A 72,089-nucleotide genomic window follows, 5' to 3' on the forward strand; every position below is an offset into this window, starting at 1 on the left:
TACATTGATGGGCCTTTAAAGCACAGCTCTTTGTGGACCATAAACATTGAGAGTGAAAGAAAAACATAGCAAAAACATTGCATCAATAATGAATGATGAGAACCAAAAGGCACTGGAGGATTGCATTCACAGTATCATTAGTATGCAAGTCAGTTTCCTAAACTAAGAAATGGAATAAAATAACAACCATAGGCAAGGTCTTTGTGAGTGCTACAAAATATAAATGATTTTTCTGTGTTTATTTCATTTGAGGTATGTAAGTAATTTTATTTTTCTGACTGAAGTTATGAAATAAGGCCATCAGCAAGTTATAAGCAATATATATGTATACAGTATTTTATCAAGCTATTGTTATCACTTTCTATGTATTGTGTTGGTATCACATTCCTCATTATTCAATAAAACAGCAGCAAAATGAACAGATTTTATACAGGTACAGATTTCAGTTTAAAAAAGTGGTTTATGTAATGATGGCTAGCTATGACTAAGGAAAAATAGTAAACAAATGACCAGTTAGTGACATGTTGCATCTTCCATAACTGGTTTGGTTTTGAGGCAGGTTAATAGAGCGTGAGAAAAATGTAAGTGGGTTCAGAGGAGAATTTTCTCCTAATTTAATCTTTACGTCTTACTGTCTGACCTTGGGATAGCCACTTTCCCTCTCTGGGACCAGGATTCTTCATCCATAAGATAAATCTGTTAGAATGGATGATCGTAGGATTCCCTTCTATGTAGAATGCCTTATTTTGATGTGGATAGTATATGATAGAAGTTTCTAATAACTATAGATTTCAAAAACTTGGGAGCTTAAGGCAGACCTACAGAGCCTTTTTTTTTTTTGGACACATGACTTTTAAAGAATGAAATACATGAAAACACTTTAAAATCAGAGCACTTTACATTAAGGAAATGCAGATTTCATAGTTCCTTTAAATAACTAGATCTGGAAACGCTGAACACACAGTCCATCTCTCCAGCTCTCAACTTTAGGTGATGGAAGAGAGACTTTTCCTATAAAATGGAGGTAATAATACCTACCTGGCAAAGTCACTGTGTAAAAAGAAATAAGCACAAAAATCTCTTAGCACAGTATCTAGCACATATGAGTTCAACAAGTAACAACTTCTTCCTATTATTATTATTATTATCATTCCCATGAATTAATAATAAGAAAGTGTAAAAATGTTTAGAGTTTGGGGCCGGCCTGGTGGCGCAAGCAGTTAAGTGCGTGCACTCCGCTTTGGCAGCCCGGGGTTCACAGGTTTGGATCCTGGATGTGCACTGATGCACTGCTTGTCAAGCCATGCTGTGGCGGCGTCCCATATAAAGTGGAGGAAGATGGGCATGGATGTTAGCTCAGGGCCAATCTTCCTCAGCCAAAAAAGAGGAGGATTGGCACTGGATGTTAGCTTAGGGCTGATCTTCTTCAGAAAAAAAAAAAAAACATTTGGAGTTCAAGTCTTCCATTTCTTTATAACTACTATAGTACTTATAGAAGCAGTCATGTTTACAGAACACAAATGTGATTTGCTGCAGATTTATGTTTTATTATGATTAATTGGTAATATTGAAGTAGAAACCCAATTATTAGAATTAGGTTGATATCTGAATGAGGGGTACATACATCCTCAACTTTGCATAAGCATTAGAGGAAAATGTGATACTATGATGTATTTTATGAAAGAAAGATAACTTCTCAGCTAAAGATGGCAGGATATGATCTCTCTTAGGCAATTATTCCACTGGGGAGTCTGTCTCAATGCCCTCAGGATGTCTTTCTGGCTTCTGATGCATAGTATTTTTCATATGATCCAATTAAAAAAACAAGAGAAGGAATCCTCTAGAATTTAAATATAGGAGAATAGTTCACAGCTACTCAACTCCTCCAAAAGAACACAAACTAAGAAACACCTTTTATACTTCATAAAGGGAAAATGTGAAATGGTAAAGGGTAATGGGTCAAAAGAACTTTTGAGAAGTTTCTGATGCCTGAGGATTTTTATTTTTTTGGATCATATATCTTGCCTGGCTCTTGCTCTTCTGTGTCTAGTTTGCATTGTGTGATAAAGGTTCTGTGCCCCTCGCTCTGGCTCCTCATCCCCATCATCTGAGTACCAAGGCATTTTGGAATGCTTCTCTCCTGCGATGCCCTACTTTGCCTTGGACCCCCTCCATTGCACCAAATTATGATAAGTTGAAGGAATTTAGGTGCTCCTGTTACACTGGCCAAATGAATAGCTTAAAGGAACCCGCACGCCACTGATTGCCATATGCTGTGTTTTAGTTCACTAAGGTACGGCTTAACAGCTCATACCACGAAACCTCCTGAGTCTCAGTTGCCTGAGGTTGCTTGGCACGAACAAAAAAGGAAAGGAAAGCTTAAAGTACCCCCTGAAAAACTCTCAACTCAACAATTTTCTAATAACCCATACCCTTATACTTAGTCACACCATTAAATATTTATTTTCATCTATTCTAGCATTTAATTATCAGCTGATTCTTTTTATTCTTTTCTTTTTCCCATTTGTTTTTCTGAAGACATGGTAATTTATTAGAAAATAATGGTATAAATAAAACAACTTCTCACACATGGAACGTTGTGAGAAAGAGAGGTACACGTTAGGTTGATTAGACCTTCAACAGTCCTTTATAACTAAGAAAAAGGTCACATGGTATTCCATTAGCTTACAAAGATTTTCTTTTCTACGTGTTTATGATACCAGACAAAAGATTTTTTAAAAGAATCTGTTTTTAAAATTCAAATGAGCTACTATGAAAAGCTTCTATTTAGTGATATCCCCTAGAATGTAAATTCCACAAGAGCAAGGGCTTTATACGCTCATTTCCCACTATGTCCCTTGAAGAGTGCCTTAGTCCGTTATCAAAAATTATTGAATGAATAGATGAATATATGAGTCTTTCTGGCCTTGATGCTCAATAATATGTTAAATTATGATCAAGAAAGACTGATTTTATTCTGCTCTTGTATTCTCTAGTCACTGTAGTAGCGAGCAATTCTGGTAACCTCTGGTAAATTCACTTACAGAAAGAAATTTAACCTCTTGTAATAGTTTCCTATGAATGTTGTAACAAAATGGGTGTCTTACCATAGAAATTTATTCTCTCACAGTTCTAGAGGCCAGAGGTCTGAAATTAAAAAGTGTCAATAGGGCTGTGCTCCCTCCCTCTAAAGGCTCTAGGAGAATGCTTCCTTGCTTCTTCCAGCTCCTGAAGGATCCAGGTGTTACTTGGCTTGTGGCTGCTTAACTCCAATCTCTGCCTCCACCTTCGCATGGCCTTCTCCTTTTCTCCCTGTATGTCTCTCCTCTTTGTGTCTCTTTTAAGGACATTTATCATTGGATTTAAGGTTCACTTGGATAATCCAGGATATCTTGAGATTTTTAATTTCGTCTGCAAAGACCCTTCTTCCAAATAAGCTCACTTTCATGGATTCCAGGGGTTAGGATGAGGGCATATATAGGGGGCCACCATTCAACACATTACACTAGCCTAGTATCAAGAATAGTAAAGCTGTGCTTCAGCTAAACAGACAGTAGGCTTGAAACAGCACTCTAATGGAGTTCTAGAACTTCACTGATATTGTCTCAGTGCTAAGCTGGAGATGGAGAGAGAAGGAAAAGCCCAGTAGCTGAGCTCGGGGATCCTACTCTGCCTTCACGTCCACATCACACACATCTCATCTGTCTCAGCTTTTCATATTTTAGGCTTCTTTTTAAAATCTGGTTTGGAAGGTTCTAATCAACAAATATTTTGAAAACTAAGAATAATAACTTTATGGAGACAGAGTTGATACTCCTCTTTTCTTTGTCCCAGACCATACCCATGTCAAGTGACTCGACAATTCTGAAATATGCAGGGGCTTCTTGTAGTTGAAGAACAATTTTTTTTCCTTGAAGTAAAACAGGTAACAATGTTTAAGTACACTGACATACTCTAAAGTTGATTAACATCCCTAGGGATTTGTAGATTTGTACCTTTAGGGAAGCTGGAAATACTTTTTTCAGCTCCATTTCCCTTAGAGTCTACAGAGGTACAAAAGACTTATGAAAACACATACAATGATTAAGGTCTTAGCCTCCATTTTTAAAGGGTATGGAGGAGATAAGATTTTTAAATTGCTCTTTAGAATCCTTCATCACCATTCCCTGGCAGCAAAGGTATCAGTTTCCCATGTGGAACATGCCTCACTCACTAACAATGCCCAAGGCAGACAAGAAAGTTATCGTAATCAGATAAGAATCCTTCCTTTCAAGTGGCTTTAGAATATTATAAAGTGACATGGAAAAATTACCAAGTCAATATCCAACACAGAGATGTAATAGAGACCACATTTTCTGATAAAAATGCAATGAAATAAAATGAATACCAGAAATAGAAAACAAACAAACAAAATAAAACACATAGTTTGGGATGAAAAAACTCTCTATCATTTAAATTATGCTGGGATTAAAAAGGATATCAAAACCAAACTTTTAACATGTATAAGAACTATGTTTAAAACATTATAACTCAAAAGTTTCTTATTTTAGAGAAGACCTTTCAAAGTAAGGACTAAAATCCAGAAGCCTAAAAAGAAAAATAAATTTGGCTACATGGAAACCAAAATTTTTTATATAGAAATATTAAAATAAATACATAAATATGTAAAGTCAAAACACAAATGGCAAATGAGGGAAAAATAATATAACAGACAAATGGCCAGTTTCCTTATTATATAAAAATCTTTTGTAAGTGTAAAAAGATCAACACACAAATTAAACAAAGAGAAAATAGTATGAACATGCATTTCATGAACAAAGAATTAGAAATGGTTTATAAACATATGAAAATAAGCCTAATTTTAATCATAATTTTAGAATGCAAATTAAAATCATAATGACTAGTAAATTTTACTTGTTTGACTGACAAAGATTACAATGCCTAATGAGACACTGTTGATAAAGAATATGGGTATTGGGCCAGCCCAGTGGCTTAGCGGTTAAGTGCCCGGGCTCCGCTACTGGCGGCCCAGGTTCTGGCCCAGGGTTCGGATCCCGGGCGCCCACAGACACACCGCTTCTCCGGCCACACTGAGGCCATGTCCCACATACAGCAACTAGAAGGATGTGCGACTATGACATACAACTATCTACTGGGGCTTTGGGGCAAAAAAAAAAAAGGAGGAGGATTGGCAATAGATGTTAGCTCAGAGCCGGTCTTCCTCAGCAAAAAAAGAGGAGGATTAGCACAGATGTTAGCTCAGGGCTGATCTTCCTCACAAAAGAAAACAAAAGAATATGGGTATTCCCTAGGTAGTAATGAAAAATAACCCAAAGCCTTTGGAAAGTGATTTGGCAATATCTAAAACACGCAAACTTTTTGATCTAACAATTCAAGTTATTGGCATTTATCTTGAAAATATGAGTATGCAAATATACATATTTGTGCATCAATATATGCAAAAATATCTTTCTCTGTAGCATCAATGAGATAGGTTTGGGGGCAGGAGGGAGATTGACACATTTTTGTTCTCAGTTTAAATGTTTTTTACCAACTGCATGCCTTATTGTCATGGTATAAATAAACAAGCAACTAAATGAATAAGCAAATAGACAAGTAAGTCAGAAAAAAGTGAAGAAACAATAACTGCATCTCTTGTGTGTGGAAAGCAAAGTAAGAACACAGATTCAGTGAATTTCAGGGAAAAGGCTAGGGCAATATAAAGTCAGACTTGGCGGGGCAGTAGGAAATAGTCTCCTCAACTGGAGTAGCTTAATGGAAAAGATGGAATTTCACAAGCTATTTAAATAATCTGAGAGAGATTTGAAGATTCTTCCCCCACCACAATACACACACACACATTCATGATGTCTTTTTTTTTTTTTTTTTTAAAGATTTTTTTTATTTATTCAGTTTTTTTCCCCCCTAAGCCCCAGTAGATAGCTGTATGTCATAGGTTCACATCCTTCTAGTTGCTGTACGTGGGACTCGGCCTCACGTTGGACGGAGAAGTGGTGCCTCCGGGTGCTCCCGGGATCCGAACCCGGGCCGCCAGCATCAGAGCGCGCGCACTTAACCGCTAAGCCACGGAGCCGGCCCCATTCATGATGTCTTAAACACAGAAAAGATATGTAATCCAAATTAATGTATAAATGTCTATAAAAATTATATTTTTTTGTGAGAGTTATAAAAGCTGTCATTCAAATAAAAGAGGAATGTGCTTGGATTATTGAAGATTGTCTCCTTTCCTCTGCCCCATGTCCAACACACAAAACAAGAATGACTGAACTTGACTAATACTGGCCATATAGAATTCTCCATGCTAAACAAGCCTTTGACAAATGGCATGTCTTTCAAGGTAGATAAATCTAGACCCAATGTTAGCAGGCCTTAAAAACATCAGCCCATCTTTATCTTTGATGGCTCTATGTTAGCAGGAAAACGTTCTTTTTCAGTCGAATGCATTTAAATGATAAATAAATAGCTGTGAACTGAATCCTAGAAGGAAAAAGAAAAACAAAAAACAATCACTTTTGATTTTTTGATATGACATATTAAAGATTTTCTTGAACTTCAAAACAATATATACCATATGCTTTATAAGCTATAGCTGTGGAGACGAAGTTCTTAGTAAATAAAAACGAAAAACAAAATAAAATAATGGAAATAAGATGGCTTCTAAACAGTGAATTTTCTATTCAGAATCAGAGTTGAAAGTTACGTTAAAGATTAGTTAATTGCATATCCGAATTTCTCTGCTGAAATCTACGCTGAGTTGATTGTCCAGTATGATTGAATGCCTAGTGATGATCAACAATCAGGGCCCTACGTGTAACACAGTAGAACCACAGGTAGCCCATGTTTTATAGATTACATGTGTTCCTTGATCCCAACAAATATAGAAATTCTGAAAATACTAATAAGGGTTGACATGAGAAGTAATATAAAATTAGGGATTAGAGTCTGTAATTTACTTGTCAATTGATTTTCCTATTTATTTAGCCCACATCAATATATTAATTTATACATTTAAATATTATAATAGCTTATTATAGTTTCAGCAAAAAGAATCCCTGTTGTTAATAATAACAGATCTATTGTGTCTTTTGTATAACTATGCAGGGAGTCCAGATGGAATTGGACAAAGAAATGATGGAGATGGATTTAATAAAAAAGAGAACACTGAAGATGACTGGTGGTACTGGACAAGGGAAGGAGAGAAAAAGAAAGAAAACAACAGTGAAATAACTAGATAATTTTATCAACTACTCATTTTGGAGTTGAAGGAACAGCCTCCTCAACATCATTTTTTAATTTCTTTGGCCTCAGTTTTCTTATTTATAAAATGAGGGTGATCACAATTTTTGTTATCGTTCTTGTTAGTAATTAAATTACACGTCCCTCAAAATATGTTGTGAGTTTCTTACAGGTATTGAATACTTGATAATAAATTAATTCTTCTTATTCTCATTATCATTATCATCATCATCATCACTACTAAGAATCTCTCAATCTTCTCCCTCACTTAAACATAAAATATCCTGAAAACCATTGAAAAGTTAGTTTATTCAGTCCAGCTGTCCCCAACTTGTCCTGAAATACTCAACATGGAATAACCATCTACTCTAAACAAGTGGATTAATTTTAAAAACTCAAAGAAAAAAAACCCTAAAATTTCATTTTTTCTTATTCTGCCCTAAATCCTCCCTAGTCTCCAAACAAATCTCCTAAAAAAGTCTGCTTTTCTACTTATTTTCCTCTTCCTTTTCATTGATTCTGACCAAATGGAATGTGCCGTTTTGTTTTTTTTTCAAGAATCAATGCCTAACACTTCATAAGTTTGTGAAAAAAATATCAACTGATGAAGAAGAGCACCTTTTAAATTTTTCAATAAAAATGCAAAAGGACGAAGTTGATCCTTTCTACAGGCCGGCTGATCTGACCCTGCTTATTTCATAGGAAGTGTAGGAGCCCATATCCTTCACCCATTCTTTCACAGCACGCCCAGGAGACAGGCAGCAATGACCTAAACCATGTGCTGGTGCATTTCATGCACTAAAAGAAAAAATTTAAAACACCTGTTTTTATTTTTTCAGCCCCCTCCTTCAAGATATTTAAACATAAGTTCATAGTTTCCTGACAAAAGTTCAAAGTTTGCTTTAAAATGACAACATAGTAGAGCTGGCCACGTGTGTGTAACATTTTGAGTCCTCTTCTTCCAGGTAACCTCTGGTAACCTCTGTCTAAGGTCCTGGCTCAGAGTCCCAGACAGGGTTTTCAATAGCAAAATGAGTCAGTGTGGCTTTCCTGCTCCCCACCTTACCTGTCAGGGACAATTAGACAAGAAGTAAAATGTATACTCATGCGGAAGAGCCCCTTGGATGAGGTGCCCCACCTAAGTGCCCTCAGACCTGGTGTCTCTTCCCTTGGAGGCATTTTCCAGGGAGTCTCAGGAGGAGACAGTTCTGCTGGTATTTTTTCCAGAGGAATATTCTGGCAGTTTTCTCTGAATTCTCCCTTTTAAAAGCTCTTTCAAGACTTTGAGTTACATAGGGGAGAAAATTCAATTAGATAATAATGATCTTCAATATCCACTAATCCACATTTTTACCAAGGCGTGTCTACCCAGGCTGAAGGTAGGCTTCACCATTTCATTGTTCAAGCTTGGAATCTCTTGATGGCGAAACAAAGCAATTAATATGTTGAAACATTGAGTAGATTCAGACTTTCATTTTTTCATTTACTGAAGAGCTTTTCTTGAATTATCCCATCTCTGTCTGTCTCTCTTCATTTTCTGGTTGCCAATCTTTGACCTGATGTTTGAGGCTAGGAAGTGATGAAGGAGGTGGGGTGCTTTTGGCTTTTTGACCCAACCAAAAACCAGAATGGCCTTCTTTATGCAGCTTATGTGAAATAGGGAGTTTTGACATTTTAACCACAGAAGGAATCTTTTACCAGATTTTCTAGAAATGATCTGAAACAACTTAAAATTTCTTGGAAACACAAAAGCATGAAACAAAATTATTTACTTTGAAAATGTTCTTTGTTTATTTATTTGGGTAACTATGGACCGCATTGCTTCTTCATAGTTATGTACTGCAGAGAAAAATTCTACATGTTTGGATGTACAGTGAATGACAGCTGGAACTGAACCTCATCAAATCATACTTTGTTTAGAAAACTTAAATAAGAATTTACTAAAAATGAAGAGTAAAAAAGGAGAAAACCTCCGAGAACAGCACACAACTAGATGTTTCAAATACTCATGCTTTTCAGTGCCTGTAAACAAAAACACTGTGACTAGTACTGTGTATTCAGCCTTTGTCTATAAATGCTAAGTTTATTATATTTCATTCTAATATCATTGGACTGTTGCATGGTTAAGGCCATATCTCCCTATGCTGCAAATTATCAGGGGAAAAGAACGTACTGAGACCAGAAAGCCTAGAAGCTGGTGCTTAGCAAAGCAGGAGAGAGAACTTCTGACTCTCTCTGGGCCCTGCTTTTTATTATAGGAAGGGAGGAAGACAGGGACAGACAGGGACAGCAGATAGAGAGGAAAGAGGAAGAGACAGAGAAGTTATCCTGGACCCTTGCTACTCAGAATTGCGGTTCCTGACGTAGTAATGTCATCCTCTTACAAATACAGAATCTCAGGTCATAGGCCCTAATGATTCAGAATCTGTATATATACACAAGTGATTCACATGCACATTAAAATTTGAGGAGTATTTCAAGAAGAAGACAAGTCAGTTATATTTTATTGTGAAATTAACTAGCCGTGTGTTACCCTATGGATCAATTCCTTTCTTTTTTTTTTTTTTAATTCTTGAGACTTTAAAAAATCTGATTTAAATTTCATAGGATCATCTCAAATCTTCAGACAATGAAAGAAAAGGTTATTGTCCGGAAAAAGCAGCTTCCTAAGGTCATGATGGTGAAGCAGCAGTAAATACGGGGGCAGTTCAAGAGCCCAGTGGATCTCAGAGAATAAAAGATGAGGGTCTGAGGTTTGGCTGTTCCTCTTCCTGTGGAGATTTTGTTTGACATTGAAGCAGAACACATTAAGGGTTGATTTTATTAAAGATCACGTCATGGGTGGTCTTTAACGTCCAGGAGTGTTCAGGCTTTGAGTAATCAAAACACACATAAAATCAAGATAGATTCCAGAATGCCAAATTATTTGTTCTTTTACAATGAGAAATACAGCCATCATCTTCAAGTAGGCAAGGTCAGTCCAGTTGAATATGAAGCCAATGTACAATTTTGAAAGAGGTTTGTACATACCAGATTCCTCCAAAAAGGAAAGTAGACAACATTGCAATTAGGTAGTTGAAGGAAAGTCCTTTCTTTTGGATAACTTTTGACTATGGTGCCAGAGACACTTAAGACAGTTTTGATTAACTTCAATATCTCCTTTGGACTCCTGCATCTCCATAGGACAGTCCTACAGGCACATCCATTTTTGTATCTTTTTTTCCATTCCCCACTGAGCTGTGCTGTCTTTTGTTAATGCCTTATTTTACTTCCTCTGTAGATATGTTAATATAATTTTCTAGGCCACAGGTTTATTCCAATAAATATAACTTAAATTTGGGGGTCGGCCCTGTGGCATAGTGGTTAAGTTCGCACACACTGCTTTGGGGGCCTGGCGTTCGCAGGTTCAGATCCTGGGCACAGACATATGTACGGCTCATCAAGCCATGCTGTAGCAGGTGTCCCACATACAAAATAGAGGAAGATGGACACAGATGTTAGCTCAGGGCTAATCTTCCTCAGCAAAAAGAGGAAGATTGGCAAAAGATGTTAGCTCAGGGCGAAACTTCCTCACCAAAAAAAAAAAAAAAAAAAAAAAATGGCTTAGATCAGTGTTTGTTAAAATAAAGTCATAGGTACATGCATCAAAATCACAGAGATGTTAAATAATTCAGCTTTCTGGCCCCACCCAGAACCACGAAAGCAGAACTAACTGGGAAGGTGCCTGGGAATCTGCATTTTTAAAACCCCTCAAATGATATTTATCTATGCAACTAAAATTTTTAATCATTGGCTCGGTCTCTACTCTGATTGCTGAATTATAAAAAACCTATACCTAACAATTTAAAAGTTGCTTGAGGCTGGTGCTTTTAGTGTAGGCTGACTTTTCCAACTGAAATTCATCGTTTAGTTTAACTCTCAGAGGAATAATTTATTTGAAGTTCTTAGAATATTCTTCATTCTGAGGCCTTCAAATAGTAATTACAAGTATATGATCATTTTACATCACCAGAAAATTTCAAACCTGAATCTACTTCCACCTTTTTAAAACATGTCCATATACTATCCATACATGATAAAATGTAATCCCTCTATACATTCTTTTACCAACTGTTTTAAGTAACTACTGTATGTTAGACCCTTTCAGATGTAATTTTTAAAGATTTTTACTAAAGTTTATACCTTCAGTTATTTCGTATCCCTTTTTGTGAATTTCATTGACCAAATCTTTTTTGAGGATCTGTGTCATATATCAGAAATTACTGTATGTACCAAAAATTCACTGATGACTAAAACAGGATGCTGGCAATAAGAATTTAATGCATGATCTAGTTGCTATTTATAGCATATTTGAATGGAAAGAAATTTCTCCAAAACACAACTTTGTAAGAACTTTGGTTTCACCTAATCCTAATCAGCAAATCTTGCAAATAATAAGTGAGGTTAAGTTATAGCTGTTTCAGTTTCTATATTTAGCAATATCTGTAAGGCTATTCCTAAAAATGTCTAAAAATTGTTTTAAAATTTGTTAGAAATGACAGGCAGCAACTTATAAAGAGAAGTGCATTCAGTTTACTGGGCAAATTAGAAATGATCAGCAATAAATTATAAATACATGATTCTAATACCAAGAGCTGTCTCTTCAACACAGAGAAACTAGCCATAACCCTTGACCAGTGTAACCAAGGGTAAGTTCTACCGCTGTCTGGGTCCTCATCTCTTTTCCTCTTTTCCAACCCAAGAAATCCCTGCTGAACTGTTGCTTTTCGCAAGTAGTCAGGGTAAGGCTGGGAGAGGGCTGTAAGACGAAGTTTTGGTATGAAAAGTCATATCCTGCTTGGGATCCTGGTTAAAATTGATTTCTACTTTGAGGAGAGCTTGTATGCCAACATATATCCTAATCAATCCTACTGATACATTCTCTCCACTCTCCCCCCAGCTCCTCTCTGGAAGGCATTTAGGATAACCTCAGGTTAATTACATCAGGTCTAATATTCCCAGGGCAACCCAATGTTAGACAGAATACATACAATAGAAATCCAATTACAGTTTAGCATTCCATTTGATTTACTTATTTTTAAATTCTAGCAGATGTTAAATGGGTTCAATAAACTCAACAATAATTTAAATTCTCTACATTATATTTAAAGATTTTATTTATTCATTTTTTTCCCCCCAAAGCCCCAGCAGATAGTTGTATGTCATAGGTTCACATCCTTCTAGTTGCTGTACGTGGGACTCGGCCTCGCGCTGGACGGAGAAGTGGTGCCTTGGGGCGCGCCCGGGATCCGAACCCGGGCCGCCAGCATCAGAGCGCGCGCACTTAACCGCTAAGCCACGGAGCCGGCCCACTACATTATATTTAAAATAGTTCTGAGGAACTAAGTAAAATGTCAATTTCCCCCTGATTTGTTACTACATTGCATATTGCTTTCTGTGAGACTGTTAATTTTCCTGCCTCACAGCCACTGTCCTCATCAGTCCGCATTTATGTCCCCTAATTCTTTCAGATGCGGCTCCGAATGGGCTGAAGCTCCTTCTGACATTCCCAAAGGCATCGAGAGAGCCAGATCCTGACAGGAAGCCAGGAAGATGGACCAGCCATCCATTTGTTAATGTGTCACACTCGAATTACACATGGCTGGCTGCAAAATTAAATTGCTCTTTCAGGATATCAGCAGAGACATAGATACAGCATTATAGCTCTGTGTTCCTATTGTTTTCGGATCAGAAAATGCTTTACTTGTGTACCCTTGCTAAATTGTGTTCACTGAAAGTGCAGATTGAAAAGGGTATTGATTGCAGCTTTCCCCATGCCTGGAGTGGTTCTGTGGTTTCAGAATTGTACATTTAGAAGGAAAAAGTGTGTGTTTCCAGACTTGGCACCTGGAAAATTCCGGAAACCTTTAAAGACAAGGACTGATAATGAGATGATGTTGTTCAACTTCCTGGTAGTGATCTGTGCAGCTGTGCCCATTCTCCCCTTCCTAATCTAAAGTGCTGCATTCAGCCTTAATAATTCTTCCCTGTATAATACTCAGGCCTGCAAATACAGTTGGTGCACCCGTAATAATGGCTGCTCTACCTACAGCGTGATCAAGAGATGGAAAGCAGCGGCCTAATAGCTAGCACGTTTTGGCAACAGATCAGCACTGATAACTTCAGTGAGTCAACTTTCCCTACGCAGGTAAATACAGATGAAATTGCCATCAGTTGCAAGGGATTTCAATTATGCTTGAAACAAGGTCAAAACCAAATTATTTAAGAATGTGGAAATAAATAAAGACCACCCAAATGAGAATAAAGGGAGGCTATTTATTCATAGCTAGCTATAGCAAGGGAGTTAGTCACCATGACTTGCCTTTGGCAGAGACTCCAAGGCAGGCAGAGGGATGAAAAAGCTTAATAATCAAAGTGGGGGAAAAAAGGCTTCAGGTGTGTTCTGTTTGGAGGGCATTGGCATCGGGAGGCGGGAGGCAGGCTAACTAGAAGAGGGGCAGCCTAGTAGAATATTTGGCTTTCTCTGGTTGATCCTGAGTCGGAAGCAGGGGCAAAAAGCAGGGAAGTTGGCAGTCATTGAGCAACTCCTGAGCATCCTGGGCCAATTGCTGCAGAGGCTGTGGTCTGGCTTCCTTGACTAGTTCCACAGAGGTTGTGGGTCAGAGTCCTATTGTTATATATGATACCTGACCATTGTCCATTTGTATATTCAGCCTCTCAAGAGTTTTTTCCATTCAGGAATTAAATTTGCAGGCTAGTTACTGCCGTGATAGCAGCATTGTTAACTCCTCTTGTCCAAAGATGGTGGGTAAACATAACATCAAATACTTCTTTTTAGGGTTTAGGATCACTCACCTCAGAGGCTCATGATATCAACATATTGAAAATGAACAAAGTGTTCATAGTCTCTCTGAATTGTCACTACAGAGGCAAGCAGTCAAAACAGCTCTGAAAATAAATGAAGTAAACTTGAACTGTGAGAAACTGCACTCACACGCATCAGGGCTTTAGGGGCCAGATGATGTGCTGCTTTTTCAGTAGGTCGTGGAGGACCTCTCTATTGTAGGAAGGACTACCAGAGTTGAGAGGAGGAAGGGATCGGTGCGAACTAGCATGGTCAAGGAAGACTTTCATGGGGAATGTGTGGGTGAAGCAAGGCCATCCAAGATGACGCCTGGGCAGGGAGAGATCACATGGGGAGGCAGTTTATGTAGTGCAGATAAAATTGGTCAAGTCGTATACTTAGAGATGAGATGGTAAATTTGATACAGATTCCGCTATGGCAGAGTGATGGGAGAAAGAACAAAATGAAAGAAAGGTGTAGAAGATATCATAAAGACTGTGAAATGCAGTGCTATTGACAGGAAAAAAAAAAAAGGAAAGAAGTTGGTTTAGGAGAATGTTGTATTCAAATTTGGATGTGTTTTTTGGAGGTGACAGAAGCAGGATATTCAAAAGGAATTACCTTTAGGCAGCTGGACATGTCCTACTGCATTTTAAAATGGGATATCATGACAAGTATATATCTGAAATACCCAGGGAAGTAATATTCTGAACCTGTAAATACATTCCTTTAAGGGAGAGACTATATAGAAAAAAAACACAAAACTCTTGAAACTTGAGTAATCGTCATGTCACTGACGAGGTGCCTGGAGAAACTCAGAGTGGGGTTTGGAAGCAATTAACTGCTTTTCCAGGTTGTTTCTTTTCCTTTTGTGTGTTAAGGAGATGTAACCACAGGCCATCCTGAAACTGACCAAGTGAGGCACTCAAAGGAGATGTAAGCAGCAGCCATCCTGAAACTGACCAAGCCAGGATATAACCACTAGCCATCCTGAAACTGACCCAGCCTCACCACAAGAGCTATGCCCATGACCTTTGCCTTATCTTTAATGCAAAGATCTCTCCAAGAGGAGCTTAGGTCTCATTATGTGGAAGCATGTTCTCCAGCTGAGCCTGTCCAAGCGAATACCTGCCTCTCCCTTTTGAATGTTCATTCCCCAACCAAATAAAAGTTCCTGCTTTCCTTTGTTCGGGGGCTCCATGACTTTGGAAATGATCCCTCATGGCCTCCTATTTGCTGCAAATACACTTGGCGAGACAACTTCCACTGGTGTAGAGCCTTATTTAACTCACCAAGAGGCGGGCCCACTTGGTTTGGTATCAGTCACACAAGGTGAAAGGAGAGATAAGAATTTGTGAAGGATTCAGAGAGGTAGGACTAGAAATTCACATATGGTAGTACCAAAGAATCTTGGGAAAGTCCATAAAGATGATGGGGGTAGGGGTCATGTCACATGATTTGAAGTAATCAGGACGAAGAACCACTGCAGAAAACACTGTATAAAATGCCCTGACATAATACTTTGAAATGTTCTTTCATTAGCTGATAAACTAAAAATACTATATTTTAAACACAAGATGAATTTTAAGAGTATCACTGTAAAGTTTGCAGCTTTGCCTCACATGAAAATTGAATACACAGAAAAGGAGCACTGGCTGTCTCTGTTTAGAAGCCTGCAAGCTAAATTATTTATACATAATTAAAATGAACAAATCAACTGAAGAAGTTACCATTCACACATCCCCAATAAATAAATAGCTGGTTATGTGGGAAGATGGGAAAATATATTATAAATACCAATGATTTCAAACCAGTAGCAATTGACTTCAATTTTTTTAATGTATAATTACTGATATCAGAGGCAGTTTGTGTAAATTTTACTGAAACACACTGAGTTGGGAAGAATTATGAAATGTATAAGCACGGAATAATTAGATTATATATTGTTGAGAGAACTAGTGACACAATTTTTCTAAGAATGAATCTTCTTTCCACACCTTTCAAAAAGGGACGCTCCTAAGCATTGAAACTCTGCTATTTTGTTAGAGCCAAGCGGTTTGATTTTTATTTTATCTCTCCCACCAAAATCTGCATAATAAGAGATTAGGAAGGAGTTTAAAACAAACGCTTCTTCCAACCCATTCCAGGTATCTCAGACTCTTCATTATTTTTTTTTTTTTGGTAAGTATATAGATGACACTCATAAACTAAATATGATCACTACATGAGAAAAGCTATACTCTAAATCTGTTGGTGAATATGAAAATTGGTAGATAAGAAGCAAGAGGTGTCACAATTTCAAATATGCATACTGACGACCTACTATTACACTGTTAGAAATTAACCGTGCAAAATGGTTTGTGTGACTTGCTTATGCAAAGTAAAATGTTGAAGGCATCTTAAGCATCTAATAATAAAAAAAATAGTCAAATAGTAAATTATGGCATATCTACATTATTCAGTAGTTGTCAGCTATTTAAAAGAATGAGCCACTTAGAAAATAAAAGTATGATACATTGTAAAAATAAAAACACATCCCAGGACACCCCTCCAGGCCCCCGTAGAACTCCCGAGATCCCGCGAGATCAGACTTCCTCCAGGAAGAGCGGGAGCGGCAGCGTCGCCTCAGGCCGCGTTCCGTCGTCCTCGCAGCTCTCGGATGCAGAGTGCGTTCAGCCCCGTCCTTTCCCTGATAGCGGCTGGAGAAAGGTATGTAGGCTATGATGTCGTGTCAGTAAATATTATTATACATACACATAGAAAATTGAAAAGTAGGTCTTGGAAAGATACTTCTCAAACTGTTAATGGTGGTTTCCTCAGCAATTCTTTAAGGATGGTCTAGGAAAGATTTGAGGAAGTTCTGCTCGTTCATTTATGCAAAATCTGTAAGTTTAATTACTTACATTTTTATAATTTGTTTTTATTATTGTCTTATTCCTGTCTCTTGTTTACAGTTTTTTTGAGATAAGTTTTCTATTAAGCGTTGAATTATATGAGTTTTGACAAACACGTACGTCCAGGTAATCCACACCCTTATCAAGATAAGGAGCATTTCCCTCAGCTCCCTACCCTTTCTCAAACAATTTTCACCTGTCCGAGGCAACCACTGTTCTGAATATTTACACTAAAATTTAGTTTTGCTGTTCTATATATGAAATCATACAGTAAGTACTAATTTGTGTTCAATTTCTTGAGGTCAGCATAATGTCAATGAGATTCTTCCATCTTGTTGCATGTATCAGCAGTTTATTCCTTTTTATTGCTGAGTAGTGTACCATTATATGAATGTATCCGAAGTCATCAGTCCACTCGCATGCCGATAGACGAGGGTTATTTCCAGTTTTTGATTGCTGAATAAAGCCTCTTTGAATAGTCTGATATAAGCCGTTTTTGGAGGTATATTTTTATTTCTCCTAGGCAAATGCTTTGGGCATATTTCTCATTGGAAATATATATATATATTTTTCCCCCAAGTGGAACTGCTGAGTCATAGAGTAGGTGGATATTTAATATTAGAAATAACTGATAAGCAGCTCTCCAAAGTGGTTTTAAGATTTTACACTCCAAACTGCAGTGTTTTAGAGGGTTGTAGTTGTTTATATATTTATGAGCATTGTTATCATCAATTTTTTTAGCATTAGCCATTCCAGTGGTCTTAATTTGTATTTTCCTAATGATTAGTGATACTCTGTACTTTTTCATGGGCTTATGGGCCCTCCTTGAGTCTTTCTTATGAAGTGTTTATTGTCTGTTTCTTTTGGTCTTAGGAATTATATATGTATTTTGGATAAAAGTCCTTTGTTACATATACATTTGCAAGTATTTTCTCTCAGTATGTGGCTTACCTATTTATACTTCTTAGCAGTGTCTTTTGACAAAAAAAGATTTGTTTTTCATGAAATCTGTTTTCACTTGTTTTTCTTTTAAATTTATCACTTTCTGTGAACTAAGAAATATTTGTCTATTACCATGTCATAAAGATATTTCCATCATGTTTTCTTCTAGAAGCTTTATAGTTTCAGCTTTTATTTTAGGGCATGATCCGTCTTGAGTTAATTTTTTCTGTATGAGATAAATGTCAAAGTTTTTTTTTTATATTGATATCCAGCATCATTTGTAGAAAATATTCTCCGTCTCCCACTGAATAGGGGAATTGGCACTCTATTTCTTGATATATTTGCTTATTCTCATGTCAATCTCATACTGTCTTTATAATAACTTCATAGTAAGCCTCAATGTTAGGGCCTATTTCTTTTCCAACTTACTATTTGTTTGTTTTTCAAGATTGTTTTTGACTATCAGAGGACCTTTGAAATTCCACTTATATTTTAGAAATAGCTTGTAAATTTCTATTTAAAAATATACTGGGGTTATGACTGGGATTGCATTGAATCTATAACTTTATTTGGAGATGTCAATTTAAGAGTATTGAGTCTTCTAATCTGTGAACGTGGATATCATTCAATTTATCTAATCTTCATTAATTTATCTTATCTGTTTTATTGTTTTCAATAGGGATATTTTAGGGATATTAGACAGCTTTAGTTAAAATTATTCTTGGGCCGGCCCTGTGGCTTGGTGGTTAAGTGCGTGCGCTGCGATGCTGGTGGCCCGGGTTCGGATCCCCGGTGCGCATCGAGGCACCACTTCTCCGTTCATCCTGAGGCCGAGTCCCGCATACAGCAACTGGAGGGATGTGCAGCTATGACATACAACTATCTACTGGGGCTTTGGGGGGAAAAAATAAAATAAATAAAATCTTTAAAATTATTCTTAAATATTTTATGTTTTTTGGTGCTATAAAAATAAAAAGTTTTTTTTCCTGAATTTCACTTTCATTTGTTTGCTTATAGTATATGGAAATATAGTTGACTTTTGTTTACTGATTTCGTGTTCACTTATTCAAATACCCATGTGCTACATTCCAAGCACGTGCCCAACATTCTATACCTCTTGAGTTTGTGCTCTTTATAGCACTGGGGGTTTCACATCCGTATTGCTATGACTTATGGTGCATTTTTTCCTGTGGTTCTGATTAAGAACTTAGTTGACATGGTTGAAAGAATATCAATGCTATGCTATTCCAGTCCTGATGAAACCTTCCCAATTTAATAATTGTGATTAATTACATTGCAATTTTTTTAGGTACATCCTATATATATATATATAACGTATAATACACACATATATAAATATATGCATACATTCATATATGTACATTCATATAAACATATACATATACATGCATATAATATAGTTATTATATATACAGTTAAGTATATATATGTATACGTATTCATATACATATAGATACACACACATATGTAATAACCACTCAGTTAATCAATAATTGTGATTATGGCTTACTGGGTAGCTCTGGGAAAACTGCTTAACTTCTCTGTGTTTCACTTACCATGTAAATAAAAATAACTCTGATCTATACTGGGAGGTTTACTAAGGTGAATAAAGATAGTTAAATTTCTTAGGGAGAATTTGAGCTAAATTTTTATGTACGTATCATACCAGTTGATATCGAAATATAATTTCTTACTCTCTCCCCCAAAGTGTGGCATTATTTGCTGTTTGTTTCTTCTAAAATAGTTCAGTGAGAACTGAACTTTTTTAAGATTGACCTTTATTAAGATTTATTTTTAAAGGCGGGAACATTAGAATTGCATATTGTTTTGGCCTGGAATAGAGCTTTGGTGTTTTATATTGTTATTATTTTGTGTAAATACCTTTCATGGTAGGGAGTCTTAGAAGGTTTTGATATGATTAGCTGTAAGGTTGTTTTCATAATGAAACAGAAATGTAAAGTCAAAGGCTAAAATCCTGGTTATAAGGTTTTTCTGCTTTTGTTTTCAAACGTTTTTTATTTTATTAAGAGGATTTGTGCTTGCCCAAATATCTTGATGTCTAAGTCTGTCAATTGCCTTTTGTCAGATTCTAAGACCACATAATTATAAATGGGAAAAGTTCTTATCTGAATAGCTTTCTGATCATCAGTTTGTTTACTGTATGGGTAACCATTGTGAATAATGTAATGAATATTGTATTTCCTGCTCTGCTCTTCCTTTCTTGCATGCTGTGATGATCCCAAAAGAAAGCAAAAATGTGTTGATGTAATTACACGTTCAGGGTAATATCTAGATGAGTTGAATGCAGTTTCTTATGCGTCTAAGGATATAAGCCTCTCAGTTAATCACAGTTGGAGTTATCCAACTGGTTATTTTATTTTATTTTTTTAAAGATTTTATTTATTTTTTGCCCCCAAAGCCCCAGTAGATAGTTGTATGTCACAGCTGCACACCCTTCTAGTTGCTGTATGTGGGACTCGGCCTCAGGCTGGACAGAGAAGTGGTGCCTCGATGAGCACCCGGGATCCGAACCCGGGCCGCCAGCATCGCAGCGCGCGCACTTAACCACCAAGCCACAGGGCCGGCCCATCCAACTGGTTATTTTAATTTCTTCTTATGCATTGGAGATTTTTTTCCTCCTTTGTTAGTCTTAGAAATAGAAAATATGCTCAGTGGACATCTTACCTCTTAACTCAAAAGGTATATCCCATTCTTACCCTGGTGTAAAATTTCAGTCTCTTTTTGTGAAAAATGAGGTAGTACTTTTAATATGCAGCTAGGCAGTCAGTACTGAAACAGAGACCTAGATCTTTGTGAACTTCACAAGTCATGACTCAGTTTTTAAAATGCAATGCCATCATTAATATTAAACACTTTGGAACCAAAGTAATGTTATCTCTGTGTCATTTCTTACCCGCTGAACGTAGTATGGTTATGAGTTGATAGTAGATGCAGACTGGGAAGTGACAGTGTAATGTCATTCCCTGCCCTCCACCGTTTAGTGTGGTTGGCTTCTCTGGGTCTGTTCTGTTTTGGTTTATTCACTTTTGTTCTATATCCCCTCTGGAAGGTTTGTAACCAAGTATGGATTTAATTATTGTTTATGCACAGACCAAAGTCTATTTTCCCTGGTGGTTAGTTCCCCACGCCCCACCCCACTATGTATTATTGTTGTTTCTCTTTTAACATTCAACTATTTTTCTTTAAGATTAAAAGTGAGAAAATATGTCTTTTTTCATTCATGGAAATATTAGCCATTTATATGGCTTTTCATTTTTGTGGGAAGATCTAAATCCTGTCTGATATCATGTTATTTCTGTCTGAAGAACTTCCTTTAACATGTCTTGTAGTGGAGGTCGGTGGCAGTAGATTCTCTCAGCTATTGATTTTCAGAGAGAGTCTTTATTTTGCTTTTAATCTTAGAAAGGTATTGTTCTGGGTATAGTATTCTTTGCTGGAAAGTTTTTTTTGTTTTGTTTTGTTTTTCAGAATACTTAAACACATTGCTGTAATTCTTTTGTCTTGCAAAGTTTGTGACAAGAAGTTGGCTGTAACTTTTTTTGTTCCTCTGTACATAATATGTCTTTTTTCTCTGGTTATTTTAAGGATGTTTCTTTTGGAAATTTGATTATGATGTGCTTTGGTGTCTTTATTTGGAGTGATTATTTGAGCTTCTTTGTTTTTGTGGGCATATAGTTTCCATCACGTTTAGGAAAGTTTTGGCCGTTATTTCTCCAAATGTTTTTTTCTGTCCCTGCCTTTGTTCCTTTCTCTCTAGACTGCAAAATATTAGACTTTTTGATCTTGTTCCACAGATCACTGATGTTTATTTATTTCAGTCTTTTATTTACTCTGTGGGTTTTATTTTAGATGGTTTATATGAATGTATTTTCAAGTTCACTGATCTTTTCTTCTGCAGTTAATCTAATTTGCTATTATACTATCACTCTCTTTTTCATTTCAGACACTATTTTTCTTCATGGACATTCCATTTGGGTCATATATCATTTTCATGTTTTTCTCTTTCTTCTTAAATATACGGAGCATATTTATAATAGCTATCTTAAGGTCATCTCTGTCATTCTGAGGTCTGTTTGTATTGATGGAGTTTTATTCTGGTTATAGGTCATATTTCCCTGCCTCTTGATAACTAAAGTGTTCTAGACATTGTGAATTTTACATGTTGTTCTCTGGATTTTCTTGGATTCTTTCTACCTAGTGTTGAACGTTGTCTGCCATGCAGTTTAGTTACTTGAAATTGTTTGATTTTTCAGGGCTTAGTGTTAAGCTTTTTTAAGGAGGGACTCGAGTATCCTTTAGCCTAGAACTGATTTAACCTCACTCCTAAGGTGATATCCTTCTAGGGGCTCTTCCCAGTGCTGTGTATGCCCTAAGATCTTTTCACTTTGGATAGTGAGAACTTTAAAACTATTCCAAGTGCAGTTTAACTACTGGGTTTTTTGGCTACTGCTGTCTAGGTTCTTTGTCTGGCCTCAGGTAGCTTCCTCTGATACAGGCAATGATTATTACTTAGCCAGAGATTTGAGAAAACTTTTCTTCAGATCTCCAGAACTCTCTTTCTGTAGCTCTCCTCTCAATGATACTCTGCCTTCCAAGTTCTAGTTGCCTTGGCTCCCATGACTTTCAGTTTCTGTTTCCTCAACTCAGCAAAACTGTTAGTCTTGGGGCTGGCCCTGTGGCATAGTGGTTAAGTGCGCGCGCTCCGCTGCTGGCAGCCGGTCCGGATCCCAGGCGTGCACCGACGCACCGCTTGGCAGGCCATGCTGTGGCGGTGTCCTATATAAAGTGGAGGAAGATGTGCACGGATGTTAGCCCAGGGCCAGTCTTCCTCAGCAAAAAGAGGAGAATTGGCATGGGTGTTAGCTCAGGGCTGATCTTCCTCTCTCACACACACACACACACACACGCGCGCAAACTGTTAGTCGCTGGATGCCCCTTCTCTGCACTGTGACAGTTGCCTCCAGACAGTAAGCTGGGACAATTGTGGGGCTCACCTCCTTTGTTTCCCTCTTTTCCAGGAAACAACCCTGGTGCTTTCTGTCATCCAGTGTCTGAAAACGTTGTTTCATATATTTTGTCTAATTTCCTAATTGTTTAAAAAGAGAAGGAAAATCCACTCCATCATTTCTGAAGCAGGCATTCTCCAAGAATTACATTTTAAAATATGTAACTGGGGCCCAAGCAGAGCTCTTATTAAAATTACGTCTGTCTCATTAACTTCCGTTAAAGCTGGAAGTTTGCTCCACTGCTTTGTAAGTTTTTACCAGTGATTTTTCAGAGGTTTTAATAAGTCCCATGTAGTTTTACTTACAGGCAAAACTTTTACATTGAGATTGTGCTGCCTCAAACCTGCAAACTCTTTATCTGTTCTGAATGTTGGCACTTAACTGGTTTTTTTCTGAAGAGTACTTAAATAGGACTATTTTAAGGCAAACAGAGCAAACAGTGCCAAATATTTTAAAACTTTTTTCTCTCCTTAAATTTTCCTCTGAAAACTAAATCAAGAGCTGAGCATGGGAACATCATAGTCTACACACCGTTTTTGACTGTTCTGGCTTCCCTGCGTTTCTGGGGGTATTGCTATACTTCATGCTAGAGCCCCACAGCCAAGCTCACTGTGAGCTTGATGCGTTGCCTTTGTATTAGAAAACGAGCTGTCACTGTGAGGATGGCAGACAGTGTCTTAGTGCTGAGAAGAAGATGTTCCCTTCCTCCCAGCTAATGCTGCCCCTGCTCCAGGGAGCACAGCTAAGAGTGTGACCCAGGCGCCTCTTCAGGTCCTTTGTATAATTGTATGTGGAACCCTTGTCCTCAACTTTGTAGATTTAGAAAATTTGTTGAGGAAGATTTCTTAAGGTGGTCTTCTTAAAAAATTCTAACACTTAAAAAAATTATAAAACACTAAAAATAAATAATAAAATAGCATAAACCTATGCTTTAGTACTACATAGTTTCCCCGTGTAGAATGCCAGTTTTTGGTTCCTGGGAGGAGATAGGTTGAAAATTGTCTACCCACAGCCTACAGAAAACTGAGTCTGGGCCTGCAATAAATGTTCTTGAAATCTTTGATGTCTCAGGAAACTAGGTGTGAACCGTTGGTCACAGAGAGCCTCAAAAATAATGAGTAGCACCAAAGTGTGTGCAACACTTTGGTGTCAAAAAAACAAAATTATGATGGAAATATTGTGTAGTGGTTGAGGACATGGGCCTTTCTAAACACCCTGATTGATATCCCAGCTCTACTGCTGCTTTTATAACGCTGCCCATCTCTAAGACTTAGTTATGATGCCTTCCAAATCGAATTGTTAGAGGAATTACATGAGGTAATTGGTTCATATTGTGCTTAGTACAGTACCGGTCACTGCTAGTTAATAAATGGTAGCCTTGTGAATAGAAATCATCATTGTCATCATTGTGATTATCATAATCATCATGGTCATCATAAATGCTAAATAGATGAATTCAGCACTATTTGTTGAATGTTTAATATATCTACCACTGTGCTAAGCACTGGATTAAGCTCTTCGAGTTAGGATCCAAATCCAAAATATAAAATTGAATATTTACAAATATGTAGACATACACATACAGTTCAGCAAAACTAATTTTTTTTGAAATCGTAAACAATGTCATAGTAAACTATTTTTAATAAAAGAAACTTGTTTGAAAATTTCAGTAAGGGATGTCATATGTCAATGGAAATTTTTTAGCTAAAATTAATTTTGAGGATTTTGTCTTTGAGTATTATCTTCCTAAATAAAGACACTCTATTTAAAGTCCGTAAGGACAGAGTTTGGAGCTCTGGGAATGGAGGAACATGCCCTGTCACTCCTCTTTCTGAATGAGGTATGGGGAGTAGACCACCCACGAAGGTGGCATATCTGTTGAGAAGGGCTGTCAGGCTGTGTGACTTGTATTCCTCTCTTGGGCCCAGAAGAACAAGTGATCATGTGATTGATAAGGCTCATTTTGGAGTTATGTTTTGTGTGTGTGTGTGAGGAAGATAAGCCCTGAGCTAACATCTGTCGCCAGTCCTCTTTTTGCTGAGGAATACTGGCCCTGGGCTGACATCCATGCCCATCTTCCTCCACTTTATATGAGACTCCGCCACAGCATGGCTTGATAAGCAGTGCGTTGGTGTGCGCCCGGGATCCGAACTGGCGAACCCCGGGCCGCCGCAGTGGAGCGCATGCACTTAACCGCTGTGCCACCGGGCCGGCCCCAAGGAGATAGGTTTTTTTGTCAAATGTTTGAGAGTTCACAATTACTTCTTCCCTAGGAATGGAGAAATACGTTCTTTTGCCCAAACCCTTTTCCCCAATTCTCTACCGACAACTTTTCCTGGGGCTCTTATCCTATTAATAGTTATCACTTATCACTGCAGTTCACACTTTTCTTGCCTTTCTCTCTCCATGATCCATAGCCTGAGGAAGAGTGAAACTTTGGATGAACTTAAACTTTATTCATTTGTGACAAAATTATTAACACCACGCAAATCATGATAAAAATCTAATTAGATACCAAGATTGATTATACTTTTAGTTCTGCCTTCTAGTTGATTACAGATCTTAATTAAGGCCTTGCATGGTGTTGAAAATATAATTCGTTGTATACGTAGCTGAGAATCCTCGAACACCGTCTCTGTTTTTTGTCCTGCAGAGTGATCTGGAGAATCTTTCATAGATGGGTCTAACTTTTCTATATGGGTGTAACTCTCTAGGACCTATGTCTTGGGATGTCCTCGTGGGGTCAGAGGAAAGCAGGGTCTTGTAACTACCCATTTACTTCCTTTAGTCACCCTCTTCCTTTTTATTTCTGTCTCTCAGAGCCTAAGACCCATTTCCCCCTTCTCTATTACTCCCAAATACTGTGGTCCCCCTATTTTATCCTTACTCCTTAAGGTGTACTGTTATTGGTCAGAGCTACTGATCATAAAAAAAGATGAGAAGATCCTTTGAGACAAGCTCCCTGCAAAATTGCACCTGCACTAGTGAGCACACCTGAGGATTCCCTTCAGACTTATTCACTAAATCCAAATATCTCCCCATTCTGATTTTTCCTGCAGCAAAACCACATGATATGTACCAAGCTGTTGTCTTATATTTTGTGTCCTTACTCTTTGCTCCTGAAATTAGTCTAGAACTTCAGGTAGTTGATAAACTTTTAACGAATATAAATTGCAATGAACTACCATTAGAAAACAACTTGCACTTCTTCAGAACTTTGATGACAAGTAGTCATTACTAATTTTATGATCAAGGCAAGACTTACCTAGGAAGTCTTGCATAGGGAAAATATTGATTTTATATTAATAAAATCTCTTCTCACAAAATTTTTAAGGAAAAATAAGAATCAATAAAATATGAAAGAAGAAATAGGACAAGAAATGTGCAGGACCTGAGTTAAGATCATTTGAGAGAGGAACGAATCTTACTGTGCTTCTGGGCACCTTAATTCAAGTATCACTTGCCCTATTACATACTCTTATCACTATCTGAATTTAATTTATTTTCTGCCTTTGACCACTAAAATATAAGCTCTGTGCAAGCAGGTACTTCACCTATCTTGTTTACTCAGCACCTAGCATATAAACCAGGTGCTCAATTTAAAATAGTGTTGAAAAACTGAATCTTTAATATGTAAAGAGTTCTTATAATCCAATAAGTAAGAAAAAATCTGCTGTAGAAAAATAAAGTCATGAAGTGGCAACTCCAATATAAAGAAATACAGCTAGCTAATAACTAGCTTACCTTCAAGAACTAGTCGAAAATACAAATTAAAAAATTATAAGGCACAATATTGACTGTTTTTTAAAAATAATTTAGTAATATGGATCAAAAGAGTTTAAATAGTTTATATCTTTTGACCCAGAACTATATTTCTAATGAAGGAATAAAAGATGTAAAAAAAACATATGTATGTACAAAAATAATACACAGTATTCTCTGATATGAAAACTTGAAAAAACAACCTAAATATCTAGCAGTAGGATATGTATTAAACTATGCTATCTCCATAGTAATAATTCTATGCAGACCATTAAAAATTGCATTCTTGGGGAATATGAAAGGATTTTGAAAAATCCACAGAATAATGTTGATTGAGAAATGCAGAATGCAAAATTGTCTACATAGAATTATTTTAATTTTTATTATGCATAAAGATTTGCAAATATGCATGTTTATATAGAAAAATGATTGAGAAAACACAGAAAAAATTAACAGCAACTGCCTCTGAGTGTTGTAAATTTTGTTTCCCTTATGCTTTTCGGTATTTTCTATATATATTCTACACTGATAGATGCACTACTTTTATAATTTAAAAAGGTAATAATATTGTTATTGTTAAATTTGTAGACAACACTTGGTGATTTGGAAATATCAGAGTATGGATATTAGGAATACTACTTTGAGTAAAGAACCACCTACATTTTTATTATAAACAATAATTATTTTAATGGATAGAAAAGTAAGCCTGAAACCACTTTTGCAGAGAGGAGAAGGCCTCAGATTGTGGGAGCATGCTCTAAATATTTTCAAAAGTTCTCAATCCTTCTTGTTAAAGGAGTATTGTTGTTAGGTTTCTGAAAACAACTATGACACCCTTGGGGGAAAACAGAATTTTGAAAGGAATTATATATCTGTGCAATAGCAATCTTCTAAATTGTTCTATATTATTCTGAGGTTGGCTAGCATTCACAGAGTTAAAGAAAACAACCACAAAAGCAAACATACCATGAAACTAGTCCGTCAACATGCAAGAAATCAAAGACACCCTCTTGTTACTAGGAGCAAAAAAATGGCACAATTAAAGAAAATTCCCCATGTAAAATCATGTGTAGTACAAATTCTCCACAAATAATGAAGGTTACTTTTCACAAACTGAAGCTATAGTTGTAGCAGCCTCAAGACTCAAGCTAAATATAAGCACAAAAACAGTATACTTGTTGTAAATGCAGCAATCAAGCAGTAGCAGCACAAATTATGCATAAGAACCACTTCAGTCAAGTGAGGCAGAATGTGAAAAACCACCAACTCTCATCATCTTCAGACCTAGGAGACAGCAAGTTAAAAGAAGATAGAAACAAAAGTGGCAGGATCATTTTGAAAAATCAATTATTAATGGATGAGGCAAATAACCTTATATAAATATTTATCTAATGGATAGCTTTCCTAGGGGTTAGGTCATCATCATTAGTCTTAGTATTACCATAGTCTACTCTGCTCTGGCAGGAGAGTAGCCATGTGAATTCTTTACATAAATACCAATATTGTGATGGTAGTAGAGTTGCCAGATTTAACTACTATTAATATGTATCTAGATACCCTAGGTGGAAGGGAAGAGGGAGGGAATAAAGCGAGTTGGAGAAATGTAAAGAAGATGGTTATAGACATGGGCTGCTTTTATAAAGTCCCAAATTCTTTGTTGTAGTATTCCTATAAATGGAAGTTACCCTCTGGAACAGCAGATCTGCTAACCACCACTCTTGCTATTATGACGACTGCCTTTCTAAGGCTCAGCTGTAAAGTTTCTCTTGTCCCTCAGATTCACTTTCAGCTGTCATTGAGAACCACTGAAAGATTCAGGGACAGAAGGTTTGGGTGGAGAAGAGGATCCATGTTCAGAAACAGACTTAGAGCTACCTCCAGCATATATCATTAAAGATTCCAGTGATGGAACCATGATGCTGGTATTGAGCTCTCAATTTGGGCATGAGAGGGAGGGTGGAGGGAGAGGAGCATTGGGAGCAGAAAACACGTGATTCCCATCATTTATGTAATTGGAATTTTTCTGCCAAGTTGATCTCACGTTTTTTTTCCCCTTTGTCTTCTGTACCTTCTCAAACAAATATCTTTTAATTATTCTGGGTTTCTACCCATCTCCTTTTCTTCCAAACAATAACTTTCAATAAATAGTAATTAAATTAATGAGGAAAAAGGAATTCCAGTCATCCTAATATTTATGACATTAGACATCCCAGGGTCATCTAACTGCTGACTAGGTGTTTGGGAATCTCCCTTTAAGAATCACTTAAGTGTTCCTATTGCCTTAAAATCTCACACTCTCTTTATTAACTTGGTGAAAATAACATTGTTTGTTTTTTCCTGTACCATACAAAATCAAAGTAGCCATATTTCTACTTAGCCATTGAAGAAGAGAAAAGTACCAAATTAGGAAGAAAATTAGAGTTTATGAAGCCTAATCAAGCATTTTTTTAAATTAGGGAACTCAGTCTTAATAATATACACTAAGATAAAATAGGCAAAACAACATAGTAGCAAATCATTCAACCAGTACTTACCATTATGTTCCAGGAATGTTCTGGATGCTGGGAGAAAAAAAAACATAAGACACAGTTATTACCGTAATGGAGCTTGTAGTCAAATGGGAAGACAGACTTGTAAAATTCCATTATGGTGAAAGCTACCAAAGGGAGTGGGAATTCCAGTAAGGGGGTCAGGGAGAGCTTCAAAGAGGAGCTGACAGCAGAACAGAGGGAAAGCATTCCAGGCAAAGGGAATAGTGTTAAAAATATTTATGGTGGAATTGAAACCACTGTTTAGTTCTTAAATATCATCTTTTTCTCTATTTTGATTTTTTTTCTTTCTTACTAGACAATAGGATTATTACTCATTTATATTCTGGCATAAAGTTATATTACATAGCTTCCAAAAATTGTAAATGGAGTCCCTATTGGAATGTCATTAAATTTTATTACCTGGACTTGGAGGTTAAGGAAGAGAACAGAGAATTGAGGACAGAATGATGAAGTAGAATAATTCATACAGTATTCATTCATCTGTGGTTAAGACTCCACTGCCCAGTAGCTTCAGCTTCTTAGCTTTAGCCCTTCACTTTCTGCCCCTGCAAGCCCAGCTAAAACCCAGGTGCTTCAAAGTGTAATTTGTTTGTTTTTCTGCTAGTAAGTTTCTCATCTCAAGATTCCTCTTCTTCTAAGCCAAATCCACATCCACATATTTTTTGGTTGACTCCTCCTAGATCAGAACAAAGTGATGAAGACAAAGTTTATATTCCCATACCTTTTCCTTCCTCAATTACGACAACTCCCAGCCCTCTCAGATGATCTGTACCCTTTAGGTTTAAGGCGTGTGCTTCCTCTCCTTAGGGTCTTCCTCTCCAAAGTTTTCTCTTTGATAATGGAGTCGAAGATTCTGTCCTGAGCTGACTGCGTCTTATGCACAGAAAACAGGAAAGGACAGGTAATTTGGATGTAGGAAGTCTTCCAGTGCTCTACTAACTTATACCATATGCCTGAGCTATCCATATATGATATATATCCCTGTTCTGTATCTATCTATATGTATAGATTTGTATATATCTATACATATAGATCCGTGCTTTAAGCTCCAGCTATTCTTGTGTCTGTCATTCAGGAAGACCTTTGGATGTCAGTAAACTCTGTTCTTTAGCTCGCCTCTCTGGCAAGATAGGTGAAAGGGAGAGAGAAAAAGGGGGATACGTTTCAAGTGGTAAAGAGTGGGTAATACTGGATGCCTTTCCTCTTCATCATACATTACTCATACTATAATATATGGATAGAATTCAAGGAGGTATAGACTGTGTATGTGATGTTCATGTTTGTTTTTATTTGTAGAGTATAAAATATACAGAATATAAGAATAACAAGCAAACTAAAAAAAATTTGGATCATAATGCGTTCCCTGATTCACAAAATAATGCCTTTTGTTACCTCCTGATACTAAACTATGCTAAGTTAAAAGTCATAGGAACTATATCAACAATGCTCCTTTTCTATGTTATTGATACAATTGGAGAAAGCCAGGATGGTGACTTTATTAGAGATGGCGAACTAAATATGATAAAAAGATAGAATCAACACACATTTACAAAACTGTAAACAGTTTACAATAATTTCCATTAGTCGTTCATTCAAAGTGTGTTCATGAATATGTAGCTTCTTGCAGTTTGATTAAACCCTAGAGGCCAAATAAAAGCAAAGCATGGGATAACTAGATAGAAAATGTTCCAGTGTTTCAAATTGATAAATTTTGAATCAGATTATTTTGGTCTTCACTGAAGTTTGTATTTGTTTTTTTTTTGTCTGAGGAGGATCAGCCCTGAGTTAACATGCATGCTAATCCTTCTCTTTTTGCTGAGGAAGACCGGCTCTGAGCTAACATCTATTGCCAATCCTCCTCCTTTTTTTTTTTGCCCCAAAGCCCCAGTAGATAGTTGTATGTCATAGTTGCACATCCTTCTAGTTGCTGTATGTGGGACGCGGCCTCAGCATGGCCAGACAAGCCGTGCGTCGGTGCACGCCCGGGATCTGAACCCGAGCTGCCAGTAGCGGAGCATGTGCACTTAACCTCTAAGCCACGGGTCTGGCCTATAAAGTTTGTATTTTAAAGCCAGACTATTTTATCAGAGATTTATTTTATAGAAGCAAAAGACAGATTCAATAGAATCCTATCTAGATTGCCAAAACCAAAAACTATCTTTAAGTATCAAGAGACAACACATTTTCAATGAATAGATTCAAGGTCTTATTTTTTGCTTGCTTGCCATGATTGGTGGCAGCTATGTGACTAATAAAATCTGAAATCCTGAAGTTACTTCTCAATTTTTTTTAAATGGCTACGTAGTATTCCCCTGTACAAATGTGCCCAAAGCATTTAACCAATATTTTACCCATGTAAGTCAGCTTTTTCTTATTTTTAGCTATTATAAACAAATCTAACATGAACATTTTTATACATACGTATTTGCTTACATGTATGAATTTTTTAAGATGATTTCTTAGAAGCGTTATTACTGGATCTAATGACATCTGCGTTTTACATTTTTACAAATTTTACCAAACTCAATAATGAACATTTCAACATATTTTAGCCAGTAATACCCCTGCAACTGCTACTTTGCTGAGGTGACATTGAGTAAAGGAGTTGATTGGAGAAGGGAAGAATAAATAGGAAAATAAGAAAGTAAACAGAAAGATAAGAACAGGACAAAAAAATTGTGGCAGTTCGGAGGATTGGGGTCAGAAATGCATGTTGTACCATGAATTTAGATGCCAAATCCATAACCCAAGCCTCCATACTTTTCATGAGTCTCAGATGAACTATTTGCACATTTAGTGTATGTGTTTATTTGGATATCTCATTGACAGTGAAAGTGGAATATCCAACACAAAATGAAAATCACCAGCTTCCTCTTTCAATTGCTTATTTCATCGTAACAAATGGCACCACCCTCTACCTCAAACATCAGGACAGAAACCAGGGTTCTTCCCTTGACTCTTCCCTCTCCTTCTCCCTTCTCTTTACAATCCATCACTCTCTTCCATCATTCTTCTACCCAGATATTTCTAGAATTTGTTCAGTTTTCTCCATCCTGGCTATATTACCCTAGATTAAGATAGTCAAATTTTTCACCTGGATCTCAGCTATAGTTTCTTTGTTTTTTGCATGCTGGTAGTTTCTTATTCTCTTCTACCTTTTGCTGGTTTGGTAGTTTTAAACTTAACTGTTTCACAGTTAAACTTGATATCTTATCATATATACTTAACAAATTCCCAAATTTATTAAACATTAATCCTACCCTGTGAAAGATGCAAGGGCCTTGAAGAAAACTTAAATTTTGTTGAATCTCTTCCTGACATATGTAATATATTGGTGTAGTATTTTAAATTCATTTTAACTTCATAAATTTGACATTATTATTATTTTATGTAGATAATATTTGTTTTACTTAAACTGTATAAGTTATATATTTACCATGTTTATTATTTTCTGTCTCCCCTCACTATAATGCATGTTCCAAAAATGCAGATTTTTTTGTTTTGTGTTCTTTAGAACTGTTCCTGCTACATAGCAGATATTCAATATGTATTTTGAGCAAACAAATGCATTTGCTATATGTTTACCTGTTCCTTGGCTCATTATTCTTTTCTGCTTGCAGCTAACATTTTTGGGGTAATATTTCTTCATAATACATGCCTCATAAGTTTGCCATGGTGAGGATTTGTTGATGATAAAATCTTCTGTGTTTGTTTATCTAAATATAAATTAACTTATTTTTGCCCTATTTCTGGAAGTTATAAATCTAATTTGACAATCTTTTGTTTTCCCCTCTTAGCACTTGGAAGATATTTTTCCACTGTCTTCTGGCTTCCATTGATGCTATTAAGGCATATGTTGCTGATCTAATTATCCTTTTTGGTAGGAGAATCTTTCTGTCTGTCTGCCTTTAATGAAATATGTCTAGTTGTGCATTGATGTCTCTCTCGTTCACTCTCTCTCTCTTTCCACCCTTCTTCTCTCTCTCATAAAATTCTGCATATCTGCTGTTTCTTTTGGATATGAGGATTCATATTTTTATCATTTCTGGAAAATTTTCAGACATTATCCTGGAAGTATAAATATAACCTCTGCTCCATTCTCTTTATTTTCTCCTTCTGAGACTCTAGCTGGACATATACTACCTCTTCCCTTTCTGTCTTCCATGTCTCTTCCTGACTTCCCATTTTCTTGCCTCTCTTTGCTGTATTCTGATTAGGTTCTTTAAATTTATCTCTTTTTTTTTTTTTTTTTTTTAAAGATTTTATTTATTTATTTTTCCCCCAAAGCCCCAGTAGATAGTTGTTTGTCATAGCTGCACATCCTTCCAGCTGCTGTATGTGGGACGCGGCCTCAGCATGGCCAGAGGAGCCTAGCGTCGGTGCGCGCCCGGGATCCGAACCCGGGCCGCCGGCAGCGGAGCGCGCACGCTTAACCACTAAGCCACGGGGCCGGCCCATAAATTTATCTCTTGTTTGCTTTTTTTTTTGCCTATAGCTGTGTGTAACTTTCTATTTTACTCATTATTTTCCATTTTTTAAATTGCATTTTTCTTAATATGTACTTGATCATTTTTAAAAATCTCTTATTGCTTGCTCATTTTCGTGATTCTATCCTTTATTCCTTAAATACTTCATTTATAAATATTTGATATTTTGTATTTGATAATTCCAATATCTTATGTCCTTGTAAGTCTAAATCTGTTTTTATTTTCTGCTGATTCTTATTTGTATGGCTTAATTATTTGTGTTTGATGTAATATTATATTTGATTTTAATCTATGGAAATCATGAGGGCCCAGCTGGGAATAGTTTATTCTAGAGAGATTGTTTTACCTGGAAGCAAGGGGGTGATGTGGACCAGGGACCATCTTAGTTCCTTTTTAGTTCCAGATCCCAGGCTTAAAACAGAAGGCTGAAGTTAAGATTCTTCATCTTGTCAATGGCTCAAAATTGGTCTCTAGAGCTCTGGTATTGTCACCTGCTCTCAGTGCATCCTTTTTTTTCTTGTTCGCTTAGAGCTCTCAAATCTATGATCCACTTTTTTTCTGCTTACATTTTCTTTTGTATTTATCATTGGTGATTACCCTTCCCTCCTATGAGCCTAGAAATTCCTTAAAAGTCCCTGAAAAGAAGGCTAGCTCCTGATATAGTTTCTTAATGGCTTTTTATGTCTTCAGTTGTATATCTGTCTTGTCCATTTTTCATATTGTAGCCAGATTTGTGTATTTACTAGAAATTCCACCCTCCTCAGTTTAGTATCCCACATAACATTGCTTTTCAGATAAAATTAAAAGAAAAAATTCTTAACATGTTCACCATATCCTCAATAATTTGGTTCCCTCTCTACTCTAGCATACACATGTTCCTTCAAGTTTTTAAGTGTGTCATGTTGATTTCCACTTGTGTACTCTGTTCTCTGTACTTTAATTTGCCTGGATACATTGGTCTCTATGAAGTATATTTAGATATGCAGTCCATGCTTTCATTCAGTATTTAAGATATTCAGTGGACAACATCATTACTATGATATAAAAAAACTTTAAATATTTGTTTATTTTTAAATTGTGTTTTCTCATTTAATTTCTTTGCTTTAAGTTCTCAAGTAAAAAATGATAATTTAGCGATATTGACATATAATAAATATATATGTATATCAATAATATGCATTAAATACACGTATATAATCTACCTGTCTCTGTACACATACATGCGCACATATACTCACACACGCAATGAACACTTGGATGTGGCATAATACATTTTTTGGAGGGGCCATGTTTGCAGTGATGCAAATTGCTGTTTTAGTTGTCAGTATCAACTGTTAAAGTGATTGAAGTGATTGATCAGCATGAATGAAAAGAAATTGACATCATTAATGTGTCTCGGACTCTGAGATCTGTGGGAAGTTAACAAAAGGAAATTGAAGCTGCAAAACTTATTTAAAGATGTCAACACACACACTGGGTCTCTGTTTTTATGCATGGCAATTGATGTCCCCTTAGGCTAAACCTACTAAAGCTTTCATCATAATGGTGATGTACCTACAATGGACCTTAAGAGCTTGCAGTGGTGAATCTGAGGGGAAAGAAGAGCTCTTCATTACCGAGGCTGTATGTGACAGTTCTTTGTTCTCTTGCAGCTGGTGGATTTGCTCCTCACTTTGCAGCAGGACAGTAGAACTCCCGTGAAGAAGTGGTGCTGTTTTTATTTTCTAATCTCACTTTCTCTGTCCTCGGCTGCCTTATTTCCACCTGACATTCAAACGATAAAAAACACCAAGTCACCACCAATGCAGCAGAAAAGGAAAAGAAAGGCTAATGTTACCCTAAAGCTCTATTGCAAACACAAAGAAAGCATAATTCCGTGTCATGGGTATAACCGTGTCATGACACAATCCCATGAATTACCTTTTTGAGTTTTTGACAGAAGAGAACAAAAAGTGGCTAATGAAGTCAAGAGAGGCTTTAGGAGTTCAACTTATGCAACCTTTGGTATGACCGTGTCAGGACAGGTCAGTCCTACTGTTTCACTCACAAGATGCAACATACTTGTGACCTCAAGGAAAAATTAGACATTTGAAAAATTGTAAACTCAAAGGAGTTCTCACACTCTGTTATCATAACTTTCCTATCTGAATATATATTTGGTTTTTCTTTAATTTTAATGAGTGTCATATTTTAGCACAGTCAGTAATGTGTTACATTATTTTATTTTCTCAGTTTATGCACCTTTCTTCTAAATACAATAAAATAAATATTTCTTGGCTGAAAGAGAAAATTAAAACTGAATTTGCAAGATACCATGTAAATTTTCTACATCTGTGTCATTGTCCTGTGAACTCAGAGCATAGACCTTGATGCAATACCAATGAAACCGGCAAACAGCCATTGATGATTAAGCAGCTAGTAACAATGGGGGATCAGAATTGGCCTCCAACTCCACTAACTAACCAAAGGAGTTTGGGATGGGAGGCCTGCCCCCAGAATAGGACATCACCGTAGACATCTCAGGTAGCTGGGTGGGTCTGTGCTAAGCCCATTCTTAGTTCTGGTTGCCCTTTATAAAAGACATTTACATTTGTAAAGAAAATCTCCGTTTGCAAAGGTATCTTCTTCCCTGTACCAGGAGGAAGGGGGGTGATGGCCTTACCTAGAACTTATCAGAAGTTAAGATGAGGACTTAAATCTGCATGATAAACTTAGCTATTGTTAACTGTGCTGTTTAGGCAATATACTATCTGACTCCCACTGGGTTCCTATAGGTAATATCCCCCTGGAGCCGGGGTCACCGTGGTAATGGGTGTTTGAGCTATTTTTGTAAGGAACTGAACCCCTTGTCCACTTCAAGCTGGATTGAGACCACCAGCCCATCAACTGGGCCCTTGCTACGGCAAGACATTGGAACTCCAACCCTCAGGGCATGCTAATGCCGCCATTCTGTGAACACGTGTCCTATGAAGCACGAAGCCTGACTACACTTGCGCAGATCATCAGTTACCTCATTTCTCCTCACCACCAATCATTTCAGACCACCTTGCCCCCTTCCCTGTAAATACTCCTGAGTCCCTATTTTCGGGGAGGCGGATTTGAGACTTGTTTTCCCGTTTTCCTCACTTGGCTGCCTTGTGATTAAACCCTCTCTCTCTGCAGTCTCGTCACCTCAGTGATTGGCTTTCTGGGCAGTGGGCAAAAATGGACCTGGTACGGTAACACCAATTGTTATCCATGTAGCTTCACAACAATTCTGGGCTCTTCAACAATAGGACCCAAATCAGTTTCTGTTCCCAGTGCTAATTTTGAAAGGTAGAAGATGGTTAGTCACTTACAGTGTGACATTTAGAGGAAAACAGAAAGTTATCTTCCCTAAAATATGTTCCTCATCATTTTATCAATATCTGAAATATGACATCAAATTAACACAATATAAAATTTCTAAATAATGTTTCTATAAGATTTAGAATCTTAAAATTGATTTCACAAACTGTATTTCAGAACTGATAAAGTAAGCAGGACGGGTCATTACAATCATTTTTTTTCAGAAAGGCAAGTAAATTTTCAAGGTTACGTAGCTGGTAAGGGAAAAGCTGGACTCAAACATCAGGCCATCTGATTCCAGAAGGTCCTTGTATTATACTAAAAAATTATGGAGTTTTAGGTTTAAGTCATTTCTCTGTCTTAAAGTGCAAATAAATCTGAAAAGAATAAACCTATTTAAATCCATTAGCAGCGTAAATGATCTAAATATATTCTTTCAAATTAAGAAGATAGAAAGGAAGAAATGAAGGAAGGAATATATGGCAAGTAGTGTGGATAGAGCCTTAGAATGGAGAGGCGAGTGAGGACCAGAGCACTGGTAAATTCGTCATGACTTTTGGTTGCAAGTAACTGAAAATTAACGCAAACTAGCTTTAGGTTAAAGGGAAGCTCGCAGAATATACAGAAAAGGTGAACAAACAAATATCTGAAATGGCAGGAAACCAGAACAGTTCTGGAACCAGAGCAACTGAAACTAGAGAATCAACACATAGGATTCTCTATCTCTTCTTGTTTTCGGCTTTCTTCAGCTTAGCTTCATTCTCTCTTCTGTGGATAAAATTCTTTATACTTGAGGGCATATGGCCACCTGTAGTTGTAATTTGCATTCTCAGGGTTTCCTTACTAGAAGAAAAAAATAATTTACCCACCAATTCTAGTTCAAAAATTCTAGGCAAAGCCACTGACTTGGTTAGGTCACATGCTCACTCCTTGGTCTAATCATAACATTTAGCGGTAATGTAAAACATTTGGCTCACTTTGACTCAAGCGCTACCTTTAAAGCCCATGAATTGAAAATAAAGTAACTCAGTTATGTGTTCCACCTCACTAGCATGAGTGGTAGACATAGCACAGGATTGGCCTCAGAGGACGTGTTTGTGAGTTGAGGCAGCTACTCTAGTACAACTGGATGAGCTGGACAGGAGTGCAAGCCTTAACATGTGATGTACATCGTTTTAGACATTTAGGAATTAGTAAATGGGCCCCTTGGGGGATCTGTGGGATTACAGAGAAACAGAGGTAATAGAAGAGAATGGTGGGAAGCAGTTGAAGATAAATTCACTACTTATAAAATCATTTCAAGTGTCGTACTGACTTTAAGGAATTAGCTGAAAAGCAGAACAAAACAGAGCAGGGTTAGAGAAAAGTAGTTTGAGAAAGTTAGGGCACTGTGGGAGTTCCTGTGTGGAAAAAAAGTTTCTCAAATTCTATGGATCATTACAAGTAGAGATGAAGACCAAGAAGGTCAGATGAGAAAAAGCAAAACATGAATACACTAGGACTAAGTATAGGAGGGAACCAGAATCCAGGAGGAGATAAGTTCCGTGAAATCTTGCCCTCAGATGGAGAGTCCTCAGCCATCAGAGTGTCATGGTGGTAAGAGCTTTGCTTTTGGATTCAGGGAGACCTGTTTTTGCACCTTGGTATGGATGTGAGGTAGTGGGAACTCACGTGCATTGTTGGTGGAAGTATATATTGCCAACTACTTTAGAAAATAGTTTGCATCGTCTGACAAAGACAAAGCTATGCAAACCCTATATATATACTCTGGGTGTATACTCTGGGGAAACTCATGCAAATATTCATCAAGATATACGTGCAAAAATGTTCATAATGGCATTTTTCATGATAGCTAAAAGCCAGAAACAACTCAAATGTCTATAAGTACGTAAATTATAGAATACTGAATAATTTACAAAAATGAAAATAACTAACTTATAACTACATGCAGTAACATGAATGGACCTGATAAACAAAATGTTGAGCACAAGAAGCCAGACACAAAAGAATACAAATGATATGATTTAATTCATAAACATTTCCAGAACAAGCAAAACTAAACTGTGTTATTTCGGGATGTGTACGTAAATAGTAAAAATTGAAAAAACAAATTATCTCAAAATAAGGATTGGGGTTATGGCTGTGATCAGGAAGGGGTACACTAGGGTTTCTTGGATGCTGGTAATGTAATTTTTCTTTATCATTCATGAATAATTTGTCTCACATTTATCTTGTTTATGAAAAAGAACTCAAGGTGATGTTTTATATGATTGTAAGTTAGAAGGCCTCCAATATTAAGGTGCTTTTATAATCCACATTCATATCTATATTATATATTCTCTATTTTCCCTTCTATAATCATTCTCCACCTTTGTCCATCCTGGGAGTCTGACCTTTTTGAATCGATAACAATCTCTCTTGCCTTCTAGCTTCCTGCGAATTTGACCAATGACAGTTTCCAGCAGGAATGAGGGCAATGTCACGATACTTTTCCCCTTAATTTTTTATGACCACAAGCTCCTAATAAGTAATTCTCTCCTACAACTGCCCACTTTTCTTTACTGGTTAATTGCTGTTCCCTTCCTTTGCCAATGGGAGCAGTAATGCCACCCTCTGTTTCTAGCTCTAGAATATTGCATTGCTCCTTAATGGTTTTCCTACTCATACCATTATAAATAGACCCTCCACTGAACTCGACTCGAATGCTGTATTTGAGTGTGGTAATCAGTTTCCTGCCAGTCAGTTTTCTGACTGATAGAACAATACCTTTTCTTTTTCTTTTTCTTGGTTGAATCAAAATGAAAAAATGTTTCTAATCACTTTAGCAGAAATTCCAGATTCCAATAACACACATTGTTAATGCTTTATGATTTAGCAACCCACTAGTTCCTTTACTGATTTTTATGTTCTTCGTAAGATCATGCAGACCTTGAGAGCAGGACCGTCTTGTGGTTCTCACACATAGCATTTGGCAGAGTGCTAAATAGTACATGGTAGAAGAGTTCAGCATACACTTGCTGACTGATTAATCTATTATGTTTGATCTAAGATGGTTTGACAACTAACTAGCAGTTGAGGCATATGTTTCTCACAAATAAAAAAGTTTCCCCCAAGTCTGTCACTTAATAGATGGCTTCTAAAATTTTTCTTTATGATCCTCCCATTTGTGTAATTATACGTTGATGTTTACATGTTGTAACAGAATAATGCTATTAGGCATCTTTTACATGCCATTAATATGGAGAAAATTATTATTTTTACTTATGCTATAGGAAATGACAGAAATGTAAGTATAACTTAAACATCCATTGTGAAAAGAAAGTGATATTTCCATTATTTTATCAGGATATAATAAGCCAATATTTAGTCACATAAGCCCAGATAGTATCAAATAACTGTAACTGAGTAGAAACAGGTTTTATTTCTACTATGTGGGGTATTGAATAAAATTGCGTGTTGGGACTTTTAAATTAACTTTTAAAGTTCCTTTAGTAAGGCCGAATTGCTGCCAATCCAATCCCCAAGGCAATATTATTTAGCAGTTCTTTGTGTTTTAGTTTTGTATTTGCAGAAATGCCACACTACTAGCTGTAGTTCCGATTTGTTCAATAGGACTTTGTTTCCGTATTCAGGCAGTCTAACAGAGACAAGGAAAAGCAGTCTTCAAGCCAGTGACTCTATCTGCCAGATGTAAATATTGCTGTGATTTGTGTGATAATGTATTTTTTTTTTTTTTTTTAAAGATTTTATTTATTCATTATTTCCCCCCAAAGCCCCAGTAGATAGTTGTATGTCGTAGGTTCACATCCTTCTAGTTGCTGTACGCGGGACCCGGCCCCGGGTTGGACGGAGATGTGGTGCCTCGGGGCGCGCCCGGGATCCGAACCCGGGCCGCCAGCATCAGAGCGCGCGCACTTAACCGCCAAGCCACGGAGCCGGCCCTGTGATAATGTATTTATTTGATTTTGTTCCTATCTTTCAATCAGGTTATAAATTGATGGATGGCAACATCTATGAATTCAATTTTTTTTTTAACTCCCCTTTGAATAGTTGCAGAACTTATGATTTGGGGAAGCTAATATTGATTTGTGGTTTCTACTGTGGCTATCACCTCCTTTCCATCTCTTTCTATCTCTACTATAATATAGTATAATACAGTTCTTTGAAGATTCTCCATACAAAACTTTACATTTGTACAACTGATTATAGAAAAAGTAAAGGATTTGGATGTGCTCATGTGAATTAAAAAATAATGAAAGAGCAATTTGAGGGAAAAACCCAAAAGATTGGAATTTGCCATAGTCTGTCTTCTGAAATATGAACTCTACTTAAAGGATCTTAACCTTTCATTATGATTTGTTCAGAATTTTCATGCACTGATTAAATTTTTAAATTCAAATTTCATTTTGAAAACAATTTCCTCCCCATTTCCAAAAAAAAATCATAGTGAAGAAAGAAATGCTACTTTCCTCCAGTCAAAGTACATTAGAATTCTCTCAGCAGTGAATGGCCCAGAGGGAATCATGGAACACCACAAGGATTGCATATATTTCCTGTTGGTGGTCAGATGTTGAACTTCTAAGTTGTCCTGTGTGTCCTGGAATCTGGGCCAGAGTGAAAGACTTGAGAACAAAGCAGAATATTGCCAAGTCATGCAGCTTTTAAATCTGTCAAAATCTGGCATTCTCTTTTACAGCCGTTTCAATGTGAAGGCACAGGTTATCACAATAGGATGCTAATAGTATTCTGAAGTAGCTAGTAATGAGTACTTCCAAATAGATATTTAAGAGAAAAATGGACAAAACCAACTTCTGAAATAAGAAGAAATGCTAACATACTTAACTAAAAGCCAGGAAGCTCTTTCTTTTGCCAGCTTGTTCTTTTTTTTAATTAATTTTTTTTAGGCAGCTCACTCTTCAATGACTTTTTGCTTTGAAAGATTAATAAGAGGCAATATATTGTCATATGTTTCAGGAACATGTTGTATAGAATAATGAAGAATATGAAGTAATAAATGATTTTCTTTGAAGAACAGCTATATAAGTACAAAGATTTTTTCCCTTGCTTGTTGGCCATAGCTAGCAAGATTGTGGAGGGCAAAGTAATTAGGTTGAAAATTAGAATCAACTTCATCCACTTTGAAAAGAAATTAAATGTTTCTATTCTTATAAATTAATGTTATACACTTTCCCACTTTTCTAAGTATTTCAACAAAACAGCTTTATAATCATGGTTGTGTGTGAGTTAATATTCATGTTTCAGTATTTATAGGTAGTAATTTATTGCTAGATAGCGAACAATCTCTAAATTGTTTAGCTAGTGATTTTGCCAGTCAGCCAACAATTTAGACTGTCCTCATCCGGGAGATTTTTCTGGTCTTCTCTGGACTTCTTCATGTATCTGCTGCCACCTGCTAGGTTAGTTAGGTAGGTCTGCTTCTGGAGGTTAGCTGGCTGTTGGCTTGGTTCTCCTCTACAAGGTCTCTCATCATCCAGCAGACCTTCCTTTCATGGTGGCTGGGCCAGTTTCCAAAAGGACAAGCAAAAACATGCCACCCACCTTGAAGGATAGGCTCAGAACTGGCACATCGTCGCTTCCACCACATCCTGCTGGCCAAAGAAAGACTTATGAGGTTGGGGCATATATTTACCTCTTAATGGGAAAATCTACAAAATTGCAAGGGCATAGGTAGTGGGAGTGCAAGGGCATAGGTAGTGGGAGAGGAATAATTAAGACCAATTTGCAATCAAACAACCCCACTGTATAATGACATAGTTAAGGCCTTTAAAAATAGATTAATTCTCAGGGCCGACCTGGTGGTGCAGTGGTTAAGTGCGCATGCTCTGCTTCGGCGGCCCGGGGTTCCTAGGTTCGGATCCTGGGAGTGCACCGACGTGTCAAGCCATGGTGTGGTGGCTTCCCACATAAAGTAGAGGAAGATGCGCACGGATGTTAGCCCAGGGCCAGTCTTCCTCAGCAGAAAAGCGGAGGATTGACATTGGATGTTAGCTCAGGGCTGATCTTCCTCACAAAAAAAAAAAAAAGGTTAATTCTTCCTTCCTTCCTTCCTTCCTTCCTTCCTTCCTTCCTTCCTAGATCGGCCCTGAGCTAACATCTGCCAATCCTCCTCTTTTTTGCTGAGGAAGACTGGCCCTGGGCTAACATCTGTGCTGATCTTCCTCTACTTTATGTGGGATGCCGCCACAGCATGGCTTGCCAAGTGGTGCATTGGTGCGCGCCCGGGATCCGAACCGGCGCACCCTGGGCCGCCGCAGCGGAGCACGCACACCCAACTTCTTGCACCACCAGGTGCAGTCACATGATCATATCTAACTTCAAGGAAGGCTGAGATATTTAGTCTAGTTGTGTATCCAAGAAGGAGGGGATTTGGGTTTTCTCCTATTTGTCATAAAAATAAAGAATTAACATCCCTATTTTATTTGAATTTTCTTACATTCTTTGGATACAACTACCGTCATTTAGGGACTCTCCTTCAGAATTTCATCATATTATATCTAAATTTTGTGTCATAACCTTTAGACCTTGATTTCACTCCATATTCTGACTAAAGATAATGTTTAAGGTTTTGTGACAATGAACTTTGTGAGTTTTCCTTGGTGTTCTGAACTTGAAACAAATGGTTTCTTCTCTCTTCCTTAACTGTTAATTGTGTTTTTTGTTAAAAAATAAGCTTTTTTATTTTAGAGAAGTTTTAGATTCACAAAAAAATTACAAAGGTAATACAGAGTTCCCATATATCCCACACTCAACTTCTCCTATTGTTAACATCTTACCTCAGTATAGTACGTTTGTCACCATACAAATTAATGAACCAGTACATTATTACTAACTAAAGTCCATACTGAATTTATATTTTCATAGTTTAGTATAATGTCTTTTTTCTGTTCCAAGTCCTATCCAGGATTCCATATTACATTTAGTCATTATGTCTCCTTAAACTCTCTTCCTCTGTGACAGTTTCTCAAACTTTCCTTGTTTTTGATGGCCTTGACAATTTTGAGGAGTACTGGTTATGTGTTGTGTAGACTGTCCCTCAACTTGGATTTATCTCGTGTTTTTCTCTTGATTAGACTGTAGTTGTGGGTTTTTGGGAGAAAGACCACAGAGTTAGAGTGATATTCTCATCACATCCTATCAAGAGTATATACTATCAATATAACTCACCGCTGATGATGTTAACCTTGATCACCTGGCTATGGTAGTGTCTCTCAAGTTTCTCCAATGTACCATTAACTCTTTTTCCCCCTTTCCATAGTGTACTCTGGAAGTAAGTCATTATGCATAGTCCATTAAACATGCTTTTTAATTAATAAATAATTAATTTTTAAAATGTAGATCCATCTACTTGAAAATTAGTTTAAGTAGCAGAACTATGATATTTCCTATTCTAATTTCATTTAGGTTTTTGTTTTCTAGGACTACCTATATTTCTGAATACCTGTTATAGAGTCATAGTGACAGGTTGTGTCTACATTATTTCGGGATAGTGCATAAAATGTAAATCATCTTTGTGCTTCAAAATACTCAGATGTTAAGTGACCCAGAAGAGTGTATTCTGTTGAAGTTTAGTTTTGGCCAAGGGTGTGCCAGAGAATCAGTGGATGGGTCAGGATTTATTGATTATTTATAAGGTGAAGTTATGTGGCGGTTAGGATCTTAAATAGGACCTAGCAACAAAGAAGGTACAAAAAAGCTCCATCTAATTTTTGTGATGTATTTTATGTGTAAAATATAGTGAACTGTAAAAATAACCTGCTTAAAGGCAAAGGACAATGGGATGAGAACTGAAGGACCATGAGAAAATATGGCAGGGAGATTCCAAACATCTCATTGACCTTAAGGTGCTTAACACGGACAACAGACTGCCTTAAATTCCCCTCGTTTTAGTCTGAGGATATGTGAGAGTTTGAGTGTGATTGTTGTTTGTGCCTTTAAAACAAACCATTTTATTAGACTGCAGCCTCAAGAGCGGAGTATGATTTCTGGAGGAGAATATAGAACTGACAAGTGCAAGCCCAAGGCCTCTGGTTTTCCAAAGACTAGAAGTATGGTGGGTTACCAAGTCAGGGCTTCAGTCACAAGGAAACAATTCAATTTTCCAATTACTAAACTGAAATAAAATTTGTTAAAAAAAAAATTAATTGTAGGAATGTAGACTAGAGGATGCCTAGAATTTCACATACAGAAACCTCTGATCTTTTATGTTAACCACAAATTCTGTATGTCAGTGTTGTGAAATAGGTGCTAGAATTTAGTGCAAGTTAGACAACATTAATAGAAGAATAGAACAATGTTTCTCTTCCTCTAGTCTGTACTAGTCAAACCACACCAGAGAAACTGTGCTTAGTTCAAAATGTTATATCATTAATAGTAATAATAATGATAATAATAACATATTATTATACTTGTAAGGTACTTAATAGTGTAAAATTCACTTTCCTATACATTATCCCATTTTAGGACAGATGCTAACAAAATTTTGTATGTCTAGGAGGGCATCTTAGAATAAGTGATGTGGAAACCAAAAAAGCAAACAAACAAACAAAAACTTTTGGTAGCAGTTTCAAGGCAGCAGTTTGATTTTTCAAGTGTGGTCCTTGGACCTCTTAGGGTTCCCAAGATTGATTCAGAGGATTGAAAGGTAAAAGGAATTTTCATAGTAATCCTAAAATTATTTGACTTTTCAATATATTGACATTTTCACTGATAGTGCAAAAACAATACTGGGTAAAATTTCTAATGCTTTTGCTGAATCAAAGCAGTAGTACAAAACTGTACTAATAGTCATTGTATTCTTCACTGCCAGGCACTCGCAGGGGGAAAAAAGGCCAATTTCATTTAAAAATTTTTGTCCTTGATGAAGCAAAAATATTGTTTGTGTCAAATATCAGCCCTTGAGTACATGTCTCCTTAATATTCTGTGCAATGAAATGGGAAGTACACGGCATTTCTGCTGCATACCAAGGTGAACCAGTGATTTCCAAATGAACAACACATGATGTTTCAAAATTTCAAAATTATGCGTGAGTAAAAGACCCATTCAAAGTGCAAGTTAGACCAATAGATTTTAATGGAACAGAATAAAAATGTTTATTGGACAGTTTTGGATTCCACATTGCAACCTTTAAGAAACTATTTGTCAAGATTGGGTGTAGTATCAAAGATTAATATCCACAGTTACCTGAAAAAGCTGTTAAACTATTCTTTCCCTTTTTAACTACGTGTCTGTGTGAGGCTGGATTTTCATCAAAACTACACAGATTGAAGGCGGAGAAGATGAGAATGCAGCCATCTGAAGACATAAAAGAAATTTGAAAAGTGTAAAACAATGCCATTCTTCTCATAAATTTTCTTTAATATATAGTTATTTCTCATAAAAAATATACTAGTTATCTTACTAGGTAATAGGTTTATTATTGTTATTTTATAGGAATTACTAATGAAAGATTTTTAACTTTTCTGTTTTAATTTTCTAATATGGTAAATATCAGTACATATAACTCACATTCACAAAAATTCTTGGAGGTTCTCAACAACTTTAGTTTAAAGGAGTCCTGAGACTAAAATGCTTGAGAAGTGCTTGCTTAAGTAAATCTAACAGAAGAAGAATGAGACAACATGGTAGCTGTCATTAAGTGTTTGAGAACACCTTGGATGTCTTGTTTTTACCTGCTCAGCATGCAATTCCTGTTTTTCTGATAAAAGCACACCAGTTTTCCTTTAACAAATCATATTACTCTTCTGTTTTAATTGAGGTTTAATCTAACTCCTAGCTGCAGGGGTAGATATTCTACCTAGGCATTGCCAATAATTACATTTTCTTTTTTTTTTGTGAGAAAGATCAGCCCTGAGCTAACATCCATGCCAGTCCTCCTCTTTGTGCTGAGGAAGACTGGCCCTGGGCTAACATCTGTGCCCATCTTCTTCCACTTCATATGGGACGCTGCCACAGCATGGCCTGACAGGTGGTGCCTTGGTGTGTGCCCGGGATCCGAACCTGGGCCGCCAGCAGCGGAGCGCGTGCACTTAACCGCTACGCCACGGGGCCGGCCCTCCAGTAATTACATTTTTTATAAGCCCCATTTCCTCATCTCGCAGCCAGAGTGATAAATCAAAAATGGGTATGAGCCAGTGAGACTCAATTCTCAGACTTGTGCAGGAAGCTTTGGAGAAGAGGCAGTTTGGAGAAGAGGCTGGGGTTGATAAACCAGTAGGCTATTTGGCTACAACTGCGGCTTGGCATTGTTGTCATCATTTGGAGACAACTTTCTCAAAACAAAAGCAATGCAAAGGAAAATAAAGTAGAAATATGGAGAGAGACATAGCTTTGATTATACCATTTGAGCACCTGGCTCAAGCCGTGTCAGTTTTATGAGGCAGTAAATTCTCTATTTGCTAAAATTAGTTTGACATGGATTTCTCTTACTGGTGTCTGAAAAGATCCTGTTGAGTATTACTCCAGAAAGAATAAGAATCATGATTGACCAGGTTTATTCTTAATATAAGGAAGAAATTTCAGACAATCTGTGCTGTTTCGGTCATGGCACAAACTGCCCCATAGAATTATTTTCTTTTTGAGTTGGAAGGAAACTTAGAGATGAAAGGGATACACACCTTTATTTTAGGAGTAAAGAAACTGACATCCGGATTTTTTAATGTTATTTCCATATACTTAATTAGTGGTAGATTAAGAAATGAGCTCAGTGTCAGTTAAGTATTTGTAAACATCCAATGACCATTTTTCAGTGATAATGGATTCCAGAAAGGCTGCTTGGGACCTATATAATTTCAAATATATAAGTCATATCAAAAGAGACAAAATAAAGTGGGGAGTTAAAGGAAGTATCCAGAAAATCTAAAAGGATAGGACCAGCTGTCAAGAAGGAGAGTGGTCGTGACAATGTCTGTTATTGTTGTTTACCATAATTGAGAATTAAAATACAATGATTTTGTTCAACAGTCAATTCTTTTTCTTAGGTCTACACAAAATTACTTTTATATTATTTCTCTTAGTCATTGAAAAATCAGTTCTAGGGATTATTTTTAAGAAAATTTTCTAAATATTCTTCAGAAAATTATCACGATTAATACAATATATACTATAATGCGCATTTAGCTAATTTAGCAGTTTTCTCAAGTTTATTCTCTTTATTGAACCAGATTTCCCAATATATAAGCTTTTCATTTATTGTAATTTAGGTGGAAATTTAGGAAATATTATTTCACTCTTCTAGTGTAATGTGTACTGTGTTAAATCAACATCAGTTTAACTTGAATTGTGTTGGGTATGTGCACACAAGTCACTTATTACTGGGCTAAAATATGGGGTAGTTTGAAGATTTTGCCCATTTTTGCACTAGGGAATGGTTTTCTAGCATACATTATTTTATTACTATTCTATTGTCTTGTACTTTTCCTTTTATGCTCTGACTTGAATGTAGTTTTCTTTAAAATATGAAACAAACTAGTTCATCTTTTGACAAATATACTTTTTTCCTTTCAGATACTGATCATTTCAGATATTCTAATTAAACTGTTACTAAATTATCTGTATTCTCTTGGAAGGAAGGGCCTTAAATTCTTAAAAGCCCAGTATAGACAATTTCTCCAATCACTAAAATATGATATCCTGTAAGTACAAGTATGCTAATCTACAAAAAAACCAAGTGAATTTCCTATTTGGAAACATAACACACATAACAAATTCAATGAAACAAGAAAAATAAGGCTTAATACCTTAGGGCACAAATTTAATTTATTTCAGATTTACCCAGCAGTGCTGTAATTCTGTTGATGAAAGGTGAGGCTCAACTTCGAAGATACCGTTATAGCAAACCAAGTTGAGAAAAGAAAAGAAGAAAAGCCAAATGAAAAGGAAAGAGGGGAAAAAAATGTCAGTAATTCCATGTATTCAGCTATTTCTTCGTTTATAGCAATGTTGGTTCTCAAGCTTCAGAGTCACTTGAGGACCTTCTTAAATATTCAGGTACATGGGTTGTGAACATTCTGATTGAGTTTTAGTCAGAGCCTAGGAATCTGTGTTTTTGACAAATACTTCAGGGAATTCTGATAGGTATCATTCAACTGTTACATCAGGCAAATCAAATTAGTCCATATATTAATTGCAGTTAAATTGTGTGAATTATTTAAAGCAGTTTTTTAGCTTTCAAAAGAGGGAGTAAAGTGCATTTGGGAAATAACTCCCCAAGTGAACGTCAATTCTGTATGTTCGATTTGCCAAAAATCCCTCAATGAAAATACAAGGAAAAAATCAAACTAGATGAGAGAAAGAGAGAGACATGGAGAGCCTCTTTTGCCTGAAAAACGGTGAAACACCTTTTTCTCATCTTAGTGACTTCTGTCTAGGGCTGAATCCCTGATAAATTGTAGTTGTACTGTAATTGATTTCATTCTTAACAAAACATCAAATCCTCTTGGGAAAAAACAAAGGAAAGTAGATTAGCTAAGGAAACAGAAAAAAATTCTATTTCAATGATTAAAATTTATGCCTGAGGAATTAAGCAGTCTTGATGGTTTCCTGGATTTACAGCATTTCATTTGTTACTGCCATTAGCTTTAACTGCTTTGGGAAAATTTAACAACAGAGCTATAGCATGGCTTACAACCATCATGAGCTTCAAAGATTCAAGAGCATGTGAAACATTTCCTTGCAAACTCTGCTTTAATAGGATTACATGGGTAACGTCTTTAAATATATTTATTCCCTCTACAAATCAGGTAGGATGCATTTTAATGACATATTTAAAATGTTGTCATTTTATGGTTGAAGACAATGACACCTAGAAACGTGTACATTTTTGAAAAGAAATGAATCACAAGCCTCAAAAACTTTCTTGAAAATAGGAAGCTAATTCCGGTATGCATAATGTCATCTTCATTGAACAAACTGAAAAGTAGAATTTATGAAATAGTAGTGCATATCAGTTCAGCAGTGAATTTGGAAAAATGAGATTAAACACAATCATACAAGCATAAAGCTAAAGTGATGCCCCTAATCTTTCATAATATTAGCTGTGAAACGTTTTTCGCTTCTGAAAGGACAATTATGGTACACAGTTGGATTGGTATCTTTCTGAGTTCTCATGCATAAAAAATAAACTGCTAATACATAATTAATACAGATAATGAAACTGGAAACAAAATCTGAGGACTTGTTCAGATTAATGACAGTTGCTTGAATTGCACATGTTCTTATAATTTATATTGAATTTTGACTGAATTTCCTTAGTATCTTCCTATTTAAACATTTTGAATCTAAAAAATTATGATATCACTTGAATTTAGGCATTCTGTTTGTGTGTATAATTTTAAAGTCAGAAAACTTGTTTGAAGTTTCTACAGTCAGCCTGAGGTGACTTGGATAAAGTTGTTAAGTAATGAACAAAGTTGTTGTTAATATTAGTCTGCATATGCTCATCACTCTTCTGAGGGACATTTATTCAACTTTGAGTTTCAAAGCTAATTGAAAATCATGGTAGGTTGATAAATATTGGAAATAAGGCTAATATTGTCATAGAATTTATTCCTATTTTATTAATTTTGTAATGAAGAAATATCTGAATGCTTTCTCTCTATAAATAGTACATTTCTCATTACATGACTGAACTACAATATTTATGGAAAATTGGCCACTATTTGAATAACATCCCTATTTCCTTATAATTAAAATCCTGCTCATAATTAGAATTGGAAGAATCGTTACTCAGGAGTTTTAATGTAAAGAAAGAATTATTAGGACTAAATAGAATAAAATATTTTTAAAAACAAAACAGTAGTTAATGTGTGTTTATTTTAGCTTTTTCCTGTTACTAAATTATACTTTTAGAAGAGATATCTATTCATTTATTTAACCAATGCTTAAGTTCCCACTTGTATTGGTCAGCTTTGCTGCTAAACAAACAACCCACATGCTCATTGTTTTACAATAACAAACATTTAGTCCTTGCCTCTGTAGGTGTTGATGACTGTTAAGTTATTTGTGGCTGCTGTGACTCAGCTTCATTCAGCTTGGCTTTGCTTAACAAATCTTCCATTTTAAGACCAAAGCTGGCGCCGCGGGCCGGAGCCGGCCAAGCGGCTGCCCACCGGGGCTCTGAATGGCGCGGCGGGGCCGAGAGCCAGGGACCCGCTGAGGAGAGCGGCGGCCCCTGACGGCTGCCGGAGGGGCGGCTGTGCGTGGATGAGGCGGGAGCCAGAAGCCTCAAGCAGCTGGCGCCTTCTCTGCCCCTGGGTGCCCTATGGCCCCGCTGCCCCAGTGGATCCACTTAACCTGTCCTGGTACGATGACGATCTGGAGAGCCAGAACCGGAGCTGGCCCTTCAATGGGTCTGATGGAAAGGCCGACAGGCCCCACTACAACTACTACGCCATGCTGCTCATGCTGCTCATCTTCGTCATTGTCTTCAGCAACGTGCTGGTGTGCATGGCCATGTCCCGCAAGAAGGCGCTGCAGACCACCACCAACTACCTGATGGTCAGCCTCACGGTGGCTGACCTCCTCATAGCCACGCTTGTCATGCCCTGGGTTGTCTACCTGGAGGTGGTGGGCGAGTGGAAATTCATCAGGATTCACTGTGACATCTTCATCACTCTGGATGTCATGATGTGCACAGCAAGCAACCTGAATCTGTGTGCCATCAGCATTGACAGGTACACGGCCGTGGCCATGCCCACGCGCTACAGCTCCAAGCACCGAGTCACTCATGATCACCATCGTCTGGGTCCTGTCCTTTACCATCTCCTGCCTGCTGCTCTTCGGACTCAACAACACTGACCAGAACGAGTGCATCATCGCCAGCCCCGCCTTTGTGGTCTACTCCTCCATTGTCTCCTTCTACGTGCCCTTCATCATCACGCTGCTGGTCTACATCAAGATCTACATCGTCCTCTGCAGGCGACGCAAGCGGGTCAACACCAAGCGCAGCAGCCGGGCTTTCCACGTCAACCTGAAGACCCCACCCAGGGGCAACTGCACTCACCCCGAGGACATGAAACTCTGCACCGTTATCATGAAGTCTAATGGGAGTTTCCCAGTGAACAGGCGGAGATTGGACACTGCCCGCTGAGCCCAGGAGCTGGAGATGGAGATGCTGTCCAGCACAAGCCCACCCGAGAGGACCCGGTACAGCCCCATCCCACCCAGCCACCACCAGCTGACCCTCCCCAACCCATCCCACCATGGCCTCCACAGCTCTCCTGACAGCCCTGCCAAACCAGAGAAGAATGGGCATGCCAAAGACCACCCCAAGATTGCCAAGATCTTTGAGATCCAGTCCATGCCCAATGGCAAAACCCTGACCTCGCTCAAGACCATGAGCCGTAGGAAGCTCTCCCAGCAGAAGGAGAAGAAAGCCACCCAGATGCTCGCCATTGTTCTCAGCGTGTTCATCATCTGCTGGCTGCCCTTCTTCATTACCCACATCCTGAACATACACTGTGACTGCAACATCCAGCCCTTCCTGTACAGCACCTTCATGTGGCAGGGCTATGTCAACAGTGCCGTGAACCCCATCATCTATACAACCTTCAACATCGAGTTCCGCAAGGCCTTCCTGAAGATCCTACACTGCTGACCCTGCTGCCCACCTGCACAGCAGCCTGCTTCCCACCTCCCTGCCCAGGCGGGCCCGGCCTCGATCCCTGGGAGCCGTGGGCAGGAGGGCGCAGGGCGGACTCGGCCTTCTCTTTGCCCCAGCAGGCCCTGCAGTGTTAGCTTGGCACCATGCCCCTCACTGCCCACATGCCCTCACTCTGCCAGGGTAGTGCCAGAGAGCCAGGCACCGTGCAGCCCTTGGGCTGGACCCCTGGCTCAGGGCAGCTCACACAGCTCCCTCCCACTTCCAGGCCCCTCTCCTTGGCACCAAAGATGCAGCCGCCTTCTTTGACCTTTCTCTGGGCCTCTGGGGTTGCTGGGGCCGGAATCAGGGCTCAGAGGTCAAGCTCTCTGTTGGGCTCAGCCTGGTCTTCACAGGCCTGTGCTGGAGCTGGCGGTGGGGAGGGATGGATAGTTCACACCCCACAAGGCCCACACTGAGGAAGCCAGAGCTCTTGCCAAGGTCCCAGGCAACTTCAATCCTGGGAGACCCATGTAAATACCAGACTGTGGGATGAACCCCAGAGAAGCCCAAGCCAAAAATCTTTGCTCCTTCTCCCACCCAACAGGGGCCTCTACTTTCCACAGCAGAGGGTCCTGACCCGCCCCACCCACTCCAGCTTCCCGTGTGGTTTCCACACCCCCTGAGGGGAGGAACCCTGGTCTCGAATGGCCCCAGGAGGGTCTGTGTGGAGAGAAACCCCCACCCTGAGCCCACTCTGCCACCTCCTGACAGACTCGGTGCCTCCTTTATCGTAGCAAATGTTGGCCAGCCCGGGGGCAGGCAGGGAAGGTGGGCTTGTGACCATGTCTGGGGCCTGGGTCGGGGGTGTCTGAGCTTCTTTAGGGGGCTGCCTCCTGCCACACTCTGCCATAAAACCACTTTCCTTTTCTCTTCCTCTTGCCTCTTCTCTCTCCCATTCCTTTTCCCTTCCACTGCCTCTGCCTTAGAGGAGCCCAAGGCTAAGAGGCTGCTGAATACCATTTGGCCTGACCTGGCCCTGCCCTGAGGGAAGAGGGGAAGCTGCAGCTTGGGGAAGCCCCCGGGCCCCAGACTCTGTAACATCACTACACATGCTCCAAACTAATAAAACTTTGACAAGAGTCAAAAAAAAAAAAAGACCAAAGCTGAAAGAGAGGACCCTATTGAGGACCTGCCCATTCTTCTGACAGTGGGAATTAACAAGAGACTCTGATAAACCCTACTATCACATTTAAAGCTTCTACTTAGCTGTAGTGTGTGTCAAATCCACTTAGAATCCATTGATCAAAATAGGTGACTGATTAAGCCTAATATCAATGGGATGGAAAGTGTACTCAAAGGGTGAGGGGGACAAGGGTGTGTGAATAAATATTTACAAACACTAGTAAATCTACCACACCACTCTTCACATGGCCATTGCCCTGAAGAAAGTTTCATTGTGGAATAAGTGTTTGCAATGAAAGTGGATATGTATTATTCAAAGAGGCTTCCATTTAGGTTCATTCTGTCATACCATTTGAATTTGGGACATGTTTGTTTAAGAAAAAATGTAAATCTTATTTCTATCTGGGATTTCATTTAAGCTATATATTCTATCAAATTCCCCATTGCAAACACTTTGTGTTGCTGATTCAGATTTTCATAAATTATTTTAATTCTATACATGGGAGGCAACCCAAATTTAGAATCCTAATCAGAGAAAAATCAAAGCTGGTTTACAGTAGTCCCCACTTATCTGCAGGGGGTATGTTCCAAGACCCCCTGTGGATGCCTGAGACCATGGGATAGTACCGAACCTAATATATACTATGTTTTTCCTATACATACATACTTATGATAAAGTTTAATTTATAAATTAGGCACAGTAAGAGATTAACAACAATAACTAATAATAAAATAGAACAATTATAGCAATATACTGTAATAAAAGTTATGTGAATGTGGTCTCTCTCAAAATATCTTTTTTTTTAAATAATTTTATTTATTTATTTTTTTTTACCCCTAAGGCCCAGTAGATAGTTGTATGTCATAGCTGCATATCCTTCTAGTTGCTGTATATGGGACGAGGCCTCAGCATGGCCGGAGAAGCGGTGAGTCGGTGCGTGCCCGGGATCTGACCCCGGGCCACCAGCAGCTGAGCCCGCGCACTTAACCGCTAAGCCACGGGGCTGGCCCTCTCTCAAAATATCTTATTGTGATATCTTATTCTTTCTTCTTGTGATGATGTGAAGTGATAAAATATCTACGTGATGAGATGAATTGAGGTGAATGACATAGGCTTGTGATGTAGCTTTAGGCTGCTATTGACCTTCTGACAGTACATCAGAAGGAGGATCGTCTGCTTCCAGACCATGGTAGACCATGGTAACTGGAACTGTGGAAAGTGAAACCATGGATGAAGGGGAACTACTGTATAAGAGTGAAGACTTATGTATTGTCACAACATTAGGGGAAGGCTGAGAGACATTAGATCACTCCTAATTCTGATTGAGTCTCTTTCTTGCTGCTCCAAGATAAGATACCTTGTTGCCTCCAGGCTAGATACAGCTTTCTCCCTCATCCAGATCAACCAGCTCGACCAGTACCTTGCACCTTCCGAGGTTCCTTCCTAAGGATAGTAATGGTTAAACTAATTAATTGGTCTATGTGTTGGCATCTAGGTGGAACTATAAATAATAACACTCTGTCTAGGGCCATATTTTGTGAGGTTAACTGATGGCTTTCTAATGCCATAAACCATTCCTTTCTTCTTAGAGAGTACTACTGCTGTTTTTCACCTGGAAATGAGAAACAAGGATTCCACAAGAGCTTCCTTCTCCAGTATGGGCCCAAATCAATCTAATAATATCCAACTCTGTCTGATATGCCCTGCTTTTGTCTTCCTTGATGAGTTAGCACCTCTGCTTCTTATTTGATTTATTCCATTCAAATTATCAAGATCACACCCACATTTCTTGCTTTATTTATTTCAATTAAGTTAATAAACTTATAGATATAATTGAAAGAAATATCATCCGTAAAACCTGATGAACATCATCTTAATAAAAAGAATATTTTAACTCTCTTCTCTGGCTCACAAACCTCAGCTAATAACAACTATCCTCTATTTTGGCTTATGTAAAGGCCGTCATATTGGTGACTCACCCACTGATGTAGGGATTCTCCCCCTACTCTATTTACAGAGTTGCCAGGGCTGGCTCTCACATACCAGGACAGAGTGATGGGACAGGGGTTTTCACCTAGTTCTACATGCATAAGCTTTATTGATGCCAGGTAGACTTGCCAGAGTCTCACAGATTACCAAAAACTTCAGAGCCATCAAGTTTTGTTAGTTATTGATTGGTCATCCCTTCAAATTGACTTCATTATTGTTCAAAATATGCCTCTTGCTGCCTTATATATAGTAAACAAAAATATCTTGGCATATCATGTCTCTCTCTCTTTTCATACATTACAAATATATTCATACACTTACATTTTTTTTTTCATGACGTAAAATTGGTCGCCAGGTTTAATGGATACAATTTTATCCCTTGACATTGATTTTTTTTAATTTAGTAGGAATAATTGGTCATGTTTAGGAAAATATTGCCAAATATATTATTTTTGTTTTGTTTAATGATGTCTTCATAAAAAGTTAAAATTATTTTATAAAAATGTTTAATACTTAGGCAAAAATCTTAAAAATTAATTAATAAAAGGAGAACATAAATGCCTCACTAGATTTCTTAGGAAAAGGAATTAACATTAAAGGCATATCTTATATCAAATTATCAAAGAAAAGCCAATTCACACCATAAAATGACTAATTTTGCCTCTCTAATGATAAAGTATATAGTACTTAGTGCTGGTGATGATACTATAAAATGTGGGTTACTAGTGTGTTGAATAATTTTAATATCTTTCCTAAAAACGATTTGGTTATACATATCTAAAGTTTGAAAATGTTTCTACTTTTTGTCCAAATAAATCTACTTTGAGAATCGTATTCCAAAGGAAGTATTTATGTACATCATCTTGACTATAGATGGAATGTTAAGTTAACAAAGCAAGATACAAAATTATGAATTCGTAAGTAGATGGAAGTTGCTCCATGAAACTGGAGGTCACATCATTATTTGTGTATTTAACATTAAACTCATCCAACTGACTAGAAGAAAAGCCTGATATCAGCCTTTTTTCAGGGTTTACTCTTCTTGCCTTGCATCAGATCAATAATAAGCCTGAGGAATTTTGGATCCTGGAAAAAAAGACAATGTTCCATCTGCCTTCAACTGCCTTTATTGCTGTTACCTTCATTCCTTGCAAGCACAAGTCCTCAAGGGAGAAATATTGATTTCAGTATTTCGGAGTCTAGTTTGATCAGCTCCTGATCCAAGCTAGCAAGTTTTTTTCAATATGGTAGCTGCAGTGACTCACATACCTCTGTTCCAAGCTCAAACTTAGGAGTCCTCCTGCAGGATCTTTAGGTAGAAGTTTCTGTAGCTGATTTTTACCAGCACCCCTGAAACCAAGCCCAAGGCCGTGACCTCACCAACAAAGAGAGCTGAATCTCATCAGGCTGAGGTCTACTCTGTCTCTATCCTATTCCATTTCGGTCCTGGGAATCCAAATGCCAAGAGATTGTGCTGCTTCCTATTCAACCATTAAAGCTCTTTAGGGAGCTATATTGGATAACCTGGTCTATATGACCAGGCCTAGATCCTGGAACCCTTTACGCTTCCTCAGGAGGAATATTAAGACTCATTCTTAAAAGCCCTGTGATTGGACTCCCCTTCATTCATTCTGTTCCACTTAGTCACTATCCCCTAAAAATGTTTGAAATATTTCTTCTAAGGTATACTAGTTTTCTATTGTTGAGTAACAAATTACACAAATTTAGCAGCTTAACTCAGCATCCATTTATTATCTCACAGTTGCTGTTGACACAATGTAGTTGAGTTTTCTGCTCACAGACAAATCAAGATTGAGATTTCATCTGAAGCTTGGTGTCCTCTTTCAAGAGCATTCAACTTGTTGGCAGAATCAGTTCCTTGTGATTGTAGAATTGAGGTGTGTTTTTATTGTTGTTTTTGTTTTTCTCTGGTTGTTGCCTGGGGAATCACTCTCAGCTCTAGAGGCTGCCAGCAAGTCAGCTAGGTGGCTCCCTCCACAGACAGTTCCCAACATGAATGTCTGCTTTCCTCCAGGCCAGCAGGAGAGATTCTCTTTGATGCCACCTTCTTTTAAAATACTCATCTAATTAGGTTAGTTCCTCCAGGATAATCTCACTTTGGATTAACTCAAACTTAACTGATTAGTAACCTAATCATGGGAGTGATAGCCCAGCATATTCACTGATACCTACCAACATTAGGGGGAGGAGGTTATCCAAAGTGTGCACATCAGGGAGGAGAAATCTTGGAGGCTATATTAGAATTCTGGCTACTGGAGTCTGTCCTGTGTCTGAATCAGTTATTTCATTAGAGTTTGCAAATTTTTTTTCCTTGAACACAGAAATTTTTATTATATCACTTTATAGAGGGTTATATTCACTAAAATATTAACAGAGATAATCCCTAGGTGATGAGATTTGAGAAGAAGTTTTGCCAGTCTTCATTATATATTTCTATTTTATGTACTTCATTTTTGAGCTTTTATCAACAATGTGCTGGTAAATATTTCATAACTTGGTCTCCAAAAACAAACGCCCTTATTTGTAGCATTTGTTGATCTGTGGTGTAAATACTCCCACCATGGCCATTTCCAAGCTACCAATTTGATGTTACTGAATGAAGAGTTAGCAGGAAATGCACGCCATTCAACTGGCAAGCTCGTGCGGCTAGCTACAGAACACCTATTATTATGTTTATTATAAAAATGAGCTCTTTACATTTTAGAGGAAATGGACATTTCCCTTGACAGCATTTGGATATGATAGAACTCTGTATAGGACTGAGAATCACTGCAGTAAAATTTAGAAATGTCTCAAATGAGCAGCACTAGGTTTTACACATATTCGATTTGAAAGACAAAATATTTTTACATTACATTGACCCTTGAGGCAGTTTAAATCCATAGTAATTAATAGTCCGATCATAGGAGTCTTCTGAGAACTCAACTTCCTTGTGATAGTCCAGTGCACTTAAGAGAAAGTGCAAGCCCTTTGGGGGTCAAAGCAGTTTCCCTTTTCTATCAATATAATAAATAGAAATATTATTTTAAAACATTAAACATTCTTACTCATATTAAAGGTAAATTAAAATTTATTTTAAAAATTGCAGTAGTATGACATCTCAAAAGGGAAAAACTGGAGGTAAAAGCTAGTTTAAAAATATATAGAATTTGAGATAATTTTATAAGCACATAAAGGTAACAATCAGGGTAGCAATGAGTATAATGCTTAGATATAAAAATCATAAACTAGTTGGTACAAATGTTCAGCTTTTGTTTTAAAGTGTTATTCTTTTTTCTGTGTCTTACTTTTTAGGAAATAGGTTTTAAAAACATGGAAGGAAATAACTAACAGTAAAAGGCAAATTGCAGTTTCATTGAATTCACTCAATGAGTTATATCAATCTTGTGCTAATGTGTCAGATTTACTTTAGTAAAAGTAGTGTTCTATTGATGGGAAAACAGATAAAGAATCAAAGAGTAGGTCTGTACTCCTAAGTAGAGACATCATCAAATCCCTGAAGTAGAAGCTTAGCTATATGTAATCATTTGTAAATTAAAGAGATAAATTTCAGGAAATGATAAGATCAAATATTTCTCCCTGAAGGGTAAACAAGTTTACAGAACTGTGACTGGCATACCCGGGATTGCTTCCAGGAATGGAAGTATAATCAGTCATTATATTCAAAGCACTCTAGACTCTAAAACTTGGTACGATCTATAAACAGGAAGTAAGTTGGGGAAAAGTGGATAAACAAATGTCCAAAAGTGAATAATGAGAATGTTAAGTCAGGAAGGACCAGAAAAGAAGCTACTCAAGGGAACTGAGAAGAGAGAAAGAGATGACTTATTTCAGATAAATGTTGGTTTATTCAAACCCTTTATAATTCCATTGGGAGAAATGGTATGATTGGATCAGTTAATATTTACTGAAATCATATATAGATTTCTAAAGTTTTAAAAATGGACATGATTGAAATTATCTGTGCTGTGATATATATCTGGTCACTTGAAATTGGGAGGAAACTTTTTGTCAGTACCATGGACTGACGGCCATTCAGGCAACTGTAACAAAAAATGCTCAGTCTTATCTACTATGAAGACTATTTAGTGGCATTAATTCAAGGTCATCTCTGAGTTTTCTTTACCTTGACTCTCCTCTCCAATTCCCTACTTTTATAAATTGAAATCACTTTAGCATTTCCCTATTGTAAATGCCCCCCTCTGTCACAGGAAAATGGAATACACATTTGAGGGCTTTAGCTCATTGGTCCAGCATCAGTTCAGTTTCATTGCTGCTTTCTTTTAGATCATTTATTATCTGCTTTCTTAGGCCAAACTTGTATTTCAGTTAGTGGGTCTCAGCCATGTCCTCTAAGGCGTGAGCCATTTTGTTGGTACTGGGCTAGATATCTTTCCCCTGAAAGCCAGCACCTGTTGTTGTGCTTTGTTCTCCTGAAACTCCTGAATGATGTGCTCTGGATGCTTTCTGTGAATTTTACTAAATATGTATTGTAGTAACTTTCTGTGCATGTGGCCCATCTAATTGTACCTTTCATATTATTCATGTTTGAACCATCCCTTCTCCTGCCTCTGCAGGTTTATCTGGCCTTCAGGTGCCATTTATTCTTGGTCTGGCATAATATAGCCCCAACCAAGCATGGAATACATCATGAGTTAGTAGTATATCACAATTTTCTTTATCAATTTCCTCCCACCAATTCTAGAAACAAATCTTGGATTCAGGATAGTAACAGTGGTTGGGGTATGTTCACATTTGCTCTTCACAGCACATTAAAATAAGTAGATTTACTAGGGAATATTCTGACCAAGCTCCTTTTAATACAGACACATGTTTCAGAGGCAAAAGTTGGTATAAAGATTTTAAATAATCTCAGGATGACAGGTGAATGATCGGGATCTCATGGCATGAAAAACCATTATACTCAAAAGTGTCCTCCTTGAATACCAACAATATAATCTCAATATTTCTAACACTGAACAAAATCCTGAAGTTGGCGAAGTTACGTTTGGCTTGTTACTCCTTTCTCACAAACTCTCAGCCCTCAAGATACCTACTGCTCATGAAACATCTATTCTATGTCTCATTCCTTTATTTTAAGGCTCTTAAATGCAGAGAATATGAATCCCAGTAAAATAACATTCTTCCATGGAGTCATGAGGGGCACTGGAATGAAGGGTAGAGAAATATTCAAACCTAAGAGATTGGCTGGCATCCTGTACTTCTGCTGTCATTCGCTGTACCTTTTCTATTGGTTGTATTCCTGATTAATGGTTTGTGAAGATCTGTGTCTATTTTGTTTACTACTTTATCACCAATTCCTTGCATGGTATATGACGTACAGTCTGGTATACAAAGAAACGTCAAGTCCAACAAGTCCTTTAGCCCTAGTCCAAGAAATTTTGAGAATTCTTTATGCCATTAGTAATGAAAATAAAAAGTTCCTATAAAAATGAAGCTTGAAATTTGGGGGGAAAAAAAACTTTATCAAAAACTTCATCAGCAGTTATTTGTGAGGGGATACATAATATATATTTGATAAAGTGAGAATTTGCTTCATTTTTTGATAAAGTATTTTATTTCAGAGGCACAAATATAAAGAGAGTCTAGAAAAATCCTCATGTAGTTAGAAAACATCTAGAGAATTAGAACATTACTGAACTCTGCAGGGTAACAAATGATAACCCCAAGGATATAACTAAATGTGAATAAACAATACCTCAGACAACTTTTACAGTGGCACACCAGAGAAAAGGAAGCTCTGATTACATTTAATGTATTTTTATGGAACAAATGCATAGGAATGTGTGATATGGGTAATTAAAGCCAATGAATGTTTATATGCCACTGTTTAGCAGATCTGAAATTGATAGAACAAAAGTAGTGGGCAAATAAGTTAGGGTCTTGTATGGCACGGAGAAAAAGGAATTAGAATGAGATTATACTTTGAGAACATAAGGTTGTGTTAGTGAGGCCCACTACAAAGTTTATGGGCTGAAGAGAGAATATCATCAGTTGGATTTTAAACTGTTGGACTCAAGAGACAAAGACCTTAAATTGCTTGTTGTGCTTGGTACTGCCTATGGCTTTGGAAAAGAGAGATCAATAAAAGAAGCAAACAACCAGGGAAAGAATCAGTGGGGTTGTTAAGGAATCTAAGTAGAAAGTTAGTGACAGATAAAGTTGATAATGCTGTATAAAAGCTAAGAAAAAATTTCAGCTTCCACGTCTACTAAATTCACACGTGTAAAGGTCTTGAAAATAATGTGGTATATCTTGTGTGCAGCATACCCAATCTCTTTTCACAAGCCAAGTGAATATAAAATGTATGGTAGTAAAAGTATCTTAGCTATGATTACTGTGAATCTTGGAGGAAAGAATATAAGAGCAACGGCTGGTTCGCTACCATCAACATCCTTGAAAGAATAATGAGCTCAAGGTCTCTTCTCCAATTGGCTTCAGTTCTGTAACTAAAACATTGTTCCTGTTACAGCTGGCAGCTGATTCAAGCTGCTCATTGCTAAGTTACCCATAAGGACACTGGTGCCCGATGCCCTGGTGGAGTCCCAAGAATTGTGCGTGCCAAGAACATTTTGATTCTATGGAGGGAAGGGAGTAAAAAATGGATTGTAAAATATTGTGCTCATGGTGAACAAAGCTGAATGACTCACAAAATACTCTCATGAGCTGTTGATCCAAACTACCCGGGGAGCCAGGGACCAAGTAAAGATATGACCATTCTCAGAGGCACAGTTGAGAAATACTAAGAAGTAAACTTCCTATCTAACTTCAAGGGAATTTCAGCTATCTTGGCCTCATGGTGTACAGCTCTGCCCTTTGACCTCTTGGCTCTTGAGTCACATAGGCCACCTTACTATTCCCCAAATGCTCTGAAGCCAGGATATGCACACCAGCTTTGCCACCTGCCTAAAATAATTTTTTGAAGATCTGTCTGATTTGGATTCCCCTGTTCCTCAGGTTTCAGTTCGTGAGGCCTCTCCTGATTGTCATAAGTAAAATACCACTTCCATTATACTTTTGAATATCTAATAGACTACATAGCCACATACTTATTTCTTTATTATCTATTTCCCACACTAGAATTAAATTTTGGGAGGGCAAAGAGATTTTTGTAGTTTTGTTTTTTGTTTTTCTATTTTGTTCCCATACCAAGGGTAGTATCTGGTACATAACATGCGTGCTTATTCAATAAATAAATGGATGAATGAATCTATCACCTACTTAGCACAAGAGTGAAAGTACTCACCCTCTTCATCCCTTCATTTGGTTCAGTTTTCTAATAATAAATGTTTAAATTAATAATATATGATTTCATTAATTACAAAGGAATTAATGAAATAATGAAATCATTAAATACAAAAGAAAAAACATATAAAGAATAATAAATCAAGTACCATTTTGCCTTCTACTCAAATAGGTATTAAAACATCATTTCTATCTTTAGAGTAACTTGTGTCCCTCTCTTCAATTACATTCCCCTCTCTGCACCCCAAAATAACTACTACTCTGACTTCTGTGATTATCATTCCTTTGTTTTCCTTCATAGTTGAACATATATGGATGAGTTGCTAAACAACATATTACAGTTTTCGTTTTTTCTGGTTTATGTAAATGGAATCAGATGATATGCATTTTCTGCAACTTGCCTTATATTACTCCACATGCTTTTAAGATTTGTCCATCTCTCCATTCTTGGATTCCTCATATATTTTGTTAGCATCTTTTTATGCCGCATATCATTCTGTGCTCTTAGAATATGTCAATGAACAAAGCAGACAAAGATTCTGTCATCATGGGGATCATATTCTAGCAAAGGAAGACAAATAGTAAGTAATAAACATGAGTAAGTAAAATAAGTTAAATATGTAGCATATTTAAGGTAGAATATATAGAAAAAAATGAAAAAACAGGGCAGAGTATGAGGAATCAGCAGGATTGTGCAGGCGATGGTGTGGGGGGGTTGCTGTATTAAATAGGGTGGCCAGGGGAGGCCTCATTGAGCAGATGACTTTGAGCAAAGACTTAAAGAAAGTAAGGAGAATAGAAATACGGATTTTTAGGGGAAGAACATTCCATGCAGTAGGAACAACTGGAGCAAAGACCTTAAGGCAGGACCGTGACTGGCGTGTTTGAGGAAAGCAAGGAGGCCAGTATGGCTGGAGTGGAGTGAACAAGAAGCAGATCAGGAGATGAAGTCAGAGATTTAATGGGGACCCAGAACCCAGAGAGTTCTGTAAGCCGCTGTAAGGACTTCAGCTTTTTCTGTGAGTGAAAAGAACTACTGCAGCATTTTGAGCAGAGGAGTGACATGGTCTGCCTTATGTTTTAAAAGTGTTTCTCTGTTGCTACAATGATAATCAATGGTAAAGGACAAAGATGAAGGTAAGAGAGCAGTTTGGAAGCTATCACAGTAGTAAAAGCCTGATGGAATTTCTTGATAAATTGGATATGTATGTGAAAGAGAGAGAGAAATCAAGAATGATTCCATAGTTTTTGCCCCGGGTAACTGGAAGGATGCAATTTCCATCCACTGAGGTGGTTATACTCATCACAATCCCATTTAACTTTGGCCTATGTAGAAAGCTTATGGATCATAGAGAATGATAGTGGACTATCATAAGATCAATCAAGAGGTGTCTCCAATTGCATTTGTTCCTTAATGGAGAGAGTGAACATAGACCCTGACACCTGGAAAATTAGCTATCAAGCTGATTGATGCATTTTTTTCCTCAATACCAATAAACAAAGAGCATCAAGAAGTCACTTACTTTCAACTGGCAGACTGTCACTGCACTGTTTTGCTACAAGGCTTCATCAGTTTCTGGGCTTGGCTCCATAATTTAGCTCAGGGGGACCTTAATTATCTTTGTTTCCTATAGAAAATCATGCTGTTCTATTACATTGATTGTCCATGCTGATAGAACATACTGATTGGTAAGTAGCATGTATCCTAGATACGTTGAAAGATGATACATACATACCTGACAATGAAAAATAAAATGAAGGACTTTTAGGTGCTTGCCCCTGAAATAAATTTTCTGGTTGTTCAGTTGTCTGGAGGATGTTGGAATGCCCTTTCCAAAGTGTCAGATAAGTTGTGTCTTGGACCCCCTAACTATGAAAAAGGCACAATGTCTGCTGGACCACTTTGGATTTGTAGATGACATATGCCAAAATTTAGTGTGTTGCTCAATTGATATACATATTTGGAAATGCTACTCCTACTTATTTACTTAGTAATCCATAATATTGAGAGCTTTGAGTGGGACTCAGAGCAATGTAGGCCCTCCAGCTGGCTCAGGTTGTAGAACAAAGAGTGTTGCCACTTGTGCTTATGATCCATTGAAATCATGAGTGTTCAAGGTGCCTGTTGTCAGATTGCAGTGCTCCCTGGAGACAGCGTCAAGTGCTGATGGGGAATTGCAGTGTAGAACAATGGCACTTGGGAGGAAAACTCATGCCCTGTGAATAAAAAACCTGATCTGCTCATACTGAACTGGATATTATCACATCTACCAAGCCATCAAGTTGGCATGCCCAGGACTATGTGGATTAATCATACAGAAGAAGCCTAGGGAGTAAAAATATTTGATTCGAGTGGTCGGCCCGGTGACATAAGGGTTAAGTTCGTGTGCTCCGCTTCAGCGGCATGGGGTTCGTGGGTTGTGTTCCCGGGCATGGACCTACACACTGCTCATCAGGCCACACTGTGGCAGCATCCCACATATAAAATAGAGGAAGATTGGCACAGATGTTAGCTCAGTGACAGTTTTCCTCAAGCGAAAAGAGAAAGGTTGGCAACAGATGTTAGCTCAGGGCCAATCTTCCTCACCAAAAAAAAAAAAATTTGTTTCCAATATGAACACTTAGTGTGCATTAGGAGACACTCAGTGATCGGGTATAGAGAATAAAGACTTATTTTATGGATATTCTTTTTTACTGTCAGCTTCAGTGCCTGCTTGTTGGACCTATTAAGGAAGAGCCCAAAAGAGATGTTTTTCATGATTTTTTCAACAAGTTAGCCCCCCTCACTTCATATTTGATCTGGCTGTAACCACTGCTGAATGCCTTATCTTTCAGGGGCAGAGAGCAGTGTTTAGCCACCTGGTGACAAGTCAATTATATAGACCTTGTCTGTCATAGATAGAATTTGTCCCTAGTGGAGTAAATACTTAAACTGGATATGGATTTGGTTTCCGTGCTTGCTTCTGCCAGAAACAACTCTTGAGGAATTAGAAAGCTTTATTTATTGTTACAATATTCTACACAATATTTCTTCTAAGGGGCTCAGCATATAACAAGAGAAGAAAGGCAGTGGGCTGATGCCATTCAGTGAACTTTCCCTGTTACGTACTCCATCACCCAAAAGCAACTGACCAAAGAGAATGGTGAAAAGGAATATTAAGAACTCACTTATGGCTCACAATAAATACCTTGGCAGGTTAGGCTAGTGTGCAAGAGAATGCAGGTTGCACTATGTGATGCTTTTTCTTCCGTAGCGAAATTAAAGGGATCTGAGAACTAAAAGGTGAAAATGGGAGTGGCACATTTGACTGTTTCATCTAATGACCCACCAAGGCTGCTGAATAAGTTTCTGCAGGGTGTATTCTGCTTTGTTTTTAATCCTTCTGGGAAAATCTTTTTTTCTGCTTTAAACTGATGTGGTATAGTATTTAAATTTTATACATTTTCAAGAGTAAACCAAGCATTCACTTTTATGATAAACGTAAATGTCACAATTTTGCTACTATCATTTCTAGGATTTTACTATTTTAAGAAATCGTAGCTATGTCCCTAAGTGAGATTGGCTAAAATTTTTTACTTTTTTATACTGCCCTTGTTAGAAGTTTTACTATTAAGGTGACACCAGTGTCATAAAATCAGTTGGGAAGTGTTCCTTCATTTTCCATTCTCTGGACAAATGAGGTTAAAGTTGAAATTACAACTTCTTGAATATCAAATATTCCTATAAAGTCATATGAGCCTGTTTTATTTGTTTGGGATATTTTTAAATTATTTATGTAATATCATTAATAATTGTATTATTTAAGTTTTCTACGACTTCTTGATCAGTCTAGGAATTTCTCCTATATGTTAAAATTTCTCAAATTTGTTGGCATATAGTTGCTTTTAGTAACCTTTTACCTTTTTAATCTCTGCCACATAGATAAGTATATCCTCTTTTCATTCCTAATGGTGCTGACTCAGACCTTGTTATATTTTGTTCCATCTGCCAAATGTGTCCCAGACTTCCCCATTCTAAAATATTCACATACACAAACATACATCCATTGATTCAACCTACCTTTCAAACTAAAACCTTAATTCTTGCCTTTTGCAAACGCCTTTAAAAGTTAGGGTACAGTAGTGAGCAACAGTTTTACTATTTCATTATTCATTCATTCTTTATCAGTTATATAATTCTACATTTAAAAAAAATCACTTCAAACTTACTGGGCTAAAACAACGATTGTACCTTAGATTCATTCTGTGGGTTGGCTAGGAGGTTCCTTTTGTTGATTTCTCCCAGTCCACTCATGTGGCTACATTTAACAAGAGCGTTGGCTAGGCTGGATAGTCCAAGATTTTCTCACATGCCTGGCAATTGACTAGGACACCTTGCTTCTCCTCTGTGTGGGTTCTCCTCCTATACTAGGCTAAACTTGCTTTCTTCATTGGGGTGCCTGTGTAGCATTCTAAGGGGGAAAGGTGGAAACTGAAAGACATCTGTGGCTTAGACTCCAGTATTTGTCACTTCTAGCACATTATATTGATCAAAAAGGGTATCCACAAGAACAGCCTAGATTCAAGTAGCGCGGAAACAGCCCCCACCTCTTGATGGGAGAGGCTGCATAATATTTGTGGCACTGTTTAATCTCCTATAGTCTATCTTCTGGCCACAATTATTTACACATTTCTCTGTGCAAAACGTATTCACCCTTCCAAAGACCCCACCAAAATCTCATGAAATCATGGCATCAGGATTGAAGATTTTGATCTCAGGATCTGTATCAGGTCTGGATGGGGATTCTCAGGTGTGAGTTCTCTTAATCCAGGGACCTGTGAAATAAAGAGATAATTTATCTACCACCCCCCCTCCCCAACATATAATGGTTAAACAAGTACAAGGATAACTACGACAGACATTTCCATTTTAAAAGCAAAGGAAAGGAGGAACATAGCAGTTAATGATCTAGGGAAATTCTGGTGATTCTGAATTCTAGATGGGTACATGCCACCACTTCCCCCTACTCCTAGAACAGGAAATGATACTTGATGATTCATTTCCATTTCCTGGGTGTGGTCCTGTAACCTATTTTTCTCCTCAGCTCTTGGTTCTGCCTTCTGGGCTTTTAGCTCAAGACCTTGGACTCATGGTCTGTCCTAAGCGATTTTCTTTCTTTCTTTTTCTTCCTTTCCTTTCCTTTCCTGTCCTGTCCTGTCCTGTCCTTCCCTTCGCTTCCCTCTTTTCTTCCTCTCTTTTTCTTTCTCTCTTTCTGTGTCCTGTTTGTCTCTCTCTCTCTTTCTTAATAAGAAATGGCCCCCGTTTGCAGCTGTGTAATTTTCCCAGAGGTCTCTGTTCCTTTTAATCCATCACTGTCCCTTTTAGCTCCAGCTAGTAGTGTTTTTGTTGATAACTTGCTCTTAAAGCTTTCTAGTTTCCTGTGAATCTGACTGATGTTTCCTGCATGAGCTAAAAGATAATTCACAATTCATTTTAGCACAGACTTCTATTTGAGGAATGAGTGAAAATTCTAAGGAATAATGCCCTTGTGATTTTTGGAAGACCTTTTTCTTTTTTCCCAACTGAGAGGGTCTACTAGCAGCAACTTTATTTTCTGAGATCCTAACACCCTGAATTTCATGTTTACTTTGAGGCCAATTTTTATTTTAAAAAATATTTTGTGGGGAGAAGATGGAGAAGAAAAACAGGATTTGTTTTCCAACCTATAATATATACTGAGTCTTCTATAATTCCTGGAGATTTTTCTTGCTCCATGAACTTCAGTTTATCTCTGCCTTCTTGTACCTTATCATATGAAGCTATAAGAACCCAACTGATAATTTTGACATTCTGTCTGGAAATTTCCTTGGCCAGATTCACAAATTCATATTTTTATGAAGGTATATTTTTATCTTCCAATTTTTTCAGATGTTGTTGCCAACTGTTTCTCCCCTAATAATTATGGGTCACCCTTTCTCAAGCCTTCAATAGTAATTTCTTCATTGTTCTCCCAGAATTCACTAACATTCTCCATGCTGATTTTTAATTTCTTCCTGCTACGTGGTCCCAAAACTAATGCTACATGTTTTAGATTTTTGTTATGGGAGCAACCCACTTTTAGGTACCAATTTCTGCATCATTTATTTATTGTTGCATAGCAACCCACCCCAAAATTTAATGTCTTAAAACAGCAATTGCCTGTTAATTCTCAGGTTTCTGTGTGTCGTCTGGGTGTTTCCTCTGCTGGTTTCTACTGGGTTTAGTCATGTGGCTGCATGTATCTGCATCTTTGGCTGGGTTAGCTTATTCATATGTCTGGAAATCAGTGCTGATTTTTTGCTGGGGTACTTCAATTCCGCTCCAAAGGCTAGACTAGCATCCTTTAATGGTGTCTCAGGACAGTGTTTTTAAGAGGGTGAAGATGAAAGCTTCAAGGCCTCTTGAAGCCTAGGTTCTAGAACTTGAGCAGCATTACCTCTGCCACATTCTATTGGTTAAAGCAAATCAAAAGGCCAGCACAAATTTATGATTGTGGCAAAATTGACTCTACCTGGATGGGGGAGCAGCAAAACATAATGCAAAGGGTATACACACTGGGAAATAATTTGTGATTGTTAAGAGGAAAGGTTTTGGAGCTAAGTGCCCAAGTTTAAATCCTAGTTCTATTATTCTTGGTTCTGTATTTTTGGATTAACTACTTTCTTTCTTTCTGGTTCAGTTTTGTTATCTATAACGGGGGACTAATAGTTATACCTTCCTTATATGGATTAAGTGTGTAAAAGTATGTAAAGTGTGTGCAGCAGGGCCTGGTATATGGTAAACTCTATATAAATGCTGGCTCCTAGTCTTTCATTTGCTGCTTCCACTTCATTACCTCCCATTCACTCTTCACTCTTCTGTAGTATGATTCCTGCTTCTACTACTCTACTGACTCTGATTCTAGAAAGATCATTGGTGGTCCTCAAATGTATTAGATTGTTTTATCATATGTTTTTATTAATACTCTTTTCTTTTGGAACCTCATTAGTGATTTTCCTGAATATTCTTTAACAGGACCCTTCATGATTTCCTTTTACTCTTCCTACCTCTTCATTTTAATTGTTCACCAGTGGTCTTCCCTTTTGTCCACTTCCCTTATTTCTCGGTTCTGCTCCCCTCACCCCTGGGGCAATCTCATTGTTTCAATATCAATACATATTAATACCATTCAAATATGCGTCTTTATTTCTCAAATTACTTCGATTTCTAGCTGTCTACTTGGTGTCTCAACCAGTATGAACCACAAGTTCTTCAAAGCCAAAACTTTGCTATCAAACTTCTGCATTCTACATTTTAGTCATGGGAAATTGCATTATCAACAAACCTTACACCTAAACTTGGACCATTTTGTACACTTATTCCTGTCACTTATATTCTATGTAGCTGCCTTATTCCACATCCAAAACTCCAGTGGTGATAACATGTCTCTGTTGGACTGTTATAGTAGACACTGTCGTTGGTCTTCCTGTTTGCATTGGTAACTCCTCCTCCCCTCTGTTGCCTCGGTTACTGTTGTACACACAGATCTGTCAATACCTCTAGTCAAAAAATTCTGACTACAACTTACTGATTATACAATCAGGATTAAAATCCGTAGGAGAATTCCATTTCCTTCATGGTGTTTTCTCACCCTATGTCGAAACATTCTTTTTCTACTCCCACCCCTGCCCCTGCAGGGGTATACACATACCTGGTTCTCAGTACTTCTAACCATTTCATAATCCCAAGTTTCTTTTTTTATGCTCTTTATTCTGCTTGAAATGTGTGTCTCTGCCTCCTTCACTTCCTCTTTTTTTGAGTGTGTGAAGATTAAATATCACTCACTAGAGTTTAAACTCCATGTGAGTAGAAGAATTTGTACTAGACATTTTTGTTGTGTATGACGCCTAGCAATGTGTCTATTTTGTAGCATCACTTAATACTTGATTTTACATGGATGAAAAACTTGGTAAAGATTTCTCTCATCCTCACTTGTCATTTGTTTCCTCTCCTTATTTTCAAAGCACTTTATGCTTCTTTCATAGTTGTTATTATAATGTGCCTGAATTATGATTAGTAGCATATTTTTATCTTTCCCACTAGCCTCTGATTGTGTCTGTGGGCAGAGGCTGTGCTTTACTCATCCTGACATCTCATTTAGTATACAATACCACACACACAATATTGAATGAATGACTTCCCACCCCCCCGTCCTGTGATTCATCTGTCGTTACTTTAGTCATTGAGTTATAGCCACCACATATAGCCAGCCACAATCCTCATGGTGACCTTATTTTTGAACCACTGATGATAATAAATAAAAAAGCATTGAATAAATATATAAATATATTAAATGATAGAATTTCACAGAAAGCGTCTTTAAGCATATGTTAGAATCATCAACAAAAAGTTATTTAGTGAAAAAGTCAATGTCAAAATCAAAAAAGCACATAATGATAAAAATGTATGAAAGAGTAGTTTCTTTTAAGTAAAAATACCAAAAATATCTAGGAATATCCAGTTAGTGGTATTTTTAAGATATGGGAAAAATAATTATAAAACCAGAATCAAAATAATGTATTTTGCATTATAAACTAAAGAATATCTTCTTACAAGCATTAATTAGATATAATTTAAAAACATTAAGAGTTGAAATTACATGCTTGGAATACTATGTGCAATTCCGTTCAGCTTTCCCCTGATGTAGAAATCAATAAAAAAATTTAAAACATATGTATAATGAAAGAAATTTAGGCAGAATGGTTTTGTTTTAATCTCACAGAAAATGTGTTCTAATGGTGTTCTCATTGGGAATACAATAACTGTATTTATATAATCATGAAAAGAAAGAAATGGATTGATGGTCATAAAACTCCCTTGATAGTCGGGCTTTGTTAATTTAAAAGTAGGAAGGCAGGGA

At 37.4% G+C, this 72,089-nt stretch overlaps 1 protein-coding gene across 1 annotated transcript; it reads left to right on the forward strand.

Annotated features, from left to right (window-relative positions):
• The first annotated feature begins 13,360 nt into the window (after positions 1–13,360).
• On the forward strand, positions 13,361–52,727 carry LOC101395820 (D(2) dopamine receptor-like). Its single transcript, XM_014781043.2, is given in 6 exon segments — positions 13,361–13,444; positions 16,643–16,810; positions 48,638–48,765; positions 49,068–49,120; positions 51,195–51,855; positions 51,857–52,727. Coding segments are annotated over 6 exon segments (1,965 nt in total).
• The last annotated feature ends 19,362 nt before the right edge of the window (positions 52,728–72,089 follow it).

This window comes from Ceratotherium simum, chromosome 19 (genome assembly GCF_057802395.1).
Source record: "Ceratotherium simum simum isolate JZ-2026a chromosome 19, ASM5780239v1, whole genome shotgun sequence".
Taxonomy (NCBI): domain Eukaryota; kingdom Metazoa; phylum Chordata; class Mammalia; order Perissodactyla; family Rhinocerotidae; genus Ceratotherium; species Ceratotherium simum.